The following is a 61714-nucleotide window of genomic DNA, read 5'->3' on the forward strand; positions in this document are numbered from 1 at the left end:
CAGGATCCCTCTGAAGACGCTCAATGAATGAAAGGCATTAGAGAAAAATGAATGAATGACTGAGTGAGTAAATAAATGAATGAATAAATGTCAAATGTTATTTTGCTTGTACAGTAAATGCCAACCAATCTGACATACTGTACGTAAGTGGGTGAACAAATAATTGCAAAAGGTGAATGAATGAATGAATGAATGAATGGTTCATAGAGAATACTGACTGAATGGTAAATGCCACAGTAGGCAGAGATAATTTGACATCTTCTCTCAAGCCATACTTTTAAAAAGCACCACTGTAGAAACCATTTTACCAACATGGTGAAACTGACATGGTGGGGATGGAGCCAGGGAGCGGCCGTCCTGTATGGAAAAAAGTGTATTTCCTCGTAAGGAATGTATTAACTCTTAAATCAACATGAACTCAAATATTAACTTGCACAAAACGTGTAATAAGTTAATATAAAAACTTGAGTCCTTTTCTGAAACCTGGTGTTGGAGAGCTGTGATACAAATCCTTTATAAAGTTTATAACATCACTCCAGTCTGCATATTAACAACAGTAGCACCCATCAGCTCTCATTATCCTTAGTTTTCAACAAAATACCAGGCTAAGTAAACCAATGCAATCAGGTAAATTCAACTAATTACTGTATGACAAGTAGCTGAAATCAGATTGAAACTTAATAGAGCACAAGCTTTAAAAACATATACAGACATTTTGTTAAATGGCGGGACCGTATTAGCACAAATTATGAAACAATAAAAGAGAGAACAAAATGAACCAAAAGGAGGGAACGTTAGGTAGTGTATCATGTGCAGTGGAATGAATCAAAACTAGGGCAAAAGGTCTGTGTGCTGCCCTTGATGTGCTAAACTGCAGCCTTGACATATCACTTCTACTCCACTCCTGGACTCCGCACTGCTGTGATCAGTAGTCTGGACTAGTTTGTACCCTGCTGGTTTCACTTCAGCTCTCTGCTGTCTCTTTAAACACTTCCTTCCCCGGTTACCATAAAGCTGCTAGAAGAGCCTCACTGCAAAAGTCACATGCTCCAGCTCCCTTTGTTTCCCACAGAAACCACTATCAGTACATGGGAGAGACTGAGAGAACAGAAAATGCCATTGAGAAAAGCCACATTTGAGGCATATGAAGTTGGCTGTGATTACTCTTTGTTTCAATTTGCCTGCTTATTTTCTGTCATAAGGATATGTACTGTAGATACGCTTTCTGCCATGTTGTGTTGTCATTTGTCGTCAAATGTAAAACAAAATAATAAAATAAAATAAAAATAACTTGAAAAAAGGTTTCCCAAGTGACCAGTTATAATATGCACTTATGCTATAAATAAAATATTTCAAAGACAATAGATTTGTGATATCAAGCAATCAAAAGGGCCTATGATTAAGTGCTTCGGATTGCATTGTTTTCATGGTGTGTTTATATTCATGGTGGATTCAGTTGTAGAAAGGCCAGCATGTAGCAAAATAAATTAAAAATGATTGTGTTTGTATGGGAAACACTTGAATTAGCCATAAAGTAAAGTTTTGAACTTTTCTAAACATAAAGTAAAACTGAAGTGAAATAAGTTTGTGGAAAAAATCACAACTCAGTGAAATAGCATACACAACTATACTCTAAATACATATGAAGCTGCACAGCAGAATCACATATACTATGTTTGATTCTTCACAACAAAAGTGAGTGGTGAAATGTGCTGACGTGACTACAGGTCCTGCCAGCGCAGAGGTGTAAGCCGCTCCAGGCATTACGGTAGTCCACCCAATAGCCCAGAGAGGAATTCCAGGAATGTGAAAAGCTCCAATTCATATTGAAACTAGATTAAAATGTGTACAACTTAACACTAAGTGCTCTAGTCTGGTTTTAACTTTTAACTTAACTGACCAAACTGACGGCAGAGCCCATATGAGACGCTTCATACCAAGCTGTGTAAATGTCAGTGGGATGGTTTATATGGCTCCTTATGGATCCATTGACTTTTCCTCTCCTCAGTCTTACTGAATGGTTTTCTTGCTGTTGCTGAATAAAGCAGCTTCTGATGCAGCATTATATAATGTCAACAGAAAATGTCCATATTGATTATTTGAAAGACTATACAGCACCGAAGGACTTTGATAGGGTTATCAATAACAGTCTGAACTTTTCCAGTGCAATGAACTTTCCCCACATGAAAAGTTATGCCGACATTCTGCCTAGTAACAGCAATTCCTCCCATTGGTGCAACTGCAGTCTCCTCCCGTTTGCTTGTGTGCTCGTGTGTGTGTGTGTGTCAGCTAGAGTCTTTAAACTTTACTAGCTAGACTACAGTACTTCATTTCAAACAGCTTTCCCTCCTATAGTATTTTGAGTGTAGTGAATAATTTATTTATGCTTAGTAAAACATTATCAAAGCAAACTACATTGCAATCGTTGATGTTTAATTCAATTCAATAGAATGAAATGCAGATTTCCAGTTGTGATGGTCAATATAACTATTTAACTCCTCTCATTTTAATGCAAGAGTCAATAGTTTTGATGAGATCTTCAAATTCCCTAGGCAATATGAAATGAAATCGTAATGTTATACAATAGGGCCACCATTTACAGGTATGATGCTGAATAAATGGCCCTCAGATAGACACAAATTGAACCACAGACTCCTACTTTCGGGACCCATACAGGAGGATTTAAGTTCATTTAAGATTCAGTATTGAATTGTATAACTGTCTACACTGTACATGGAGCGATAATACTGGTGAGAGTGAAACACAATTAAAATAGTAATTATTATACATTCTCTAATTGGGATCATTTCTAGTGAATTCTAGTTATGCTATAGGTATGAAACACTGTAATGAAATCCAGTGTTTTTTGGAATGGGAAATAAACCAGCATTGTGTGTTTCCAAAAAAAAAAAAAAAAAGTGCATGGGTGTATTGTCCCATGTGCTCACCTCATGGGTGAGAGAGCTGCTGGTTTCATTGAGTTTTGAAGAGAGAGAGAAAGAGAGAGAGAGAGAGAGAGAGAGACAGAGAGAGAGAGAGAGAGAGAGCGAGAGAGAGGGGAGGGGTAAGAAATGTTAAGGGTAAGCTGTTAAACAAGCTGCCTAAAGCATAGGCACTATGGATCACTGTTATGGAATGGTTATGAAATGGTTTCGCTTGGAATAGGAAGAAATGGGAATAAATAAAGTAGCATTGTGTGTTTAAAACTGCATGGCTCTATTGTCCCATGTGCTCACCTCATGTTCAGCACAGTTGGGTGAGAGAGCCGCTGCTTTCATTAAGTTTTGGAGAGAGAGAGAGAGAGAGAGAGAGAGAGAGAGAGAGAGAGAGAGAGAGAGAGAGAGATGGAGGAGGGGTGTAAGCTGTTACCGCCCCCTACCGACCCCAGACAGCAAGCCTCCCCAGGCCTCCAGCTCTCCTCTCCGGGGACAGACGGTCAGCACCCCCAACCCCCCTCCCCTCCTTCCCACACACACACACACACACACACACACACACACACAGACCCAGACCCGGACCTCCCACCTCCATCTCCACAGCAGCTACTATAGGAGGAGGCGGCGGTAGGGGGGGCGGAGTGGGGGGTTATCCTCCTCGCGCGCTCTCTCTCTCTATATATGTATATATATAATAGAATCTCCTTCCTCGCGCGCTCCCTCGCAGACTGCCTGTCTCTTTGATCTCCCTCCCTCCTCCTCCCCCTTCTTAACAACAGGTGACGTCATCGCGCGCGCCCACCCCTCCACCTCCTTCTCCTCCTCCTCAGCGCGCGCTCGCACACGATGTGTGTGTGTGTTTTGTGAGCGCGAGGCAGGGGTTTTTGTCTCGCGGGGGGAAGCGCTCTGCTCTTCAGAGGGCTCGCGCACACCGGAGGAGCAGCAGCACGCAAAGAGCAGCAGCAGCAGCATCAGCCCCCCGAGACACAAGAAGAAGAAGAAACTCATTATAAATACCTATCTGTAGACTCTGCTGTAACCTGTTCATTCTGTCATATAGGCTAGCGACGTTTTAACAGGATAATAATAATATATAACATCGACGGTGATAATAATATTAATACCAGTAGGCCTACTACTATGGAGGACCAGCTGCTGTGCTGCGAAGTGGACTCTATCAGGAGAGCCTATCAGGACGTCAACCTGCTCAACGACCGAGTCCTACAAACCATGCTGAAGGCAGAGGAAAACTACCTACCGTCCCCGAACTACTTCAAGTGTGTCCAGAAAGAAATTGTACCCAAAATGAGGAAAATAGTCGCCACCTGGATGTTAGAGGTCGGTTTTTACTTCACTTCAAGCTTGTTTTCTTCTGTTTCTGTCTGAGGTTCGCTGCTAACTTGTGTCTGGAGGTATCTGCTACCACCAAAATGTGTCAAATTAGTGATAAAGTGAAAGTTTTGAGCCGTTTAAAGGTTAATGTCTGTTTTTTGACAGTGTCATTGCATGCATGTTACATAAACGCTCTGAAAAGTATGTCCTCATGAGTGCTGGGTGGTCCTTATAAGAGGAGATATTAGCGACTGGCTATAGGCTATACTGAGTTTCCACCATGGGTAGTTTTGTTATTGGTTATCTGCTATATTTTCCAGAAAGCTATGAAATGTAATTACATGGGGGAAAATATTCCAAATTAACAGCAATGTACACGTATGCAGTCTGGCCCGTGCCAGTATTACGCGCCATCTTTGTTGTCGTATATGAGAAGGATTTTAATATCAGTAAAAATCTGTATTATCACCAACAATGACAATAAGCCAGTCAGGTCAGCCAGACTTGCATCTATATCATAGGACTGCTATATGTTGACTGCTACAGCTTGTTCTACTGGTATCGACTGGTAAAGTTTGTTTTGCTTCACAAGAGTCATTGCTGTCTGTGAAGGTCGCTGAGAAAACAGGAACTTTTTCTAAAATGCAACAGGATCAAAGCCATTTCAACAGTCGGATTTGATACTTTAGCGATTCGTCAACATTTACATGCACTTTGGGATTGAATCCTTTGTAGTTTTGTATTTTTTATTAATTTCTGAAGTTGTGCGTCGGAGAGCCGCAGGGAAATGTCGCCTGCAACACGTGAAAAAGCCCCGTCTAATAAATTAAATTGTTTTAAAATCATCTGTGGCGCAATTCGACATATTTTAATCCCATCCGATAAGGCATTCAATAAGGATCATTTACATGCCAATTTTGCAGCCCGTGATAATTTTTACATATTTATAATTATTTTTTGAAAAGATGACGAAGTTGAAAATGGAGAGTGAAACTTGCATCGACGCCACCTTTGTGTCTCAGTCAGAACTGACTGCAAACTAATTTCCCGACTGTTTTCATTACTGCAACAGCCTATTCTACAAAAATATCTCAACTTTTGGCTTTAGAGTTTTTCGGTTGCTTGACTTATGAAATTGCTTTTGCAACTAAACCATGTGCAACCCAAGACATTTAATCTTCGAAATCATTAAATGAATTAAACGCACATGAAATGTTTCTTTTCTCTTAATTTCGTTTCCGCTCATTGTGGATAATGCAGCTATTGAATGCAAACAGCTGTGCACAGAATAAGTAATGCATAGAGGAGTACTGGTGGTGCATAGGCTTAGTAATGCATATGAATGGGGAATTTTCTTCCAGTGAGCGACAGAAATCTCAAAGTGCTTTTCTCACCTCTCAGGTCTGCGAGGAACAGAAATGTGAGGAGGAGGTTTTTCCGCTGGCTATGAACTATTTGGATAGATTTTTATCGGTGGAGGCAACCAGGAAAACAAGACTACAGCTGCTGGGAGCAACTTGTATGTTTCTGGCATCCAAGATGAAGGAGACTGTGCCCTTAACGGCGGAGAAACTCTGTATCTACACAGACAACTCGGTCCGGCCTGGAGAGCTGCTGGTAATTGAGTCCTGCAGACATTGATGTTGCATAACACATACATGGCCATGCATTGGAGCCCATATGGCCAAAATACACAGTCTTTGCAGTTAATCTGGTTTGTCAGTGTCACCATGATCAGAAACCAGTGGTGGTAAATGATGTGGAGTATTTCTGAAGTTGTAAAACAGTAGAAATGTAGCTTTATATGGAGCAGCAGTGTCTGAATGGCTGCCTGTGACTTTCCCATGGTGACTGGAAGGCCTCTCTGATTTCATGAATGGTCTCAGTGACTGCCAAGAAAACTCTAGAGCACAGCGACACCTAATGGCTGCAAAACAAAATGCAGGCTGTGCGCGTGTGTGTGGTTGTGCGTGTGTGAGTGACCAAAAAAAAAATGATAGCACACCCAAAGAGGTGCAGACTGTTGGTAATGATAAAAAGAACACACACTCCTCCTTTATATTTGCTGTGACATTTATTTACGCACCGACTTTGCAGCTGTAGTGCTTTCATCAGGGTGGGGAAAAGCGGATGCCATGTGGGGCTACTAGAATCAGCATCAGCTTAAATAAGTAAGGAATTTGACTGGGTGGGTGGCTCACCTAGGTCATCTTAAATATAACAACACAAAATTATAATAGGAGTAGCCTATTTAAAAAGTAGAAATTTAGGGAATGAGTAGGCTATATAGTCTAAAGTAGTGTATAAGTAGCATATATAGCCTATAAAAATTAAAAATAAATAATGTGTCTCTTCTCTGTACAGTATGTACTTGATTCTCTGTTAGAGCCTGACTGATTGCACTGATAGGAAGTTATGGAAGTCGGTAATAAAAAAAAAAAAACCTGAAATATATGAATATCTAGAGTGTATTGCATTGGGTTCTGAGGGTTTTGAACACTGAAGAAAGCTGAACACATGAGTTGGAATAGTATCAACAGAGTATAAGTAGGTACAAACATATAGGCTGAATATACCAGAACAGAGCTGAAGTGACCTTAGTGATAGAAATCACACCCTGATGAAAGTGCTATAGCTGTAACATGGTGCATAAAGGTCACAGCAGATATAAGGATCTTTTTCTGTGAGTGAGTGAGCTGCCACCCACATCAGTTGGAGCGAATGCCTCTGAATGCCTCTGGTCTCGTCCGTCCACAGCAAATGGAGCTGCTGGTTCTCAACAAGCTGAAGTGGGATCTGGCTTCAGTCACACCTCACGACTTCATCGAGCACTTCCTGTCCAAGCTGAAGATCCACCCGTCCACCAAGCAGATCCTCAGGAAACACGCCCAGACCTTCGTGGCCCTCTGTGCTACAGGTAGGAGATCCACCTAGAAAAAATCCACTTAAGTGTTTTAATACGTGTACATGTCATCTGAATGTGTACACCGAATATACTTTATAAGGTGAATATTTACCTGCTAATGTGAATATGATGTGCATTCATTTCCATATTCCCACTTTTGTTCTCAGTTGTATTTTTGCATATATAGTACCTTGATATTTTTATGATTTTTTACTCATTTCATATTGCATATATTTCTTTTTTTAGGATATTTTCAAATCTTACATATTTTCTTTTATTCTTCTTTGTCTCAATATATTCTGCTGCTGTAACTATTCTACTGCTCTACCATTTCATTAATCAGCAGCAGATCCGTAGCATTCTGTGAGGATGATTAGTCGTGTTTTTGTCTTATATCTATGAGGGATGGCTTGCTTTTTCACCAAGCAGGGGGATTTATCAGTATAGATCTCTATAGTATCTTTGGTCTTGGCTGGCTTGTGCAGATAATTTATATTTCTTGAATATCTGCTGAGTATCCATCCCCTCTCTATAGGAAGCATATGATATTTGGAAACATGCAGGATATGACTGCTAAGGATAAACTTGGGTGGAGTGAAATTATCTGAGGCAGCTTTGGTTTCATCCATATCTATCAAGGAATATACATGTGTTGTAGCACTGTGTGTACTATCTGATAGTGTTACCTTGAGAAAAGACTGACTGTTCATTCTCCTCCCTCCATCTTCCTAAGCATTGTTCAAAAGTCTTATATAGTAAACACTGTATCTTACAGCATTTTATCAGGTCCTCCAATGCAGCGTTGTAGATGTTCACAGTAATGTGATTTTTCCGGGTTCTTGTCTTTTTTAGCATTTTTCCTCTTCCCTTCTATTCTTGACTGTTTTGCCGCCATGTCCTAACGTCTCCTTGTGGTTTTTCCTCAGATGTCAACTTCATCGCCAGTCCTCCGTCCATGGTGGCGGCGGGCAGCGTGGTGGCGGCTGTGCAAGGTCTCTACCTGAAGAGCCAAGATAGCTCCCTGTCCTCCCAGAACCTCACCAACTTCCTGTCGCAGGTCATCCGCAGTGATCCGGTATGCCCCAAGGCTTGCAAACACATTCAGACATTAACAAACATACATGCTCAACATGTATAAGTCATCATATTCCGCTGAAATGCAGACAGAACAGAGTGACAGTTGTTTTTAGATAAAACATCGTAAGCTATGTAGGCTGAAGCTTGATGTTGATTCTGTTGCCTGCAGGACTGCCTGCGATCATGCCAGGAGCAGATAGAGTCTCTGCTGGAGTCCAGTCTGCGTCAGGCTCAACAGCACAGCGGCACTACGGAAACCAAACGCCTGGACGAGGACGTCGACCTGTCCTGCACCCCCACAGACGTCAGAGACATCAACATCTGATTGGCTGACAGCCTTGTCGTATGATGACCTGATGATTGAGGGGAAGTTGTAGGCAGAGGGTGGTGATGGGCGGGGTTGGGGGTGGGGGGCGTCTCACCTGACGCAGAGTGCCTACCTGTACTGCCCGGCCCACCTGACCGGGATGTCCCACCCACCTAACCGGGATGCCCCGCCCACTTGAACTCAGCCTCCCCTCCTCCTTCCTGATGGGCTGTATCTGCCATCATGGCCGACCTGTCACCCACATGACCGCTCACCGTTGCTACAGCTACCAAGACAGGACAGGACCCCCCACGCCCCCCCAAGTCACATTTCCTGCCTCCTGTCTCCCGCCGCACCCGAGGGCAAGAAGACATGAACACTGCAGAAGTGTACTAGAGAGAAAAGAGAAAGACACAGAGAAACTATATTGATGAAATAAATGGGCTGGAGTGTAAGCCGCATGAAAATAGACATTTTAGTAGACAGTGTTTTCTTACTCCCCAATATATTAAACTAGGAATCTTAAAATTACCGCAGACTCAACTCACCTACTAAAACATCCCAAAGTGTTTTATGTAGGTCCTTGTAGTCTGTCCTTAGGTTTTTACCTGAAATCTGACATCTTTATTAAAGAGAAGAGGCTTTTTTTGTTTGAATTTTGTTTCTCTAATACCTAGTATGTTTTAGACTTCCTGTCCAAGCTCCCATTGTCTTGTTGCTGTGTAGACGTTCATATATCCCCGCTTGCTTGTGTTTAGTCACTTTATTATATATCATCGTAGACCTTTTATCAAATATCCCCACTTTAGTTTTATACCTCTTCTCTTTAAAGCTGTTTTTTTTTAAACCAACTATTTTGTGTAGTGTGAAATGCTCTGTTCTTATTATCCTGGTGACTGTGGATTGCTGATGTTAAGGTTTGGACAACTTGCTTGACTTACAAACCATTAATTCTTTGTTCATTCGTTGGTGTGCTTTATCCATTTCAGCTAGCTATAATTCGATAAGCTTAAATCGATGTACATGCAAGCAGAGCAATCCACAGCCCATTGTGTTTTCTTTTTTTCTCAATGTAGTTATACTTTACTTTCTAATACCATTCCAATTTTGTTTTCTTAAAAAAAAAAGCACTTTTGGTCAGCGCTGCTGGCTCGTCTAAAGAAAATCACAGTGATAAACAAAGTTTGTAAAACAACAGAAAAAATGGAATGGGGGTTTGAGTAGGAGTCTTTTAGCTAAGGTGATGGAGAGTCAGAGCAGCCCTGCAAAAATGCTGTTGCACCTGGTGGATCTTATTCATCTAATGAGACATGAAAGTTTGACCAGTATGGCAGAAAGCTTTTGTTGAGGTTTTTGAAAGAAGACTGAACTCTGCCGGACACTATCTGGGTCTCATAGAGCCAATGGCTTGCTGTAGCTGCCTTCCAAATCACAGATTGGAGTTTTAGTTCTATAAACATTTCTCAGAGGCAGAGCTGCTCTGGAGGCAGAAACAATCTCATTGGTTGAGTTAAACCTCAGTGGATGGAGCCAGTTATTCTGGCTAAGTAATGTTAGTCTAACGGCTAAGAGAGGAGAAATATGAAGCCTAGTGCTCTTGCTACAACCTCAAAAAATGCAATCTAACTATATTAAGTTATCTAGGTTAGCTAGTTAGCCTAGTTGAGCTTCAAAGTTCAAACTAGCCACACTAGTTTATAGCTATCTAGGTAAGATAGTTAGATAACCTGCTGACCTTCCAAGATCATGAATGCCATGATCATGAATAATATGAAAAGTTAGCTAACGTTTAACTCTGTTGTAATGTTTGTATGACTAAAACTACAATCTGCTTCCAAATCACCAGGTCAGCATCTCCTCCATGCTCCACCAGTTAAAATACTGCTCATGGATTTTGGGAAGGGGATGAGGCTGAAAGAGGAGGAGTATTGAGACTATTGAGATGATTTTGCACAAACCTAAAAGACGTGGGCTGCGTTTGTTGGGGACTTGCCTAAAAAAGTGGAGAGCTAAGATGGCAGGAGAACCAGAGAGGGTGAAAAAAGTGGCAAAAAGGGTGAAGGCTCGACAGCGAGGCGTGTCTTAATGCTGTAGAGTTAAATTCAGGGTTCCTACACAGGTAGTCTGGAAATGTATGGAAAATGAATTTGGTAATTCCCAGGTCTTGAAAAGTTTGGAAATTGCACAAACAAGTTTGGAAAAGTATGGAAGTATATATGGAGTATATTGTTCTGCTGTCGGGTATACGTACAACTACACATTCTCTGTGGTTTTAGACGCCCGTCATCTCACATATTTTGGTATTTGCTGCAATGAAGAATGTTATGGCAAGATGACTATCGGCATAAACCATACTGATCACCAACTGAAATCTTCAAATCAAGACATTAAGGTCTGGAAAAAGTATGGAATTTTGTAATTTTGTAAAACTGTGTAGGAACCCTGTAATAGGTTTCTGATTGTACATTAAAGACAGAGAGTAGGAGAGAAACACTCCTTGTATTCCGCTGCTATGGAAAAGAAATCCCAGCTACGTGTTAAAAAAAAAAAAAAATGACGACAACAAAAAACTTAATGGAAAAAAAACAAGAAAAAAAACAATGCTTTTCTCCTATTGTTTTGCTGCTACATTTTTTGGTTTGTTTTTTATACATATAAATGTCAATATACTGCCATGCTAGGTTTGAATTTTCTCATAGAAAATTGTGTTATTGACATCCTTGTTTGTTGTTTTATGTAGATTCTATGTGATCAGTTTTTTTTTGTTTATAATTACGTAATATGATTTTCCGTACTATTCCAAAAAAAAGAGGAAAATTGAGACAATGTACAGAAATGCTTTGATCCACAATACCTCATATGACAGTCAAGATCTATCTCTAATTTTAGTCTGTTTTTATTTGTTAGTTCTTATTCTATTGTACTTGTTGGCTCAGTGCCTACTAGCTCTGTTGAAACTGCTTGAGGAGAAGCATCCATGATGGAAACCAACGAGTCCAGGGCGTGCTTTGATACTGGTGCCATAACAGAAAATGGGATATGTATAACTCTGTTGAGTGTTAAGCTGTCTCGGTGATAGAGACTTTATCCCCCTTTTAGGCCCATAGAGGCCTTCCTTCCTTTTCCCTTTTTATATTTATAAAAAAAAGCTTTTTGCTCCAGTTTTCAAACTGTCAATGAGTTGATTTGAGTTTGTAAATAGATTCAGTGTCATGCTTGGTAAGCCATAGACTTTTTTACAAATCATTCCACACAGTTGAGTCTACTTCATACCAGTTGTCTTGTCTGCAACCGGGAGGCATAGTGTATTCATATTTGTGTCGACTGCACAATAAAAACATGACTAGAAGGAGTCTGGAAAACTGTCTGTCCTTGTCCAGAAATGATACTGGCTGAAATAATACTGTATGTTGTGGGCCAGCAATGACAAACTCACACTAGAGCAGTCAAGAGTAGTTAGCAGGTATTCAATGTGATCAGCCAAGAAACACCCAGCGATACAATACCATTTTCATAAAGTAGCCTTCACACACACCATTGACATTTTCTCTAATGAGTATTGACGAACTCATCATCAAGACATTATGCATAGTGTACAGGTACTTGGGTTAGACCGATATAACAGTTTGCTGATAAATCAGGCCGATACTGTCAGTGTCGTCCACCTCTGATATGATGGATATGATACGGCTTGTTTGAATTTGCTTGAATTGCCACAACGCCACATTTTGATCGGATTAAACGCAAAAATAAAAATGTAAAGATATTGAATATCGGCACAAATACTGAAAATTGCTTATCGGCAGCTTCAATCCAAAACATATTGGTACCATCCATAACCCATAACAGTTGAATCCTAATAGATGCACTGTGCAAATGTGGCTTTACTATACTCATCCAATAGTTCTTGACCCTATTGAGTACTACAGTGTAGTTAATTCAATTCAATTCTCCTCAGTCACCCATACTATACAATCTCTTTTGAAAGAGGCATCTGACAATGCATGTGTTACAGATTATATTAAACAATAGTACTGATCATTTGAATCAATAACTAATACTGCGCTAAATTCAGCTGTCTATATCAAGATCAAACTGGAGAGGCAGATGGATTTATTCATTACTGACAAAGGGTTCGTAGGGAAGTTAAGTTTTTTAGTTTTACCTATAAATTTGACAGATAATGTTCACATTCATTCAACATTCACAGTCCAAATGATTTGGATTTCAGTATAACTGCAAATACATCAGCTGTTTAGAAAGAAACCAACACTAACTTTTTTCTGAATGCTACAATGAACTGGGTGCATTTCATGATTTGTGGGAACATATCCTCCCTGTGCAGAGGCAAAGGTTCAAAAGTGCTTCAGTTAGCACTAAAATGAGATAAGCAAAATAAAGATGAACTAAACCCAGTGGGTTTAGTTAGTGGAAAAAAAAACATAGATCTCATTTGACTATCAAATTGACTAGCAAAACAATGAGAATGAGAGATTTCTCATTCAGGATATTGAATAAAATGGAAGTGTAGTTTTCATAAGAAACCTCTTATCCTCAGTCTATGATAGTATGTGATTTTCCTACCATTTTACACCGCTGTTTTAGTGAATTATGCACTATTAAGGGGCAAAAGAAGACTAAAATACACACATGCAAACACAAACACACATACACACATGCTTGAAGATCATTTCATGTTTATTGGAACACACGTTGCTGCAAATACAACTAAATATCTGTTTCATCCTGTAAACTATACTCACTTCTTTCTGCTCACATTTGAGGAAAGAAAAAGATCTGTCTGAATCATGAATGTGATTGTGTGGCTAATGATTAACAGGAGTGTGTGTGTGTGTGTGTATGTGTGTGTGTGTGTGTGTGTGTGATAGTACTCATTGATTTGTTATGCAAGGAATGTCTTTGATGGGGCTTCAGTGTGGAGGAAAAGGCGTGAAAGTCTAATCCTTTCCCACAGGCCTGCCAGCGCCAGCTCAACCAGCAGCAGACAAAGACCCTCGGCGTGCACACACACATACACACACACACACACACACAAAACACACACAAAACACACTACCACTCACTGACATACACTAGACCAGCCTGCTGGTTGTGTTACACACACACTATGCTTTCATTTTTTTCCATCCATGTGCCTATCGTCTATTGATACATCTAAAACAAAGATTTTCACTTAATACACCAACAACACACACACACACTTTCCATATGTAGACCACCTAAAACACAGTTTACATAGAAAGTGGGTCTAGGAAAAGTCATGTAGGGATATTTTGAAAGCTGAGATAAATCAATTCTAAAATTCAAAACAAGCTGTAATTTCTAGTGTTAACTGGGAGTCACACTTGTTTTGAAACTGAATTGAAATGTAAAGTGTGTTCTGATGCAGGCCGTGACTCTGCCAGTGGCTCTGTCCTTCACTGAAGCAACTCACACTTATTTGGCATGGAGACGTCTGCGATAATAAACTATTCTCGTCCTTTAGCAGGCAAGTGCTTGTGGTCTGAAACCAAGGAGAGACATTACTGACCGGGCCACATCAAACACACTAGGAGAGCATTTCCAGGATCCATTCTGTTTGTGTGGCTTCCCAGTAGCAGTGCTTCACCATGCTGCTGTATGCTGCTGGTGGATTGTGTTTGGTCTGTAACCAGGGTCCCATCTGGGATTCCACCAGTATGGGGTTTTGAGGGACAATACTGATATTTTTTGGATTGAAGATGCCAATATTTTGTCGATTTTTTGCTTTATTTTCACCATTTTTTTTGCCAGAATTTTCCAAAAGGAAGAATATTCATTGTTTGCCCAAGGATTTTATTCTTGGCAGGGTGGAAAAGCCAAACAGCATTTAGACCATGGGACGCTAAAACTCTCCACTGATACCCATGATAATAATAAAACAAGTAAAAAAGTAAAAAATATAAAAATAATTGAAGAAATACATTGATAAATAATGTAATGTAATGTAAGTATAAACAAACAAACAAATAAATACATTTCATGCATAATAGTGTTGAATTATAGAACAGCATCCAATCCTATACAAATATAGTATGATGTGTGTGTGTGTGTGTGTGTGTGTGTGTGTGTGTGTGTGCTTTGGTCCAACAACTATTCCTATTAAAACAGCACTAAGTCCACCAAGTCTTCCTTTTGAAATATGGGTGTTCAGTAAAAGGAAACCATGCATCTCTGCTATCTCAGTGTTATCCATGGTGGTGTTACCCCCCCCCCCCCCCCCCGGTAGAGCTGTTGCTGTGCTTGTGGTGAAATCCGATGCCACCATTTCATTCAGAGGGCTTTTCTCCTGCCGGCCGGCCGGACGGCTGCATTTGTCACCACTGCTTTTCATGTCACCACTCACCACCTGCTCCCCGCATTCCTCTACATTCTCTAACAGACTTCAGTCCCTCCTCCTCTTACTCCTCTCCTCCTCCTCCTCCTCCTCCTCCTCTCCCTCCTCTTCCTCTCCTTGTCTCCCCACCTCCTCCTCTTCCTTGCCCTCTCCTCCCCTCTTTCTCTCCCCCCCCTCTCTTCCTCCTCCTCCCCCAGTTCCTCCACCTTCTCCTCCTCGCTCCCTCCTCCTCCTCTTCCTCCCTCCTCTTCCTGCTCCTCTCCTCTCCTTCTCCTCCTCCCTTTACATCCTTCTTCTTCTCCACTTCCTCCTCTTCTTCCTCCCCCCTCCTCCTCCTCCTCTCCTTCTCCTCCTCTCCACTTTACTACTGCTACAAGCAATTCATTCCTCCTCTCTTTCCTTGTATTCTTCATTTGCTAATTGCTCACTCTGTCTCTGCCTTTGATTTTTTTGACTTAAGAGGGTACAAGTCGTACTAAACACTCAATCTGAATGCAGCCTCTCTCATTTGGACCCTGCGTACCCAACGCCCCCCCCCCCCAACCCCCCCTCCAGTCTTTTTCTCTGTTTGCCTTCAGAAGCTGCCGACTAGAAGACAGCGTTCACCTGCTGCCTGACACTGCATAAACCAGCTGCTACTGTACCCCTCCACACACACACACACACACACACACACACACACACAGGCACACACAGGCACACACAGTCCCGTCGCGTTATTGTCTATGTGGATTTGTACATAGAATAGAAAGCGAGGTGGCCGACAAAGGCTGCAAGCGTCCCATTCCCTTTGGTCCTCTCTGGTGCCCCTGATGCCATTGTTAAGTCCATGGGCCAGCCAGCAGGATATATAGACGCTCTGTACATACACTATACATACACAGCTCAGACCAGAGGTTGGTGACCTCGCTGTATCCAGAGAGAGGGATGAGTTTAACATTAGCCAATTGCTGCCCATTAGTAGAAAGAAGCAAATAAAAAGCCACAGCGCTAATATGCAAGTTAGTCAAAGTCCCAATCTGTGGCTGTGACTAAGGTTAGACCAATATGGACTGCTACTACTACTGCTACTTCTACTATATTGACCTTATTATAGTAACTTTAATTATTTATTATTTTACCACGTTTCTAAAAACAGTTTACAAAGTGCTTTACAGAGAGCGAGAGAAACAAGACAAAAAACACATACAGTAATAGAAAACAAAGGACAACAAAACAAGATTAAACCCAAGAGAAACAAAGCAAGGCTATAAAAGTGTGTCGTGAGAAATTATTTAGAAGAAGGTTCGAAGAAGTTTAGAAGAAGTTTGCTAGGCTAAGAATGGTTTAATTTTGGTGTATTTCTCAGCTAAAAGAAAGGACTGCTTCAAATTTGAAAATAGGCCACCTAATTTATTTTGGATTAAGAAGGTGGAGCACTGAAAATAACAACTTCTGATTTACTGCCATTGAAAGTGGTAAAATATTTTGAGACATCCAGTTGTTACTATCTGAGTATCATCGGTATAACAGTGAAAAGAGACATATGGATAATGTGACCAGGTGGGAGCATGTACAAGGAAAATTAGAAGGGACCTAAAATTGAACCATGTGGAACCCCGCAGGTAAAATATGCAGAAGATGATGATGAATTACCTATGGAGACAGTTCTATTAGTGAGGTAGGAGCTGAACACCAATGCATTGAACAGTATCCCGGGGTTATGATGATTATTGGAGATGAGATCAGAGAAGAATGAAACTCTAGCTTCCTTAACCACTTCCTGGTAATGTAACATTTGTTCTTTCATAATGTCATATAAGACTTGAGAGTTTGTTGCCCTTCCATTACTTTTCTGTACTCTGTCCTTACGGCTGAAGTGTGATCATTGAGCCATGGCAGGGGTTTTGGTTTGGGTTTTTTTATTTTTCAGATGAGCAACAGAGCCGAGAATGGTTAAACAGGTGGGATTGAAAAGAGTGACTAGTGCCTATAGCCTTTTGCTGCCGTTTTGCTCTTTGCAGTACAGTCATTTTTCAAACATGGATCATTAGCAAATGATGTAACCTGGCAAGAAGCAACAGACTGGAAGAAATATTGGATCCTTTCTATATAGCTATATTGTTTGTGATTCATCTTTACTGAATCGTGCTTACGCGGCTACATGGCAGTAGGAACATCATCACAGGTGTCCCTCTCTAGGATCTTTCTCATGCTTATCAAGTGAGTCACTCAAAAGGCACAGGTTATCTCACTGGATAACCTCCATCACCCGCTTTGATGTTGTTTGTATTTATTTATTGTGCGTTTACTGTTGTATGTGTTTTTATTGGACTACTGGCTGCGAAGCAAATTACCCCACAGTCAGACTCTACTGCCTATTGATCATCAAATGTTACAAGCTGTAAAACTAACCTGATTCCTCCATAGAGAAACAATACTGGATGCAACTGGTAAACTGTTGCATGCTACTTTTCAGCAGTCCCACTTTAGTGACATAGATTATTGACACAAAGGTGTAAAATCAACAGTCCGAGCTGAGTAAAGAGTAGAAATGTGCTATTTGCTTGATGGGAATTGCCAGGATAACACATGTGGTACAGATGTATGTGTTACAGATTAAACCTGGTCGTAAGAAACATTTCCATAGCTCAAGAAAACAACTTTATTCACAGTTAGCATCAAAATCAAGTGCACTGAAAAGATTAAACTTCTATTACTACTACTACTAATACTACTACTGCTTCTACTAATACTATTACTACTACTTACCACTGCTACGACCGCAGATAAAACAAATACAATTCAGTTTCCATTTAGTTCAATAGGTTTTATTGCTTTCATGTGTACCTTTCTTTAACCACATAGTGGCACTGTTACATCTTTAGCCACACTGGTTTACATACAGGCTGCAAATCAACCCAAACTGACTGAAATATTCTGTAGTTGTACTTGTTTTGTGCACTGGTACTTAGTGGAAATTAGGAAGTTCTCTGTTTCAGTCGTACTCCTCCCACAAATTTTATTTCAAAGTACATGAAAATCGCAATACTGCATTGGCAGACATTGACAAACAATTCAACTATAAGGTTTTTAATTTCATCAAAGATTGAGCTTGCAGCGACTGAACAGATTTGTATAGAATTGCTACTGTAGACACTCACTGTACATTCTTGCTTAATAAGTGTCCAAACGTGTACCAACTTTTAGCAAGTTATCTAAAAAATAAAAAGTTTTGTCAATTTTTTTTTTTATCTTGTAAACAATTGCAGTCAATGGGAAATAGGGGATATGTGACCATCAGTATCTTACTTATAGCGTAACCAAACTTTGAGCAAATAATTTTGAAAAACATTCACATTTTGTTTAGATGAACAATATTATCAGAATTTTATCTTAAGAATTAAGATTTAAACAATCAATTTAGAAATCTGCCTTTATTGTTTGTGACAGTGCTAAACAACCTCAAAGGTAGCCTACTTTTCAAATGGCTTATTCAGTTCATGGCCTGCTTATGGTCCTATAGCCAGCAACTGTAAACTCATATCCAATACTACATTTGCATGGACTACTGTTGGCTCTGTGAATGAGAACACTGTACAATGCCATCATCCTAAAGTTACACCCTGGTTCATTACCTGTTAAGCCTGTGAATTAAAAGTTCACAAAACACAAAATTTCAGAGACCTTATCAAATGATTCAAAACACCTTGTTGCTGAACAGCTAAGCGGTTCCCAGCCACCACATTGCTGCTAGCAGCTATAATTTAAATTCATTTTTTTATTTGCTGTATCCTACTATTTTGCTGTAACAACTCAGTTTCCCAACACAGATCAAGTTTAATTTTATATCTGTAGTCTGTCTGTTAAGATCAACATATTCAGCCTGATGTGGCACCAAGCAGCACACAACTTGTATTTAAGTAATGGAAGTGACACCAAAACAAATAAAAAGAAAACAAGTTAATGATTTTTGATTCAATCAAAAGGTTTTATTTCATATAACCAGGGTTATATTTTCTATATATCTGACAGCACTCCATTATTCCACAAGTTAATATATTCATCTTTCTATAATTAGACAGATCAACGCCTCAGTAGCCATGTTTCCACTGACTTCTTATTAAAGATCCCTGATGTTACTTGCAAGTGCAAGTGATGCTTCCATGACATGACATTTAACCGTCCATTTAAGTCTGACCTTTTTGGGCCAAAACTGAGAAACTCAAAACACATGGTTGTAATTCAACTGTTCCCATTATAGAATAGCGAGTATTCAGCTACAAATTGATGACAGCCTACACACCTTGACTGGCAGAAGATGGAGACAGGCCAACAGCCTCATGTGCTGAAATATTACAATTCTACTCAGACAGCTACAGTCAACACCATAGTTCAGAGCAAGGAATGCATCATTTTATATAACCTACAAATTGATTTATTGATTCTGATGTGTCAACACAACAATCAACTTTCCACTTGGTGCCACTCTGCCCTGCACCAAGCCCTGGTAACAACATTAGACAGTTTTGGTCACTTGACTTGGTATGTGGTGATCCCTGGACATTTTGTGGCTTAATTGCTTTAAAATGTATAAACCAATATTTGAACGATTGTGTACCATCACAGGACCTTTTTTGGGACTGATGTTCACAATTTCCCTTGCAGCTGTTCCCCCCAGTATGGAGTGAAATCAGACAAGGTCTGACATTTAATATAATAGCAGCTATCTACTGTATAGATTTTTGTAAAACAATTTAAAATTTTTAAACTTAATTAGTGTGTGTAAAAACAGTCAAATTTTAAAATACTGGATATTAGCATAAAATATCAGCAGCTTCAATACAAAAATATCAGCCTTCAAAAACCCATATTGGTTGAACCCTAGAAGGAACCATGTTCAAGAGGGTAAAAAGTCTGTAAACTGTACATTTCAGCTACAGTGATATCTCCTCAAGCTGAAAGCTCTCTGAGAATGGTAATCCCAGCACGGGTGAACCTGTTACACACTCGCTGCATTCACATGCTATTAGATATATCGGGAAAACACATTTTCTAACTTGGAACTTCACATTCAAAGTCAGATGAAGTCAGAAAGTCGGAGAAAGTTACTACCCGAGTTTCTGAGTCATGACGCAATGATAACCTTTAACCTTGTCAGGGTTTTCATGGTGGAAAAATCAAGCTTTGTGTCAGTGGACAGCAAGAAAACATTACATACACATGCACCTTTATTCACATGCATCTTTATTACACATCTGTAGTTAGCCAGACTAACCAGTCATGACTAACATTTGTTTAAATGAAGTTTGTTAAATTAGTTTGTCAAGTTGCAGGATGTCCGTGTTTGTTTATCGTTTGTCTTCTGGGTTTGATTTTCCTAACAAAATAGCATGTGAACGCAACGCTGTCTAGCAGCCGACTTGGCAGTCCCGGATGTCAGACCTTCCCACCAGCATGTGACCGCAATATCAGCAGAACACAGCAACAGTATCACTCTCTGATTGACACAGTCACTGCACAACCCAAACTATCAACTCACTCCACCACAAACCAATCACTAGCCCTCGCACGTCTGACTGACAGCAGGGCCGCCCTACAGCGGCTCCACTTCCTCTGGCTCTTGGGGGCGTAGAGGCCGTCTCAGCTTCTCCTCCTCATCAGGGAGGATTCAGAAGGTAACCCCACTAGAGTTTTTGACGTAGTCCTTGAAGTCTGCCGGGACATTCAGCAACGAACAGACCTGGGCAAAACCAGCAGAGGTTAGCTAGCTAGCAATACATGATGATCTCACACTGCCCACAATCAGTCAGGACAGAGCGACCCATCAACCACATTGCTCATAGTGTGAACACATGGTGCAAGTCTGATTTTCAGTCATCAAAACTGTTGTGTCTGGCTCTGGACTTATGCAACTATTATTAATTTCAAATGAACAGTGTACCTGTCTGAACTTGGCACGAAGCTTGTCCATGTCCTCCTGTAGCTTTGGAGACTGGGGATTTTCATGAGGAGACTTCTGGACCAAGTGCAGGAGAGCCTCCACTGCCTTCACACGCTTCCTGAAAACACACACACACACACAAGGTTCAGAGCTATTCTCTATTTACATGCTACCTCTTGGCAAAATGATCTTGGCGTAATTATTACATCAAATTTCACTGCTATGCCGATGATACTCAAATCTACATACCGATTAAGCCTAACAGCAACTCACAACTCGCGAAACAAGAAGCGGGCTTATCTACATTCGAGAAATGGATGTCATTAAATTTCCTGCTTCTAAATGGCAGCAAAAACAGAGATGTTAGTTGTTGGCCCAAAGACACAAAGGCCTTGTGTCGCAGGTGTCACTTTAACTTTTGGGGACACTCTAGTCCCACAGTTAAAAATCTGGGCGTGACATTTGATCCGACTCACACATCAAAGACAATCACTAAGACAGCACTTTTCCACTTTCGCAATATTGAAAAAATGTGTCGTTTCTTAAATATGGCCGATGCTGAAACCCTTGTACATTCTAGCTCGGGACCGAGACAGCCTCTTCTTTTCATTATTTTGTAGGACAAGAAACTCTAGGTAAAAACAAACAAAACAAAAAACATGTGTATGGGTAGGATGTGTTAATACTGTGATGTTTTGTAGAATACAGAGAAAAATCACTCCAGCAACGTTCACATGAAGACTGTGATATGATGATATGTTTGAGAAGGCCATACCTTGATTTGGCATCTGTGTTATCTTGGAGGATACATTTCCAGGCGATGGCAAACCCATAATAGAAAGAAATCTGTCAGAGGTCAGAAGTCAATAGGTGAGTGACAGAAACTGAACAAGACTGAAGTGATTTCAAGTCACACAGGTAAAATCATTCCCCGGTGGATGAAATGTGTTGGAAATTTAGTAAAATAGAAGGCTGCTTGGTGGATTATATGCTATGTAGGCTATGCCGAATTTAGAGTGGTTCCTGAAGGTGTGGAGTCATGTTCTATGAGGGTTGTAATTTTGCCAGCAAGCAAGGAAACATTACATTCCCAGATTTTATACAGTTTGGCGTTGCGTTCTCCATAGAAGAGAAACAAAACAAAATACAAAAAAAACATTTTACTGGCAAAGTGGAACAGGAAAGTAAACTTCCACCTAAAAGTCTATCACTTTGTTTGAACTGATATGGATTGATAATCCCAGTCACGGGGCTAAATCTCTACATCTACTGACCTCAGTGGACATCGTGGCCCCATGAGACGCTCCATGTCTGCGGCCGTCCCGCAGCCCTCGTTGGGTCCCCTTCTCAAATCCTTCTCGGTAGCCCTCCTGAAATAACCTGAAGCCACAAGGTCAACACAATCAAATCCTCACTTCATTGTTCGCCTACTATTATTCAGTGGTAAAGCTACTGTAATCTATTTAGCCGAGAAGAAACATCTAAGTATGTAAAATGGATCAAATTACGTTAAATTCAGCATGACTATGTTGGTCAGCTCACCTGTCATTAGCCCAGATAGGCCTATGCCGTTCTCTCATATGGAGAGAAACACACACCAAACGCCATTCAAAAATCTGGAACTTTAATACTGCTTTATCTGCAAACTTGCATACCGGGTAGAACATGACTTAAGACAAGTTATTGGTCATTTAAGTCTTATAATAAATTCGGCATACATATATAGGCTAGTATAATCCACCAAGCATGACGTTGTTTCAATAACATCAAGTTTTTTAATTGGCACTCTGGCTGCTGCAACTCTCCAGTGCGTGGTTAGGCGTAAGATTTATGGGAATGTAACAAGCGAACCAATTCTAAGCGTTAAAATTTCATTGAAATAGCCTAAGTGTTGCTTGGTGTGTCGAATATTGGTTTAAGCCGAACTGAAGAGTGACTCTAATGATTCAGAAAAGGTCTTAACTAGTTTCTACCAGGTACACACGTTTGCCGAAAAGCAAGACAACATTAAATGTAGTTAGCAGCGTGCGCTCCATCCATACAGAGAACGGTCCGCCCTGGAGCTTACCTGTTCTCTGTCATAAAAACGCTCTCGAATAAATCGTCATTTCCAGACCCGCCAGCCATCTTCGTTTAGTTGCTTAATCAATTTTCAAAAGTCTTGTGCTCTATTTTTTTTCCCCCACAACACCAATAGTCTCGGTATACAGCCTGCTAACCCTTCGGTGTTGCTAACTTTGCCTGCTGTTAACCAGCTCTTCCTACATCATCTACTACGTCATGCTTCGACAGTTTCCGGCAGCTGGTTGTGCCCGCTCCACCACAGCGCTGCTGCCGTGTAGCGGTCAGGAGGAGCTGTAGCCTACCTGCTCACTGTGTTTGAGCTGCTGCCAACGGGATAAAGGTGGAGTGTCAGAAAATACAGGTAGAACAGGGTGATAACAAGCGGCCATGAACGGGACCGGAGTGATTTCTTCTTATACTGTAAGAAGAAAAGAGGAAGGAGAGCTAAAAGACCGTGAAGAAATGTAGTTACAAGCAGCCATTCTAGTGGTCCAGGCTTATTATGGAAATATTTATATATATGTTTTTAACTGAGATTGACCACTCCATAAGCAAGAAGCTGCAGCTGGAGCATCTTTAAATATCATGATGTTTAAAGATGCTCCATTTTCCATTGACTATAGTTGTTTACATGAGAGCAACATTCAACTGATAAAAAATATTTTTGGGGGGATTAAATTCTGAAATTAGACATAGGCTACTTCATCTGCAATGACTGGAAACTGTGATTTATTTTCATGAAGTTTATTATTCGAGAACAGTGGCTGTGTGGCCTACAGTAGTCAAACATTTTCATGTGCTGTGAGTTCAATGTTGTATATACTTTAGGGAAGTTAGACTTAATAATGTCACAGTGCATGAAAAAAAAAAGGAAAAAAAAAGAGAATTTCATAATATCCACAAGGTAGCAGTGTACCAGAGATTCCCCTCACATGGGTCTACATCCTCAGAAAACTGCACACCTGATGGCTGATTTTAATTAAATGTTTTATATGTTAAACTTTGGAGTTGCTGTAGTGCCACCATCAGGAAGACTGGCTCCATATTACATATGTGTCGTTTTGGACACATCAAAAAATCAGCAATATCGCTTTGATCCTCGTTTGAAAAAATTGGGATTAGAAAACTTGTATAGCTAATTCTGATATTAGATTGCAACTTGTTTGGAAGCTGGTGTCTTTCAGATGAAGTTCACCATTACAGCACCAGAGGGCGCTGCTAGACAACTAAAGAGTTCATAGGAGGTTTCTCCTAGTTTGGTAGTAATATTCCCTTTGAGAACTATTATATAAGGGAAATGTGGTATTCAGTGAGCTGGTAACATTCTGGCATATTTCTAGATTTCCTGTTCCAGGTTTACATCAATGGGTCAATAATTCTATAAGAATACATCAGACAATATTGGAACACCATTAAACAATATTATGTATGATATTCACATCATAGTTATTTATTTTGAACATTTTTTTTTTAACCTGAGAACAAAAACATTCATACAATTGACAAAAATAATGCACAATACAGTTCAGTCACACATTAAAGCAGTCAGTCAGCAACCTACACAATAAACCATAAAACATACAAAATTACAAACATCATACAAAATGTGAGATACCATTACTTTAAAATCATGAGGGTTGAGTTTTATTTAGATACAAATATATGAATTTCCCTTCTCATTATCAAACAAATTATTTTCATTTGCAGCATAACATTACTGATAATGTATTCTTAGAGTTCATAATAACATTCCAAGTGCATTCTCTCTATTCTCTGATTTTACATTTTGCAGTTATAGTTGCATTTTCTTAATATTCATTAAAGTGTAGTATCTCCTTGTTGAAAAAAATGTCTTCTCTCTGGTTTAAGTAAATTAATAATCCATGACATTTTCATATAAATAAATGTCTGTTTTGCTACTCTCAAACACTGATTGATATAACACAGTAGTGGTTCAGTTCATAAAAGCTTTTACATTTGCTGTTCTAAACACCCGGTGTCTGGTAGCTCTTTCCTGGGAAAAATCCTCTGGTGCACAGGAAGTGATGCGTTTTGCATTTGCGGTTTGTTTGGAATAAATAGAAGAAGAAGAACTGGGTAGTTAGCATGAGCAGTGATAGCCACCATGGCTGAACAGACAAAGAAAAGAGAAACTCAAACTGCATCAACAGAAAATCCAAGGAGAAAGACGTCACAGTACTGGACACACCGTTTGATTGACAGGTGAAGAAACACCACAGCAATGAGCAAAGATGGAGACAAAATAAAACAAAACAGAGGAGCTAAAGGATTATCACTTTGAGTCAATGTCAACTGGTCAATATATAGGTCATGAAGAGCAGACTGGTGATGGCTATAGGTACAACACATGTACAGTATAGACTGAGTCTGGACCAGGATTCAAACCTCTGTCACTGTACAGTATCACAATGAAAGAGTCAATAATCCCTCAAAAGAACTGGAAACTGGAAACCTATGAAAAAATGTTTAACGTTGATAGTATACAATGTAATAAAATGTCCTGACAGATGACGACAGTGTTTTGTATTGATGTTACCAGGAAAGACAGGAGGTGTTATGTCATTGAACCCACTGACAGTTCTAACAGCTGGCTCCTTTACTGTTAACACAGCTGGATGACTGGAGTTTTAGTTCTATAAACAGAGGCAGAGCTGCTCTGGAGGCAGAAACAATCTCATTGGTTGAGGTAAACCTCAGTGGGCGGAGCCAAAGAACCACCGTTTTTCTGGCTATGTAATGTTATGGTAGGCTGAAGCCCAGTGAAAAAGACAAGTGGTAAGAGAGGAGGAAGCCAATATTATGAAGCCTAGCGCTCTTGTTGCTACCTGAAAAAATACAATCTATCCATACTAAGTTATCTAGGTTAGCTAGTTAGCCTAGCTGACCTTCCAGGTTCAAACTAGCCATAGTAGCTTATAGCTATCTAGGTAAGCTAGTTACCTAGCTGCTGACCTTCCAACATCATGTATGCCATGGTCATTGCCATTCAGAAGTGTTATTTATATTTTAACCTAATTTTCCCAAAATGTAATATGTATTGTATTAAATAATTTCAACAATTATGGGATCCCAAATGAACTGAAAAATCCCAAATGATTAGTTTTCCTGTAAGTGTGCAGGGATGTAGTGGAGGGTAAACTCAGTTTACTCACCTTTTAAGGCTGGCAAAAATCTTTATGAGATAAATTCATAGTATATATAGTGGTATCAAACTTGAAGTATGAGTAATTTGCAGTTAGTTATTTTCAGCCTCTGATGAGCTCCATGGGTTAACTTCGCACAGCGTTTAAATAGCTTCAATTACACAGTTTGAGTTTTGGGAAATTTTCACTCATTGGATGAGCTGTGAAAGAAATACAACCCATTTTGTTTACAATCACTTCATTACAGGTTTTAAAGTTACTATTTATAAAGAAACTATTTTTTGGTATATACTCTAAACCAGTGGTTCTCAACGTGGGGTCCAGGGACCACCAGGGGGCCTTGAGGGGGGGTCCAGGGGGTCCCCTGCAAATTATTCATTATTTCATTTACAAGAAGTTAACACAATTAGAGAATGTAGAAGAATTATTTTGATCATAGTTTCACTGTTATTGAAACTATGATTTCACTCTCTACCTACAATACAGATAGTCATGGAATTCTAGACAAAATCATATCTAACAATAAAAATATTCTCCGAATTGGGTCAGAGAGACAAAATCTCATCAAATGGGGTCCATGGCCCTAATGTGGACTAAATTAGGGTCCTTTATATGAAAAAGGTTGAGAATCACTGCTCTAAACTTACTGTGGAAACATCAGGAGCTTTTTCACTCTGTAATAGTCCTTTTACTGTAAAGTCCGAACCAGATTTTGCTAGGTGGTTACGTTGTATTGGTCTGGCTTGTGGACCAAACACAGAAACAACACACAAGTGACAAACATAAAATGATGACATTTAAAACATGGAATAAAAATAAAACCTACAGTCTGAAACAAAAACAGCTTTGAGTGACAATGCCTTTTACAGTAGGAGCGTTGGGGTAAAAGGGTCTGAGTTTATCAAATCAGAGTAACTATCAGTTAAAAGTGAAACATGAATAATTTTATTGGTTGATTCTCCTTTATAAATTCCCCCATAGAGTTCAATAAAACTATCAGGGAAGAATTATTTTCAAATTAAAACTAACAGTCTGCACTTTAACCTCACTTTACACATCACTCTGTGTATGTGCATGTGTGTATGTGCGTGTGCGTGTGTGCACGTGTGTGTGTGTACGCAGGTGTGCATGTTGTGTTCTGTTGCTGTTTTGCACGTGAGGATTTAAAAAACTGGCCAGACTCCAGAGCAACACAGCTGTGCAAATGGCAGCTGCACTGCACTATTTGTGTGCATGTGTGTGTGTGTGTGTGTATGCGTGTGCGTGTGTGTGTGTGTGTGTGTGTGTAAAAAAAAAGCCTTCTTTTGAGCTATGAATGGCAGAACTAAAACTATTATTTTTCAAGTGTATAAGAGTATTAAGTGCATTGTGATGCATTGCAGGTAGATTATAATCCCATTAGAAGCAGAGTCCATTCACTTCCTATAAGGACACTGATAGTGACCTTACTGATGTTAGACTGGTATCTGATGATGTGCAGCATTTATAATTCCTATGAAAAGGTCTGCCATATTTCAGCAGAGAGACACAAAATCTCCCAGTAAAGGTACACCATGTTGATTTCAAAGAGTTTGATTTGTAGCAAACCAGAGAGCAGAGTGAATGTAAGTGGCATCCTGGCAGGACTCCAGCAGATAACAGACTACAGATCCTGCTGTTGGTGATGATCCAACCCCCCCCCCCCCCCAGGCCGAGTCAGTTCTGGAGATTTGACAAGCAGCACAGGTGATGTGGTGATGGCCAGGCCACACAAGCCCCAGCAAGCAACGTGCAGGAGCTGGCCGCGTTCAATGTCAACCCAAAGCAGAACATTTTCATAATATATCATATTATAACAGCTTTGGAAAGTGTTTTGAACTGATGTCAGAAAGATATTTAGGTCCTGATTCCACAAAATGATGCAGGTAGCAGCTATTCTGACTGTGGATGTCAGCTTTCATTTTGGTGTCACATTTACACAGGTTTTAAACATCGGTGCAGGCTGTCGTATCAACATCTATTCAATGGCAGAATGTTTGCTGGGACTGGCCAAAACCTCTAAGAAGCAAAGGGGTTTATGGGAAATGTGGTCGTAGCTTTGAGGAACACTAGCTCTAACAATACCACTGCTGTGAGATAGAGGCGACCAATCATATCCACCATGGTCTCATTTGTTTATGGTAATTATACCAAGGTATCACTATTAATTTGACATGGATATATTGATGATTAAAATGACGCAAACAGCGCCTTCAGTGAATCATAAAGTGAATCTAATACTGATGTTGTTGAGGATGTTGAGGGAACATAAAACTGGCCATGAAGAGGAATTGCTAAGCATGTGAGCTTGTAGATATGATGACCTGTCTGGCCTATGAGACTGATATTAGATTCTGCTCTCCCAAAACAAAGAAAAACTGAGAAAGAGAAACTGTACCTTAATTAACAAGTGAATTAATAACATCTTAACTGGGCTACAACCATGTCTATCACTTTTAAAAGGATACCTTGACATTTTGAAGTTTGCTTTGCTAGGTGGTGGTGTGTCCATCAGGGGGCGTCCATTTGGGCCCATGTGAGACTTGAAATGAAATGTCCTGCAGAAACCCTAGTGACCTGCTCTGTCTTGTTATTCCTGTTGGAACTTTATTTTTATTAAGAAAGAAAAAAAATAATAATTTGATGAGGAGGAAGCTATGAGTCGTTAAATAAATGTTATCAAAGTGCATGTAGAGTGTTTCCCTACTGGACTACTACTACTTTTCTTTGGTCTGCATGTTCTTCAGCCTCATCTTTGGAAGAGTCTGGCATCAACAGGTGTATTCAAAATATAGGTTGCCGACTGGAGGACAGGTGTTACATGTAAAATACCTATCAACTTGCTGAAATGCCAACAAGCAAGTGTTAGCATGGAGCCTACTATCACTCAACATAGCGTATGCTAAAGTGTTAGCATGGAGCTATCTGTCAACATAGCGTATGCTAAAGTGTTAGCATGGAGCCTACTATCGCTCAACATAGTGTATGCTAAAGTGTTAGCATGGAGCCTACTATCGCTCAACATAGTGTATGCTAAAGTGTTAGCATTGAACCTACTATCACTCAACATAGCGTATGCAAAGTGTTGGCATGGAGCCTAGTATCTGTCAACATAGTGTATGCTACAGTGTTAGCATGGAGCACCAGAGCCAATAGTGTACTGGGGATACATTTTGACATTGATTTTGATGTCTATTTTTTTGTATTTTGCGTTCACATGCTGGTTGGAAGGTCAGACATGCAGGAAATCCAAGGCTACTGCTGAACAATGTTGCATTCATGTGTTATGCTGTTGGAAAATCAAGAAGACAAACATGAACATCCTGAAGCTTAACAAGCTAATTTAACAAACTTCATTTAAACAAATGTTATGATGGCTAGTTTGGCTAACTACAAATCTGTAATAAAGGTGCCTATGTAGGCTATATAAGTGATTTCTTACTGCTGACTGACGCAAAACTTGATTTTCCCGCCATGTTGATAAAGTTATCATTGCATCATAACTCAGAAACACAGATGGCAATTTTTTCTCAGACTTTCCAGTTTCATCATCTGACTTTGAATGCTGTTCATATCAAATTTCCAAGTAGGAAATTAGTTGTGAATGCACATTCTGTTCTCATCACTTAATGGCTAATTGACCAACAGGACAATTTCCCAAAAACCTGATGTATTCTTTTAATAATGAAATTGCCCTGAGTATCGAGTACTTTATTTTTGTCACAGTACAATGAATGCACAAGGAACTTGACCTGGTAGAGAGGCCTTTGTGCCTTTACATTGTCCATGCTATGAACTGCAATGTAGGTCATACATGCAACTCTTCCATATATCCTTACATTCCCTCGTTGAAGTTGAACCATAGTAACCTCTGCCTATGTCACAGAGGTCAGAGGTTATCAGGGAGGTGATAGACAAAGCAAACGAACAACTTCAAAAGAATCAGCTCTTACCATGTCATCAGCTAGGCAGGGGGTGTGTGCTTCACGTTGTTTTTCATACATATGCTAAACAATAATACATACAATGACATATCATACACTTCAAGACTCCTCCTGCCCAACATAAGGTGAACGGCATGGCTGTGATAGGCAGAGCAAACACAAACAGGATTATTCTATTTGCCCGGTCTGTTCAGATGAAAAGGGGGATAAACGTCTTCACAGGTTACTGACTTCTGCTGATACTTACTCCTCCTAGTGATAGTTTGGTTAGTAAGTCATTCCCTCCTCCACATACACATACAGGGGCAAATAAGCATGGATGGATACACACGCACGTGTACACTTCTCATGCACACACAAGGGTAAGCACAAGCACAAGCACGCTGTGCCAGACAGCAGCTTCGGCACGTGGGCATATCTCAGCAGCTGTGTTTGTAAATCATTGCAAAATGCAATGAACTATCAAACCTGAGAATTAACCCGAGTGTATTTATTTGATGATGAGAGTGTTTACTTGTGAATATGAACTGTACTTCTACCTTTCGCACACTCTGAGACACCAGCTGCCTTGCCTGCAAACAAGAAATCATTTACCTCATCTCACATCTCTGTTTTGCCATTTTATGTTATGATAAAATGCCGTCTGATAGGGCAGTATCCGTTAAAATTCAGTATGGCAGACAATATTAAAATATGAAATAAACATGAAAATAAATGAAAAATTAATTAATTAATCTGATTCTGACCACAATTTTTAAGGGTCTACAGATTGTTCATCTTCAATAAAATGATTTTTTTGAACAGTTCCAGGACCATTTTTAAAGGTGCTCAATAGAAATAATATGAGGTAGATTTCAGTATGTCACTCAACCAAGTTAGCATATTGTTATTGTAGATTGTTATTAGATTGTCTGTATCACATCACACACTGAAACCTTAAACTATGAAAAGAAATCAGTCAATCACAGATAAGTTGCTTTAGTCACAGAACAAGAGTTATCCTCCAGCGTCCAACAATTTCAGTATATCTCAATCTCGCTCACTAGATGGCAGTGCACTCTCATTTGCAGCTCGTCCAGCTTCCAGAAACCGACCACTTGTCAACACCATCAGTCAAGTGTTTGAAGTTATGAAATAAGAGTTCAGTAGCCGTGTCATTCTTCAGAAGTAGAATCCACACCTCTCATGTCCTCTGCTGTGAAATCTCAAATTTTAGGTTAACACTTTATTCAATGTAAGAGCAAATAGTGTTTAGGGAAGCCGATCTAAAAAGCTGATGTTACATTAGAGATTAAATTAGTGTTTGTGATCAGAATAAATCAATGAAATCAGCCTTTGAGCAAGGCAGTTTTTGATCAGTGGGGATTCAAACACATGATAGAACAGCCACCTCCACCTCCTTCTCCACCTCTTCTTAAACTTCCACCACCTCTTCCCTCACCATAGAAGAAGAGTGAGGAATGAGAGGATTTTAGTCCTCTATCACAGAGTTTCTTTATATAAAATGTGAATTCTATAAAAGAAAAATAACGTGATTTTTTAATATAAATATCTATGTTTAGAATTGTAAATTCCCTTATTACTATATTACAATTTCCCTTATTACACTTCAATATTATACTGCACTGGTGACCTTTTTTTTTAATATGCACTTTTCTGTCCTGGCCTTGCAAATAGAATTTCTTCTAGAACAATCAAGGCATCGTGCTTTATTGCATCACATTCCATCATATCCTATTGTCAGTAACTGTTGTTTAAAAGCCATTATCCTGTACTGGTATTGCCGCGATTATGGCTATAACAGCGATAGCCATTTGAGCATGTGCGCTCCATAACTCCCAAACATTTCAGTGCGCATTTGGACCGAAATGTTGTGAACATTTCATTCCCCCAAACTACCTTAATTCCCGTGGTTGTGAATAAACTGGGCTGCAGGGTCTCACCAGTGAGGGCTACTGGGAGGTCTCTTCAGATTCCTGTCTGACAGCGAGGGTCCTCCACTCTCTCTGGAGAGCTCCTTCACCTACAACTACCACCGACCGAGGCCTGAGACCCTGCTACAGACACACACACACACACACACACACACACACACAGATACACACTCAATTATTCCAGACAAATTATGGACACCGGGGGGATGCTTCGGCCTCCATGTGGTCTGGAGGGGAACCTTTAACTCATTGTTGCCCCCTAATCCTCACCTCCACCCTTCCTGTGACCCCCGCTGCCAAATCCTCTCCCCCGCCACCCCAGCAGAAATATGAGGCCGTATTTGACTCGCTCAAATTTTACCTTGACTCAAGATTGGTCAGGGGAAAGGGCAGTACAAAGGTTCCTAGATACTTTTAAACAATCCTTACACTACGTTCAGACGGGAAGGCGAAATGTTGCCTTGCTTTATTCGCTTGACTTGAAAAATAAGCAGCGAAATTGACGTGATGACATGAAGCAAGTTTGATGAAACCAATTACCCCAACAGAAAGCAGCAGGATGACAGACCAGTCATTATGACCAGCGGTTTTCTTTCTATAGTCCAGACATTATGTGGTTTTGGTTGACATCTTTCTATAGTCCAGACATTATGTGGTTTTGGTTGACATCTTTCTATAGTCCAGACATTATGTGGTTTTGGTTGACATCTTTCTATAGTCCAGACATTATGTGGTTTTGGTTGACATCTTTCTATAGTCCAGACATTATGTGGTTTTGGTTGACATCTTTCTATAGTCCAGACATTATGTGGTTTTGGTTGATATCTTTCATGATGGGATATATTTTTTATTCTATCATGCTGCATTTTAATCGTTTTGCTCCGGGCTTGGCAGCAGCACCACCAATGTCTTCTTTGAGGAATCTAGTGTTTTTGAACGCACATGTCCTTCATCAGTGTTATTGGTCACAAATAAGCAATTTTTCCTGCTGTAAACACATAGGCATGGGGAGCAATTTACCGGCATTTGGATAGAGGCCTGCTTGAAACTGATTGGCTTTCACTTACTGTAACTGCATCAAGCCAATTTATCACTCATGATTTTCCACTCCATTCGCCTCCTTCCATTAACTTTACATGCACTCACAACAATTCAAACTATTATTTTGTGTTCTGTCTGACCGTAGCGCTAGAAGAAGAGGAGAGGGGAAAGAGGCTAAAGCCTTGAGGGGGACGCTGGGTGATGAGGGTAGGCAGGGGGGGTGGGGGTGGGGTTAGGGGTCAGATTGGGGTGAGCTGACCCTCATTAGATACAACTCCAGATGAGGTGAAAATGATGAGAGCTGATGAGGACAGTCAGGTGTAACGAGCAGCACAACAACACTGGTCAACACACTGAAACAACAGGCAGGGAGGGAAGAAAGCACGTCAGTCAGTTCTCGTGTTCAGACTTGTCAGATGGTCCATCAAAATGGATAATGAGAATTATTTGCTGTGCCTGCATGTACGTGTGTGTATATGTGTGTATGTGTCCCTAACTTTGCTGGTGTAGAGTACCAATTAGGCCAAAATCATCGAGAAGTACAACAGCTTGTTAGACATAAAAAAGTAGCATGTATGTCCACTAGAGAGAACTATGTTTGATGTTATAACATGGAGTACTTACAGAAACACCAACCTCACAAATTAAGACAAACTCTGCCGTATGCCAGGCAGTTTAAACCAGTATGTTCTTCCCTTTCCAACCTTTGCAATCCTGCAGAATTAGTAATGTGACATTGGCTAAAGCTACATTATGCATCTTTTCGCCTTGAGGCAGGAAGTGTGTCCTTAGTCCCGCCCTCCTTCCCCTCAGTTGGTCAAGTTCCCGCCACAACACTTGTCACTCATCTTGATGAGCTGTCATAGCCTGAGGCAGAGCTAACCAGCGTCCGTAAAGCCTCCACAGGTGCTGAAGAAGCATTTTATTACTGTTATATTAATGGACAAAAATTGCATTTTGCAGCTTTAAAAGAGGATTAAAACAGTCTATCATATCAATAAATATGAAAGTGTTTGAATTTTCATAAAAGCAGCAAGTGATCATATGTGGCCAGAGGCAGAACTGCTATTTGCCTCAATGGCATCCGAATACACCGGTGCATACTGTAAAACTAGTCACTGAATAATTATTTTGTTCCTGAATAGACTATTTTAATCACTGCTGAGCTGATATTAATTAGTAACGCTGGCTTCATGGCCACCGTCCAGCTAGCCAGCCAAACCTCAAGGTGTAACAAATGAGTCAGCTGACAATATTGATAGTAAAACTCAGTCAACTCACTGAGAGACTGAGGGATCAAAGGATTTTGGCCCTTAGCGGCCCTCGTCCGGGCCCTAAAACCTTGGCAGCATTTACTCCTATGCAAGCCAATAAAAGCTGATCCCAGGTCTGGTAATCCCACTCCCAACCCATGCAAATCACCTTCTTTGTAACTGCAATGTCTGCAGCTTAAATTTTATAGTGATATAATTAGGGATGCACCGTTACCGTTTTTTTACTGCCGATCCGATAACGATACCAGAATTTTGAGTATCAACCGATACAGAGTACCGATCCGATATTGACCGCTTTTTTTCTTCTGTAATTACACAGCTGCATACAACATGTAAATAACATGGGAACAATAATTTTATTGTTAAAAAAAAGAAAAGCAGCAGGGCAAAAGAACTGACCAAAATAGGAATGACAGTTCCTAGGATATATAAAAGATTGCTGCAATATAGGGATACAGTGCAAAAAAACTCACAAAAGTGCAAAAGAGCAATAAACTGACCAGTGCATACTGCTACAAAACAATATTGAAACAACCATACAGCCTTTGCTTATATTTTTTTTCCTCTTCTTTAGTGTGAATAACTGACAGAAAAAATACTGCTACACACAGGCTTTTTCTGGGCATAACATCCAGTGTGTGCCAAGTCTAGTCTAGTTTTAATCACTTAAGGACAAGAGGCAGGTTTTTCTTCAGAAACAGAAGCATCTCACCTCTCTCTGCTGTCAGCCTGTTCCTCCGTTCACTGACAGTGTTGACAGTCACTGACGCTGACGCACGCACAGGTCGCGTCAGCGTCATCAGCGCGGTAGCATTAGCTTTAGCCCCTATCTCCAAAAAGCTTCGTTTTGTGAAAACGGAAGATTTAATTGAAACCTTTATGGTGGCGTGTGCATGATACTAAGCCCAAGGACACTCGATGTAAGTTTGAGCTAAGGAGCAGGCGTTTGGAAGGCGTCGCCAGATGAAGTTCTTGGTAAAGTGAGTTGGATAAAGATCTTTGGGACGCTAGTAATACCATAGCCATCTAGCATCCCTTTGTGGCTAAAATAATTCCCAACCGCTGACATGTTTACATCAGCATATTGCCTGCACATTCGCTTTCTTTTTCCAACTTCTTCACTCACTCCTGTCGCGTCACGTGCAAACTCAGGCATGTTTTACGGCAGGCAACTACGCCCGTTTATTACTCCGGGGGCTCGAACTGATTGCTCTGGATCGGATCGGATTATAACGTTAGCTGCCACTGATGTCCGATCCAGCATTTTAGGCCAATATCGGCCCGATACCGATACCAAGTATCGGATCGGTGCATCCCTAGATATAATATCTGAATAGCTGAAACCGTCTGATGTACAGTAGTTTACATTAACTATATCGGGGTCAATGGTAATCACAGACCATTAACAACTAAACTGACTGAAAACAGCAGGAGTTTATATAAGGGCAGAGGAGAAGATGAGATGAGCAAAAATCTTTACGACATCGGTGTTGTCCTTTGAAGCAGGTTTCTATCTAGGAGATGTTTGCATGACTAGAGCTGACAACTGGCATGCCAGGACCCCCCTAGATACTCTAGATGCTTCCCAAGAGCCAGAGAGATTGATTATCTCTCCTCTGCACAAACAGCAGTCTTGGGATTTCCTAGAAGACAGAAAAGGAGAGAAGAGAGAGAGACGAGGTATGCCAGGTAGGAGGGAAAGAATTTGGAGAACTGAATGGCAAAATTCAATACAATACAGTGTGTTTGTTGATAAAGAAATGATGTGATGAACAGTGATGGAAATGCATTTGTTGAATAAATAATGACATGATTGGCCTGACAAATGTTGTAACTCCAAGTCCAAGTGACTTTGGACCTTCTGCAGTGTAACATATCTATGCAATGAAATATGACCAACATTATCTGACACTAAAGTACATAACAACTTGCCCAATACTAATCAATACTAATACATTCTTGAAAGACGTTTTCCATTTTTCTGGTGGATGTGATTTCTCACATTCAGGAAGAAGAGAAGAAAGAGCAGGAGAGAGGTAAATAAAAAAGAAAGAGTGCAACAGAAAGAGACAGCTAGGGAGAAGGGAGTGTGTAAATGTGTTTTTCCTGCTTATTGAAGATTGGAGAGCTGACAGATCAGATGGTGAGAGAAGGGGTGGGGTACAGCGGAGAGATATTTAGCCGAGGGGAGGGGGGGGGGGGGTTAAATTTAGAAGCTGCTGTGAGAAAGTGAAAACAGCAGCTCTGTTGGAGAGCTGTCAGACTGTATATCACCTAGCGAGTCACCGGGTGGCCGACCGCCGGTCAGATCCTCAGATCTCAGTGACAAACGGACGTCACACCGCAGAGTCAGACCCTATGAACTGACCTGCCGTTTAGTCTCAAGTCTAGTTATTGGAACTACAGTTCAATTACCCGACATAAACAATGATACTGTTTTTTAACCTTTTCAGGGAAGGTTTTACTGAGCATGGTGAGCAACACCCTGCTTTGCATTTACACAGTTACATAAATTCACACCTGGGAGCGGTCCAGTAGAACCAGGGTTTTATGGTAAGCTTTTTCCCAAGGAGCACCAGAGCTCCTAAGTTGGAAAATGGAGCGCTCAGCAAAATCTAGGAGCAAAAACTACAATGTTTTCTTAAAAGTCTTCATTTATTTTCATTATAGGATTTGTTTCTCAGTTTTAAAGGTGTTCCATTTTTCTCTAGTGCTAAAGATTCTATAGAAAGAGTCCACTATGTATCAATTCATGTTGCAGCTGCAACATTCTGTCCAGTTTCATCTTTGTCCCAACTACTTTTCTATTGAGGTCTGTATGCAAGTTTGCTGGACAACCAATGTTGCTCTGCTTTTTTGGGATCAGACTTTTCCTAACTGGAGACCTCAAGACTGATTCTCGTCAGGTCTTCTGTGGTGGACACATGGCTGCAGAGATGGGAGGATCAGCATAATCTCCACCAGGGACAGGATGTTCTTAAAGAATAATGTCAGAGATAGTTATTAGGTGAGTTTTGTGACTTTTTAAATTAAAATGAATGAAGTAACAGTTGGTATACCAATCTTGTAACCATAACAATGAGGCTCCTTAGTGAACATCATCTGTTGCAAGGCACTGTGACTCTTGAATTTCAGCTTCTGCCACTCCTCAAGCTCAGGTTGTGTTGCAACCAGATCTATGTACAAAAAAAGTTCAAATTTGTACTCAGCGGATGGGCAGAAGTGTCAAGGTGCTGTGGATGGACAGACATAGACAGACAGACAGACAGACAGACAGACAGACATGTAAATGTACCTCTGCAGTAGGCCCTTCAAGAGATCCACAAGAACAGCCACAGAATCGTCCAGCAGCTGTTTGGTCCTGAGGTCACGAATCGTGATTGAATATCACGAAGAAAAGAACACAAACTTGTGATTTGTATGCATGCATATACTTTTAGAGCATGATCAGCCTTGTTAAACTTTGTTTGACCACACAAATTAAAAAGAGGCCTGCCCAAGCTACCAAATCGGCCCTACCCAAAGATTCATCAACCGGCTTGCAGTGCCAAGTTTCAGTTTCACACCAGTGCTCCCAAATTATATTTCCTCTCGCATTTTGAAAAGAAATAGAAGCAATTGCGAGCAAAATTCTCATTCTGTAGAACCCCAAGTACAATCAGACTTCTACTGTCAGCCGCAGTACAACACACAGTACAGCCACTCTTGTACTGTTGGCCTTAGGGAACTGCCCAGTACAACCAGTCTTGTACTGCCGGCCACTGGGAGCTGTGTGTTCAACATCTGGAAAATCCCTGAGCTCAGCCTGCTCAGTTGAACCTTTGATTAAATAAATTCAGCAGCAAAACACTTCCTAGGTTGACAAGTGATGCAGTTGGAGGGTCAAGCAGTCGGACAAGTAAATAGGCAGCAATAAAGACCAGGAAACCCAGACAGATAGAAGAGAACAATGTTACAAACTTGGACATGCCCTCACAAACTGGTTTACAGCATGTCCTCTTCTCACCCTCCTTCCTGCCTCCTCCTCTCGCCGACAGCTTACTTACCTGTGAGTGACAGGGCTGCATGCTTGGCTGATACAGTCTTAAGCTGCGCTTGATGGATGGGCCGGCATCCAATGGATCTGTTTGTCTTGTTGCTTTCAAAGGCCTAGCGTGACCCGCCGACACGGATCAAGATGTGAACCTCGCTCCGGCCACACCGGAACACCAACAGGTTGTGACCTCCAACAACAAGATCCAACGTCGCGTGGAGACTCCACATCAAAAAACACTTTGAAACTGCACCATCGGCCACAACGGCCATCCATGCCCCCTGACAAAGCCTCTCCCTGAGACAAAGACGACACAATTGGAAAACAGGAATGCAGGAGCTAAGAAAGGGAAGGGCTGGCAGGGAGTGAGGGGTGATGTTGGGGTGGGAGGGGGTGGGGGGCATGGGGAACAAATCATTTGATGCAGAAGCTGGGCAGCGGCCACTTGACTGCTTGGAGGAGTATATGGACTGTGACTTCCAGGGCCTGTTTGCTCTAACGTGATGCAGGTTTTGAAAAGGCCCTCTGAAGTGACAGCTTTTTCTCTCTTTCTGTCTCTCTGTGTGGTGCAGGGACCCGGCCGGGGCCCCGAGACACTTACATCACTGGGCCGTGACGGCTACACACACATACACATGCACACACACACACACACACACACACAGTTGTGGCTCCAAGCCTTTTGTTGCCAGTTCCTGGTCCACTGATCTTCCTCGTTGCTGAAGAACAATAAGGGGGCAGCCAGTCAAACAGCCAGCCAGTCAGTCAGTCAGCTACTGTCTGCTTCCCAATAACATAGCAGGCACTCGCACGGGCAGAACTAATCTGGGAAGAGGTTTTTCCTGTGTGATAACCCTCCCCATCTCCAAACTCTCGACTATCTTCCAGAAACCTAGTCTTTGATTGGGAATAAAACAGAAGCAAGAGACGGATTGACAAAAGCCCTGTTCACATGGGAGTAGCATCATGTTGGGACATCATGTAATTAATGAATTAAACTCTTTGTTTCATGAAACACATACGCATGGGGTAATGAAACCCACTGAAATCACCCGTGTTCTGGGTACAATTGTGTCAGGTAAACATTTTATAATTTGTGAATTTAGCAAAGCAAATCGTTCTGAAAATGCATTCAAAACCTTCTTCTGTAGATTCTACTGCTGTACTGCCTCCATTTTTCATGACAGAATGAAGGTAGAAATCTTAAATTACTTTTTGATTTGATTAGTTTGTTTTGCACATGATTAGTATAGTATTAGTATAGTTTAGTATTAGTAGAATTACAGATATGGCAATTTCGCAACAGTATTAAAATCACTGACGATCTCCACAGTTATTACAAATCACTGGACGTCCCCAGGTATTATTAGTCCCGTGTGAATAGGGTTACAGAGAGAGAGGCAAGCACAATCAGAGTAGGACCAGCGAGCAGCATCTAAGAATAACTTGATGTTCTTTTTTCCCTCCCTCCCTCTCCCATCCTCTCTCTCTCCATCAATCTGAGGGCTCCTATTTGGGATGTCCCTCTTCATTTGATGTGGCAGCAATTAGCAGTGGGACTTTTGTCCCTTTGGGCAGACGGGCGGCCCACTCCACTGATCCCCGTCTATATGGGCTGAATGGAGAAAACAGAAGATAGCACGGCATGGGGATCAAACAAACCTGCCTGCCACCGTTATGGCCCCACTACTCTCTCTTCTTTATTGGAGGAGGAGGAAGAGGGGGGAAGAAGGGGAAGAGGGAGGAAAAACAGAAATGAGAGGTGTTAGTTTTCCCATGAGAATGCTCGCTGGGGGGGCATGGCTGCTTACATCATGGAAAGAGGGACACTCCCCCCACCCTGCAGACAGAGGAGGAAGAAAATCAAAATAGTAAATTCACTTCATAAGAAATAAATCCGAGCTTTCTCCATAATGTGTGACACCTTATATGACACATTATATGGAGATCCATTGATGAAGGCTTTCTGCCATTGGTTTTTCTGTACCAACAAAGACATTTTTTTGAACATCCAGTGGCCTCCAATGTGGTTGAATTTGGGCCACTGACAACTTATGCTGAGTTCACATTATGACAGAAAAAAAAGTTTGAACAGCCAAACCAAAATTTGCCGATACATCTTCTTCTCCTGGACAAAAGAAGAAACTTCTTGCTTATTGACCACTCTGGCTCTGTTGGAAGAGGAGACAAAAAGAGCAGGTGGACAAACATATGTGGCTTCATCCCTTTTGGTTAGACTTTTCAGCATCCGTTTGTCTTCATCACTGTTATTGAAGGTAAAAGTTGGGAAAATTCAACTTTTGTCACCAAGTTGTGTCTGCAGGCGGTAGGCAGCACTTTCAATCAGCACTGGTGGAGATAAACAATAAAGATCCAGTTTACCACATACCTCCACAATGTGCATGCAGCATTTCGATTCACAGCACATAGTGACATATGGAGTTTGCTCATGGATGTGTTCTCATAAACATAAGAATTTGAACTTTTTGGGATGGTCTGGTGGTTTAGACTGAGCACATGTCAAAAGAGACTAGAAGCATTGGAGCCTGGATGTTATAAAGGTGACATCTTACCTTCATACTGTGTTACTTATGATTACCCTTTTTGTACCCTTTTCTTTTCTTTCCCCCAGTTTTTTTGTTTGGGGATATTTTTTATGGCTACCACTGTATATCACCTGAACCCCCTGCTGTCTGTAATTAACATAACATAATGAGATCTGAAAACCTTAGATCATTGAAAACTTAAAATGGAAGTCTGAAAGATTTGTTAGGCTTTAGGATGACCAGAAGCCATTAACTACAGTTTATAAACCCACTACCCATTTTAACATCAAATGATCTGTTTTTGCAGCTGGTATAATAAAACAATTAGCAGCTTTATTTTCATTCACCTTGGTTGATTCTATAATTAGCCTGTAATGTCCTAAACGAAAAATCGGAATGCCAATGCACAAACGCAATACTATATAAAACTTTTCATGGACATTAGGTGCACCACGTATGGCTGCATACACTGATGTGATGTGATGTGATTGATGTGTGTTATCTCAACAAAAGCACGCAAAACACATTGATTAATGCCTTTCCAACCTCCTCCAGATCCCCGCCCTTTCTTCTTCTGTGGTTAAATAGAGGGTTTCTGGTCCTAGAGAAATGTCAATCAGCCATCCTGTGAAAACGGAGAAGAACAATTCTTCAAACGGCTGGAGGGAAATGGCAAGTCAGTGAAAACCTCTGCTGTCTCATCAATAAAGAGTTTGGAGCATTGTTGTTTTACAGTTGGCAGGGGGTAGAGGACAGGCCTGAGGGGAATGGTGTGTGTGTGTGTGTGTGTGTGTGTGTGTGTGTGTGTGTCAGGATGTCAGCAGGGGACCTCTCCATCAAGCTTGAAGACAGTAATTTGCCACCTCATTACTAAAACTCTGCCCACAGGGTCTGTGAGAGAGACTATAGGTGGCCAAGAGAGAGACTGAGACCAGTATGCAGAAGAAGTTAAAAAGTTCATTCCTTCAAAAAATAACAAAAAATAGATTTAGGTGATATGTACCGTGGGCTTTCAAGTGACATCATGCTCCGCTGTGGCTGAACGGCTGTTTTTCTAAACTCACATCTCGACCGTCCCAAATTGGCCTACACAAGATTATTTTTTGCTCTGTTTTGACTGAGAACTGTTCATTTCATCACCGACACTATCTGATTGACTTACTACATCAGCGTGTTAGCCAGCAGATAACCATTACTGTCTTGTTGTAAACACATCGGATTTGCACACTAGCTAACATATCAGAAGCTAGCGTTAGTAGCGGCAAGTAGTTGCATGTTAACATTAACATTGGTTGCTTTGCTAAATTAGCCTGCTGGCTAGTTGACTAGCTAACAAAGCCAAAAACCAACAGTTTGTTCAAGCTAACTGAGCTGACTGTTCTCAAGCTTCAACTCAGTGTTTTGGAGTAGAGACTAGAGCTAAAGACAAGACAGTTTACTGTGTCACACTAACCTACATTTGGAAACAAATCTAGCCTACTTTATCAGATTTTATTCACTTTTACTAACATTTCTGACTGGAGCCACACTACAACAATCTTTCTCACCAATTCAATGGACCTCCATGGTGGAGCTGCAGACGTGGTTGATAGGAGATTTGGAACAGAACTGCAAAGCCTCTACATTCAAAAGTGGCTAATTTATTGTGTATTGTGTTTATTGTGCATATTGTGTATGCATGTGTTATGCATGTGTATGTATATATGTATATAATACATGCATATGTTTTATATGTATCTGGTACATTCATTCTTGTACAGTGCTGTACATAATATTGCATATTCATATATAGTGTCCATGTTGGATATATTGTATATTGATATAGATCTCATGGATATTGGATAGCCTTGTATGAGCCTAAATCTACCCTGCTTCAGCAAAACAATAAAAGGTTGATCACAAAAAAAAGTCCTGACCCTGAAAGCCTAATCTGGCTCAATATGGACCAGAAGACTGGATTTGAACCATGGTTGATGGTCAGTGGGAAAGATCAGGTTCACCGCAGTCTGAGATCAAATCTTCAGGCTAGTAATTGTAATCATAAAATGTTTCAATTTGTTCTGCTGTTATGTTGCACACCCTCACAATGCTGTAGCTCATATGTTTTCATATCTTTCATTAATTTCTATATAATCTTGACAGGTTGGAATTGTCGGTTCCGTTATGTGTTGCTCTATTTTAATTTATATTCTATTTTTCTTTAGTGTTTCTTATTATCATCTTTGCTGCTGCTGCCGTGACCCAGTTTCCCCATGGTAGTCATTTAACTTTCATCTTGTTTTATCTTATCAATGAATTAATTTCTGTGCATTCTTCCGCTTTATTCTTGTGTAGTGTATTGTATCAGGGAGATGTGAGCTCATTCACTCACTGACTCCCTCCTTCATTTATTCATGTTATCCCACAGCCATAGTGTGTGTGTGTGTGTGTGTGTGTGTGTGTGTGTGTGTGTGTGTGTGCGTGTGTGTGTGTGTGTGTGTGTGTGTGTGTGTGTGTGTAAGGACAAAAGAGAGAAAACCTGGCATCCAGTTACAGGTGGTGGCATCTCAATAGGCCCAGAGAGGAAAGAGCTGCCTTTGAATCCCACATGAAAGGACAGGGAGGGATGGGATATCTGGGGATACCTTCATTTCTCCAACAGCAGCCGTGCATGAAAATGGGAAGCTATGTGAGGAATCTCCTCTTCTTCTGCTCTTCTTCTCTCTCTCTCTCTCTCTCTCTCTCTCTCTCTAATGTCTTTGTGTAGTCTCTCTCTCTCTCAGTGAAGCGAGGAGGGCTGTTCTTCTGTGGTTTGATGCGCTCACTCTCCCATGCCACTGGGGTGTTAGGAGTCTTGTAGGACAAGAGTGATGACACCAAGAGGGGCGCCACTGTGTGTATGTGTGTGTGTGTGTGTGTGTGTGTGTGTGTGTGTGTGTTTGGAGGGTGAGGGGTGTACCATGTCCAACCTATTCATCATTTGTCAATGCCATCTGCTGATCAATTAGGGGGGAACAAGAGAGCCACTGACTCAATGGTCCAGGATCACTAGGCCACACACACACACACACACACACAAACACACAGATCCCACATGAGGTAAACACTATAGGTGACACGATAATGATTTTTCAGAACCGATTCAAGTAACGCTCTGAGTACTTTATTAGGTTACACCTAATAAAATAGACAACAAACAAGTGCTGTTCGGGATGTTGTCATAATGTATAATTTTTGGGATATTTTCATTTCACATGTTCTTTCTTTGCTTCAATCCTACTACAATCCTACAAAGTCCTACTGCTGTTATTTTGAATACTTTGTATAGTTTTTCTTGTACTTCCCATTCATACATTCTACATTTTCTAGTGTAGTAATTGTCAGTTGTATATGTTTCTATACCCCAATTTGCTACATTCTTGTTCATATCCTACATTTTCCCACAACACAAGATTTGGAAATTAGGAGCCAAATTCAGGTGATCAGACACTTAACCCCTATGTACCAGGGCACTATCAAATTTATTTGCGGTACATTAAAATATATATTGTTTTGTTTTATTTGGTTTATTGAGTAGTGTCTAATTAAGATAAAAGTACATAACAGTTCAATTATTTATTTAACATAGTTATGGATTTTCACACAACCTTACTGGATGTTTTGTTAAACTCCCACAATCCTTCTTTAACAAGATGATCATCTGATTGGCTATCACCCCCATTTATGTGCAGCTTTGCCTTCTCCCAGATTTCAGTTGGCAGTGCCGATGCTGATGAGATCTTTGACTATACACTAAAGTTAAGTAGAAACAACGCACACCCAGTGAGGTAATACTTGTAATACTTCCACTTCTAAAGAAAATTCACACACTCTTCTCTTTTATTTTAGTTTTGTGCTTTATTTATCCCACCAAACATTGACTTAAGTATAGGAACAGAAAATATACAAATACTATAGAATAGCCTGCTGGTGAGTAACCTGAAGTCTCAAAACCTATGCACTGGTGCCAATATCATTATTTTTTAGTTTGAAGACTGAGCTGCTAATATTAGCAAGGTGGCTAGCTAGGTTATGGCCACAAAGCCATGGCAAGTTCACTGCTGTGATAACATAAGAATGCAAGGTTAGAGTTCAGAAATTTTTCTGCAGTGGCAGCTAGTTAGCTAATGTTAGCACATTTGCTAGCTTACCTTCTCTGGCACATCAAGCTAACGTTAATGATACGTTAGCTTGATAACCTAGCCCTCCCTACAAAACATGTTCCTAAGTTCTTTGCAGCTAAGTTAGCTACAAAGTCAACATGAAAATGTGTTCTTGACAAGCAAGTGAAACAATATCTCTGCTGAGTAGGCTACCTAATTTGCTTAAAAGAAGAACACCCACCAAGTAGGCTAAACGTGCATATCTGCCTGTTTGCCTCATGTGGGGGCTAATGGTAGTACTACACAGCACTACTGTCCACACACACTAGTGTATGTAACAGCGTGATCGTGCCAGAGACTTGTGTAGGAGTAGAGAAGTTAGAATGTGGTTGAAATTCCTATGGTTGCCAATGGGGGTCAATGAAGGTCATAGATTACTTAATGCCCCTTGAAAAATTATATCCGGTCCAGTCAGTGTCGTCCACCTCTGATATGATGGATATGATGCAGTGTGTTTGATTACATATTTACTATAGAATTAATTGTTTTTATTACTATTATTATTAAATAATTTTATTATTGGGTTATTAAAGGACAGTTTAATATAAATGCTTTCAAGAAGAAATTTGTAATAAAGAACTGGAGAGTTTTAGTGTCCAGTGGTCTAAATAAAAGGACACAAAATATCTGCTATCAGAAGCTTCAATACAAAAATATTAGTATTGGTATCAGCCTTCAAAAACCCATTTCAGTTGAACCCTGATACACAACATTCAAACTTCAGCAGAATCAGTAAAACAGCCATTCAATAAGCTTCAGAGTTTATTTTCATTCAGATCTAAACCTCTGCTGCCTGAGCTGGCTGAACGCAGCCTGCAATGTCTTCTGCTCTCCAGTAGCGAGCTGCGTTCCCAGGCCTTCCCAGTGTTTGCTCATCACTACAACAGGGACAAGAGCCAGGGAAATGCAATGCCATACAACACTGTGCTGCCTGAAGGAACCTCCTGCACAGCAGATAGAGACACACATGGCGGGAGAGAGAGGGAGCGAGAACTATGACTTCCTTTCCACCTGGCATCAACATGCATCTTGCATCCAGATTGTGTCTAGATCTCATGTAACTGGACCACATTTACACCTTGCGTTAAAATGCGTCTCTGGTGTACACATTGAAATCCGCTTCCTCTTCCTCTGGCCAACAGGCAGATTGCTGCGTCACCTCTTCTGGTAATATTTACATCCTTTAAAACTGACAGTAAACACCTCATCTGGCTTGTTCCCAATCCACCAGTATCCTGACAATCCATTTATGACAAGTATGTTGCTGTCTGAGCTTCCTGCCGACTGTTTGTTTGGCGCGGCTTCCTGGTTGGATCCGAAAGTTTATTTCTGTTTACGTCGCTCCAAAATGTCTGGGAGATGCATTGCATTTACACACTGTTGACCACCTTGGATGATCAGATCTTCAGTTAATTTACAATCTGATCACCCAGGATGCATGTTCATGTCAGGTAGGAAGAGGGTCTATAAGATGTGTGTTTAAGCAGTGTGTGTGAGTGAGAGAGAGAGAGAGAGAGAGAAAGAGAGAGAGAGAGAGAGAAAGAGAGAGAGAAGTGAACATGTTTTATAAATCAGTAGTGGGAATCTCCAGGCCAGCTCTTTGCTCTTGCACATGTCAACAGTTTTGCAGCTTGCGTGCAACACTCTCCACAACATTACAGAAGATGAGACCATGGATGCCACCGCAGGCGCTGCTCTGCAAACCTCCCACCACCCTCACCCCCAAAGAACTTCTCACAATTACCCTGCACATACAATCGGATTCAGAGGACAACTGACATTCATATACCCTGCACACATAAGCCATGGGCTATTTATCCCTCCAAAACCCAAATTTCCCATTCCTCCCCCTGTCAACTTCCCCATGATTTGAGACGTTTAGATTGAACTGCATGCACCAGTTGCCAAGAAGTGAATTTTTAGGGGATTGTGGCGAACAGCCTCAAGCAGTCTGGAAGATTGTTCAGCATGTGTGTTGCTGGTGGACTGTTTCTTGTCTGTCTGTGTCTCTTTCCTTATGTCTGGCAGCCATGGAGATATGAGATGGGAGTTGGAAGGTGGAAAAGTCCTGGCCGGGATACGCTGTTATCAAGGCCAGCCTCAATTTATGTTCAATTCTGTCAGTTCTGTCAGTGGATCATCTGTACAATAAAAACATTTGCCATGAAAAGTTTTACTATGTCTCCAATTGTAGCTGACAATTGAGAGTGCATGTTCCCACTTCAATTATGAAACTGAAATTTCGGGGTCCTGCAATGCCACATTATGTCTGATACTTTTTATGATACATTTCACACATTTCACACTTACTTCACTGAAAGTGGTGTAATTCCACATAAATTAGTAAATTCTACATAAAAGCAAAAAGCTTTACATAATGGTGGATCATTAGGTGAGAAATGTTCTCACCCTGTAATTGGATTCTTGAGAGGGAGCTCCATGTCAACAGCCTGATAGCAACAGATACATGCTGGGAACGGCGTGTGTGTGTGTGTGTGTGTGTGTGTGTGTGTGTGTGTGCGCAGGTGTTGTGCACCTCACACTAGTACAAATCAGGACCTAGATATCTTTCTGACATCAGTTCAAAACAGCCTCCAAAGCTGTTTTAATATGAATTTTTACTGTGCCATAATATCATATTGTGAATATTTCACACTGCCCAATTACGAGTGAATTAGGACTTGTAAACAAAAGTCACATGGACTCACATGTAGTTTGTGTATTGGACAGAGTTTTGGAACCTGTCATCCTGCAAGTTGGAGATATTGGAGCATGATGGACTTGTCTGTACTCTTTGGTTATAAACGTGAATTATGAGTTTATTATTCATTTTTCCTGTCGTGTCACATTTCTCTGTTGCTTTTCTATTTCCTGAAGTTCGTATTTTATAGCAAAATTATAAAACTCAGGAGTCAATGAGCACTTCCAGACAACCCATTACACCCGTCAACCAATATAGGTTGGACACCAGAGACACTTTCCTGGACTAGTCTGCAGAGATCTACCAATACCAGTCAAACAGATTTACTGAAAAGTCTGGCTCTTCATCACCAGAATTCTGGGTCAAGCCTTAAGCAGTTTAAGTGTATACATTTTGAATACATTTGTTTTGTTTTGTAATATACATTTTTATATATTCATGCTTTTTACACTTTGTAAACATTACTATTTCTGTTCTTGGGTCCCTTTATTATGATGGTTATCTTATTTCTGTCATTGGCTTTCTTTTTCATGGCCCTGAACTGCAGATATTCAATATCTTTAAATGTAACCATTTTTGTGCTAATGAAAAATGACATAATAAACCATAATTTTATTCTTGTGAAAACATATTAAAACATTGCTGGTCTGAAAACTTTTTTCTTTACTTGAAGGATTTAGTAAGTCATGACCTCATGCCAACAAGTGATTAGTCGCCAAGTGACAATTACATTCTTATAGGTCCATGGTCCACTGCTGATGAAGTCCATTGGTCATGGACTTCATGGACATGTTTTTCTATATATATATATATATATATATATATATATATATATATACATAATTTGAAACATTGTGTTTTTCTCCTGGTGATTTGTCTATTGGTCATGAGGATTTAAACTTTTTTTTATGTTTAAATATAATTTGAAACATGACTGGTTTGACCACCTCACATCTGGAAAGCATAGCATTTGACTGGGAAATTATCATATAGCACATGTAAAAAAAAAAATCATGCAATTCATTTGGAAACCACACAGTTTGCAGCATCCTTTACCAAAACAGAGTCCTGGAGATGTTCTACTGCCTGAGCGGCTTCTCAAAACAACAACACGGCAGCCTGAACATCGGTTTTCAAGAGGAGGCGGTAGAGGATGGGATTTTGTTGACTTTTGGGATGTAAAGTATCTCTGGATTCACACCCCAGGATGACCCAGATTACATCACTATCATAGAAAACAGCTGAGGACCTCGCTGAATGTGTGTGTGTGTGTGTGTGTGGATCACTCGTGTGTGTTCACAATACAGGAGCTTCACCACCAAAGCTCCTTCAGACCCAAACAGATCCATCTGCTGCAGAGCTCCACGCCCGCCTGTGGTTTGGCACTGGGCCCGGTCTTCCCATTTCCTTACAGAGCGGATCAACGGCAGGTGGAAGAGCTTTGAACTTTGCTGCAGGTGTAACGCCTTTGAACCTTCGCATTGTGTCACCTGCTGAATGAGTGTATCTACGTTATGTTCTCACACATGTCGGAAAACTGACATTTCCAAAGAACACGAAAGGAGACGAGGCCCCTTTTTACCTCAAGATTAGTTTCATTTGAAAGATTTAATTCCCATATAGGTCTCACACACACACACACACACACACACACACACACACTGACTAAATTCATTCTCTAACCCCTAACCTTAATCCTAACCCTAAAACTAAATCTTAACTTAACTTAACTCTTACCCTAACCTAAATCTTAAAACTAATTCTAATCTTAACCCTCAACTAATAAGGTTCTAATCCTAAAATAACCACTTGTAGAAGTGAAGACCGGTCAAAATGCTAGCAATTTGGAGGAATTTCCCCATCTTTCTATCCTTGTGAGGACATCAGGGAAGAAAGAAAGAAAGAAAGAAAGAAAGAAAGAAAGAAAGAAAGAAAAGAAAGAACATTTTGGAGTGTTTAGTACCACATCAGTTCCACCCATTCCCAGCCCGTTTCTTTTTCACCTTCTCAAATTTTGTCCACCTCCATTATTTTACTGGCCTCCCTCTGTATTTCTGCCGTCGCTCTGGAGGAATCCCAGCCAGGGGGAAAGACAAAAAAACACGGAGACGCAGTCGGTTTCCTTTCAAAAGCACACAGCGGGCAGAAATAGCAGCACTAGCTCTGGTTCTCGCCGTATTCTGTCTCTGCAGTGTTTGAGCAGGGGAAGACGTCGGAGACACGTTGATTGAACTATTGAGTAAAGTCTGTCTGCCCAGAAAAACAACAGCATTTTCCCAACTGAAGCTAGGTGGCACAGTAGCTTTGCTCACTGGATTCTCCAGTTACAGCCCAGTTCTCCCATTCAGTTTTCATGGAGGCAGTGATGCAGCGGTGAATAAGGAGGGTAAACTATGACCTCCAGTTAGTGATCATCATAAGGAAAACAGACACCAATATTAACAAAAATCAATTCTATTTTCAGAAAGGTATTTCTGCTTTTTCCCTTTAAGGTGAGGAACACAGGTGAATAGGAAAAAGAATTCCTTTCATCCTATCAGAAAGACATTTTATATGTCAAGTATGGACACAACACTTGACATTTATTTATTCATTAATGAATTAGTGAATTTTTCTCAGTGGATAAAGTCAGGGAGTGTTTTCCTGTTTCATTGAATAACTAAATGGTTGGTAATGTAAAAATGTAAAAATGTAGTGGTTTTTTGAAGAAATGTTTACAAAATGTAATATTTGTGCAATTTTTTCAAAATGTATCAAAAAAGCCAGCTTTTTTTTAAGCACAACTCCAACATTATTGGCAATAGTGGCGTTATTGAGCGCATGTGAATGTAGCCAAATATGACAAACTGAATGCAACCTTTTTAATCAAAGTAAAGCAAACTACAGGCAACCGACAAAATTATGGAAACATATTTTATTGTGCTACAAAGTTAGTTGTAACTGCACATGAGGTTACTGTGTGAATCATTGTCTTCCATCATTCCATTATGCATGGAAAACATGGTGACAAGGATTTCAATATCTCCAGACACGTGAATTCAACTTAAAAGGGGATATCATCTGCCCTTGGTGACATATTTGGGGTGCAGTATATTCACCACCTGGACAAGAACATTGCTTTCCTTTTGGGAGAAACCGGTCTGGACTTTCCTCTCCATTACAAAACTGTCAGTTCACCATGGCGGGGAGCGCAATGCTTTTAAAAGCCATGATTGATGCCAGCCCCTACCACACCTACTGATCATTTATTCCTTACAACTGAGCTTGCACTGGGAGCTTGCAACAGCGCTTGCGCCTTGATTCAAGAAAATAGGGCTGGTAGCTCTTTCCCAGGCAGAAATACTGCACAAGAAGTGATGGGTTTGTTTGGAATAAACAGAAGAAGAACTGGGTAGTTAGCATGAGCAGTGATAGCCACCATGGCTGAACAGACAAAGAACAGAGCGCCACCTACAGAAACTCAAACTTCATCAACAGAAAATCCAAGGAGAAAGACGTCACAGTGCTGGACACACTGTTTGATTGACAGGTGAAGAAACACTACAGCAATGAGCGCTGAGCAACAAAGATGGAGACAAAAGCAAGAAAAACAAGAATTTCCAGGATTATCTATTGAATTATTGAGCCCCCATTAGGTCAGTTGGTAAAACTGACCTAATGGGGGCAGGTGGACACATGGAAAACTGGATAGTAAAATTTGTGTATATATGTAGAAACAAACAGACAAGAAGGTAGACAATAGGTTGTGTTTGTGTGTGTGTGTGTGTGTGTGTGTGTGTGTGTGTGTGTGTGTAGGATTGAACAGTGCACACTTCTAAAGACACCTGTATAACCTTGTGGTCCCCCAATGTTTTTGATCATGCGTTGTATGATCACACATTAGAAGACTACAAAAAGACGAACAATAGTGTAGCATCTCACATTTAATGACCGTCTCTAGTAGGCTTAGACCGATATATCAGTTGCCGAGATCTGGGGCCGATATTGGCCTCTTATATTAAAAACCACATCTGGTCCAGTCAGTGTCATCCACCGGTGATGGATATGGTGCAGTTTGATTGATTATATTTTGTAGAACTGCACTGGTTGTATATGGGAAGCCCTTAACCTAAATTGATTTTAATATTGGCTGTCGGCAGCTTCAACCCAAATAGTATTGCTTTTGGCCTTCACATACCCATATCAGTTGAACTCTGTCTCACAGTAACATCAGACCAGTTTGATATTTTGGGAAGCTCAATTGCCTTACTGACCCTTCCACTCCACACAACAGTTGGTGAGAAGTACTCACTCTTAACAAGCACTGAGCCATCAGAAGTCATCGTAGTCAGAAGTAGAGTTGGTGTAAGTGTTCTCTGTAGCTGCACAGTACGGGGGGTCCAGCAGCCACCTACTAGCAGCAGACTGACCTTCTAAGCACAACACAAACACACAACATGAGAGAGAGCATAAAGAGCACAAGACAGGAGAGAGAGGAGAGAAGAAGAGAGAGAACAAAACAGCATGGAGTAGGGTTTGACCTGCATCGGCTTTTGAAGGCTGATACTGATAGTTTTGGATTGAGGCTGCCAATAGCCGATATTTTATACCAATCAATAATCAATATCTTTCAACATCACCATTTTCATGCGCCCCGCCCCTCAAAATCCAAAGTAATCCAAGTATTCAGTGTTTCCCCGAGAATTATATTTTTATTAGGGTGGAAAAGCCTCTGAAACAGCATTTAGACCATCATGGGACACTAAAACTCTCCATTGAAAGCCAGACTAATGAAATTGTCTTAGGTAGGTTAGCAGCTCCTTAAGGAAACCTGGGGCAGGTTTCATGTCAGGTTTTACAGACTGACACCCTGAAGCTGTAAAGTCATCCCACTCCACACTGGAATGATTTCTCTGGTCAGACATCGGATATAAAAATAATATGAATAATAAAAACATATTGACTAGCTGTGGTCAGGGAGGAACCTCCATCATATCAGAGGTGGACAACACTGATTGGTTGACATCTGATTTTTCATAAAAGGCCAAACTAAGGCAAACCGATATACCGGTCCAGCCCTAGTCATAACTAAGTAAAGAAACGAGAGTGGCAATGAAGAGAGAGAGCAGAGGGAAATAAAGGCAGAGAGACAGGGGTTGTCTGTCTCTCCCATAGATGAAAGACAGTTGGCGACGAGGAGGAGGAGAAGTCTTTTCTTTTGCTGATGAAAACAAGAATCAGCAGGGCTAAAGGTAAAGAGGGCGTTCGTATGGCGGCGGGTTGCGTTCAAAAGACACACCTGTTGTTTGGCCTGTCGCAGTCTATCTGTCCGTCTCACCACACACAGACGCAACAAGCAAGAACTTCAAACAAGCCACCACACCCACTAAAACACACACACATACAGCATCTAAGCATAGAAATCAACTGGTGTGGCGTGCTTCGTGAACTGAGGGTTCAGCAGAGGAATTTTGGAAGAGCAAACACCAAGCAGCACCTGAAGTATCTAACATGGGTTTCACTCTGGAATATTATGGTCGGAGGATAGGGGTTCATTCTTTTTCTCTTAGCTAATATTCAAGGCCAGTCTATGTCTATTATGGCAACTGGCCGTATACAAATCAGTTTCTCCTGACAGAAGACAATGAAAGACAAACTATAGATGTAGGGGAGGCTGGCCATTGATTCTAGACCACTACTCTTTAGAGGAATGATAAATGACTGATATGGGTATTTGAAGGCCCATACCAATACAGATTTTGGATTGAAGCTGCCAATAGCCGATATTTTAGCATTTTCATGCCAAAAAATATTAAAAATGACAAGTATTCAATGTTTTCCCTAGAACTGTATTCTTGTCAGGGTGGAAAAGCCTCTGAAACAGCATTTAGACCATCATGGGACACCAAAACTGAAACCAAGACTAAAAAATGAATTTAGTTAGCAGCTGTTAAAGGCATTGTGACCCACGGCACCTGTTCAATGTTAGGAGATGACAGTTAAATTAATAAATAAAAGGTGCAAAGAAAATACAGTTCCATTGCATATATTCCAGAGTGTTTTTATGTAGCTGTGGTAAGGGAGGAACCTGCATCATATCAGAGGTGGACGAAACTGACTACTCGAGATCTGATATTTAAAGGAATAGTTCACCCAAAAATGAAACTTTTGTCATTATCTACTCACCCTCATGTCAGTTGAAACACAGGTGAAGTTTGTATGTCAATATAGCACACAGCTTGCTAGTGCTGGTCTGTAGCAGCCTTCTCCAAAACAACTGGAATGAATGGAGACAATTTCCAGTTCAAAAAGGGCAAAAAATGACCATAAATTACTCCAAAAAGCTTAATCCAAGTGTTCTGAAGCCAAACCCTAACCCTAACTGTAACTGTGTATGCAAACAAAGCACAACCATTTTTCTTTGTGTTGCTTTGCTCTATCAAAAAACATCCCTTGTGGGTGTTTCACTGAGTGTATCTGGAGTCAAGCATGTAGACATTTTTCACTGTATCATTTTCTTCATTTAATTTTGTCCAAATACAATCCATAATCATATGTCTGGAAAAAGTAATCTTTAAAGTATGCTTTACTCTAGCCAGCTAGCTAGCTAAGTGGTTACAGGTATTTGGATGTGATAGGATATCAGGCTAGCTATCTAAATGTATCTAAACAAAAAAATAACGTCAAATGGATATCTTCCTACCCAAATTATTATTTTTGGATAGACAATAGAGGGTAGAAAAAACAAAATCCATATCAATGTATCAAGAAGTCAAACAAATGTGAACTATTTAGTTAGCAAGCTAGCATTAGCCTACCAGAGCTAAGGTTTGCAGCTACTTCAGGAAACATCTTACACCAGCAGACCAACAATCTCTGCCGCTTTCCTCCATGCATTATTTTGTTTTTTTAGATCTTTATAAGCTGACAGAGATGAGTTATTTCCCATGTAAATCCAACACAACCGTGATAATTCTCTCCTCCATCTTTAAGTCAAAGATGAAGTGGAACTAGAGCTGAGACCCCTTACTTCCAACCACAGCCCTTTTTGATATCCCTGAAATCAAAGCTGATTTTGTCATTGTATTGAGAACAGAGCCCGCTTGGCTTGGTTGGTGCTGTTGTGCGCAAGTCTGTAGTGGCATGATGCAATTTTTTCTGCAGTCTGACCTAGACCTTTAGCCGTCTCAGACATCCAGACATTTTCAAATATGTTTGATTTTGTCTCTGCCACGGTGTTTAGTGTGCCACCACTACATCAACGAGACAGAAAGGTTGTTTAATGTGAGCGGCATAGATCTTACTTGTTTGACAGTCTTGTAGTATCATGTAGGTTATAGGCCCCCGGCAGCTTCAGTGTAATACGAACCTCAAAACCACAGCCAGGACCATGCGACTGTCCATCTGGTGACAAGAGCAGACCTCCAGGATGAAGACCTCCAGGAGAGAGCCTCCCATTTCTCCCTCCATTTCCTCTATTTCATGCATCTTCTCCTGCAGTCCATAGTTCTATTCCCTCAGCTGTCTCTGACCATCAGAGGCCAGAACAGTCTCAGCATTGTGATAACGCCAGACACTTCTGCAAATTATCACTGAGGTGGGGCAAATCTTCTAGATCTCCCCATATCAGCCCCTGTCCTTTACATCCAGCTGGGATGTGTCCAATAGGGGCCACATACCAATGGTTGGACCAATATTGCAGGCCAATACTGATACCAGTATTTTTGGATAGAAACAGCTCATAACCAATATTTTGTTGATATTTAGTCATGCCAAAAGTATTCAGAGTTTCCCCGAGAATTTTATTCTTGTCAGAGTGAAAAAGCCTCTGAAACAGCATTTAGACCATGGGATACTAAAACTCTCCATTGAGGATAATAATAAACATATTAATGCATACTTGTGGAATCCAATTAAAATGTTGCTGATATATTGGTTTGCCAATGCATCAGGCCAATATTGGCCTTTCATTAAAAAATGGATACCAGCTATTCAGTGTGAACTGAAGATTCCACACAAGTATGCCTGAATGTGATTTATTGTTGTAATTATTATAGCAATTATTTTTAAAATAATTGTATTAATGTTTTTCAATGGAGAGTTTTAGTGTCCCATGGTCTAAATGCTGAGGATTTTTTTAGCATGAAAAACATTAAATTTAAAAATCTTCGAAAATATCAGCACAAAATATCAGTTATCTGCAGCTTCAATCCAAAATTATCATTATTGGTATCGGCCTTCAAAAACCCATATTGGTTGAACCCTAATAACATGAGAATATTCCTTTTAAATCTGTTTCAAAGAGGAAGTTTTCCAACTCTAAAGGAAAAAAGACTCAGATGTGGTCTAAACTGGAACAGGAAATTGTCAGGAGGACATACGCATTAACACAAACCAATGTCACACACACACACATAAACAGATACACAGATACCCAAATAGACACATGCATGCATGCAAACACACACACACACACGCACACACACACCACCCAGACAGAAGAGAGGAGGAAGGTCATGTTGCAGACATCAGAAACACGTTCTAATAGAGCAGGAGCAACCACATCACAGACAGGCAGACAGACCACTCCAAACACACACACACACACACACACACACACACACACACGCACGCACAGCAACAAAGCCAGGGTAACACAGAGAGATTAGCAGTGAACAAGCTGACTGAATACCTGAATGCAGGTCCCTCATCAACTTAGATCAACTGTAGATCATCTGGAGATCTATAGATCCAGTTTATGTTCCCCATTTGACATTTATGGGATATTTACACCCTCAACTAAATCATTCTCAAACACAAAATGAAAGGTTATGTAGTTCATGAGCAGTTATATAAACATTTCTCAGAGGCAGAAATAATCTCATTGGTTGAGTTAAACCTCAGTGGGCGGAGCCAAAGAACCACAGTTTTTCAGGCTAAATAACGTTTAGACTGAAGCCCAGTGAAAAAGACAAGAGGTCAGAGAGGAGGAAGCTAATATGAAGCCTAGCCTAACTAACTGAAAAAATACAATCTAGCCATACCAACTAAACTAAGTTAGCTAGTTAGCCAAGCTGGCCTTCCAAGTTCAAACAAGTAAACATGTCATTCCCCAAGAATGATGCAGAGTTGTAGTGGGGGAATTAGTAAAAAAATATGTTGCCTCGTTTGTTGATTGTATGCAGCAAGGAAAAGGGAAGAGGAGGTGCCATTCATTGGCATCCAAGAAAAACGCAGCAATGAGGTGCATCATTCTCCTGTGTTTCATGGAAATCCATTCAGCAGTGCCTGAGATATTGCGCGTGAGGTACAGAAAGGTAAAAAACGGGGTGCACCGCCTGAGAGCAATCAGTGCAATTTTAAAAATGCCAGAATGGAGCAATGACATGCATCACTCCCCAAAGTTTCAAAGATTCAAAATCCGATCAGTGGCATCTGAAATATTGTGCGTGACGGACGGATGGACCAGGGGCGATCCTCCCCCAATTTCATCGTGGGGGACAACTAGCCATCCTATCCTACAGCTATCTAGGTAAACTATTTAGCTAGCTGAGCTTCCACATTCAAACTGGCCATACTAGCCTCTAACTAGGTAAGCTAGTTAGCTAGCATGCTGACCTTCCAAGATCATTCATGTCATGAATGCATGAAAAAAATAAGTCATTGCCATTACATTCTTTTTATATTTAATATATTTTTAAAATTGTGCTTCTTTGGCTCCGCCCACAGAGGTTTAACTCCAATGAGATTATTTCTGCCTCCAGAGCAGCTCTGCCTCTGAGAAATGTTTGTTGAGCTAAAACTTCAATCTACAGTTCATGAATAAATGAGTGAATGAATTTTTGAAAACTGAATGTGCCTGACAATCAAAATTACTAGGTGGAAATCATGTGTGGGTGTGTGTGCATGTATGCGTGTGTGTGTTGGCTTGGTAATTGTTTCTGTGTGGCCCAGTGGGAGAGCAGAGGAAGAGATTCATGGAGGGCAAAGGAAGAAAGAGGGAGTTTAGTTTGAGGGGGAGGCCGAGATGATGGGGCACACACACACACACACACACACACACAGACAAACTCACACACACACTGCACTTTGAAACTAATGTCAGCCTGGCTTGGCACTGTGAATAGCCTCAGGTCTTAAATAGTCTCCCCCCTAATCACACACACCCGTGCGCGCACGCACACACACACACACACACACACACACACACACACACACACACACAAATACACACATGGCAGTTTAGACTGTGTCTGGTCAGCCTAATCACTCAGAGAGGAAGTAGTCAGGAAGATCTGGTCCACATAGCTGCTCTCTGAGACCAATGACTGGCCTGGACACACACACACACACACACACACACACACACACACACACACACACACACACTAGTAGCATAGCTATGCCTTTGACCTGGTTCCCTGTATTTAGAGCCTTTGATTTCCTGGCTCCACTTATTGTTCTGGTCCCAACCATGTCAACCATTCATGTCCCACCCTAAGCCTGCTTTACTCTTTCCTTTCCCTTTTGCAACCGGGGATACCTGCGCAGGGCGAGCGAGCTGGGGTCAGACAGAGAGAGAGAGAGAGAGAGAGAGAGAGAGACAGTATGAATGACATGCAGAACGGGGGCGGGGGTGTTGGATTGTGCTGCATTGACACATAAAACCAGCGTTTCTCAGTTTTCAGATGTTTCATTGAAGGCTCTGTCCGCTTTGATATTTTAAGTAGGTATCACAACAAAAGGGCCAACAAATGGCAGGAGCGGCGCTGGAGGAGTATTGCTGCAGCTAATGGAGGAGGTAGTGTGTGGTGCATGGGCAGGGGAGGAGGAGAGCTCCCTCCCCAGGGACAGGTAGGGTTACCGGAGGGACGGCCACATGCTCCCCTTCCTCCTGGTCCTGCCAGGCTAGGAGAGAAACTACTGCAAACTGTTAGGTGCACAAATCAGCATCTGTTTACTCGGTTTAGGCCGCTATTGGCCTTTTATTCATATTATTAATATCAGGTATCAGCCAGTCAGTGTGTCAACCTCTCATATGACAGAGGTTCCTCCCTGACCACAGCTACATAAAAACAGTGCAATGAAATGACATTTTCTTTGCATATATTATGTATTCAATTCATTGTTCAATTATGTGTTTTGTTCTTCATTTAAAGGCAGTAATGTAGCCCAGAGTTTCTCCTGCAATTGAATAGGTGTGGTGGGCCTCCCTGCCTTAAAGAGCTGCTAACACTAAAAATCTCAATAGTCTGGGTTTCAATGGAGAGTTTTAGTGTCCCATGATGGCTTTCAGTTACTTTTGGATTACTTTGTTCAATTAACAATTTATTAAGTTCAATTAGTGTAAAAGTGTAGAGTGTAAAATTATGATTTTCCACTGAAGCGTGTTTTCATTATTCATTGCATTTTAATTAATCTCAATCAAAATATATGTATAAACACTGTAACTGTATTGGCTGACACTAATTATTCTTTAAAACCAAACAGGGATTACTTTAATCCATTACATGCCATCAGCTACTCCAAAGCTGCCTGTTGGGATGAAGCCTGGAAACAGGAAGTGCCTTAGTGTTTATTGGGGAATAATAAGCATTAAAGTGTCACACTTCCTCACTGAGGCATGCGGCTCCCTGAACACACACACACACACTGGTCTGCTTTTCATTAGCCAGCCCACCATGCTGCACATACATGCTAGACCTCGTTAACATGAGTGTGGCTTCTGTCTACTGATGAATCACTCTAATCGTCTCGTACCACATTCACCCAAAACACACACAACACCAGTCCCTTCACCTCATGGCATGGGAAAACCCTGACACACACACACACACACAAAGACATTTCCCTACAGCAGTGGTTTTCGACCATGCGCCATCGAGAGCCATGTGTCTACAGGTTTTCATTTGAACCAAACACTACAGCAGGTGATTTCACTGATCAACACGTCTTCAACCAGAGAAGAGGAACTGACCAGTGAAATCAGCTGCTGTAGTGTTTGGTTGGAATGAAAATCTGCAGACTCCTGGCTCTTGATGGCACATGGTTGGAGAGCGTTGCCCCACAGCTACATCTCATGGGTGCAATCACACCTACTGTTTGTTTTCTTTGGTCCGAACCATAGTCGAATTTTACTTTTCGTTTGTTTGCGTTGACACAATTATAATTGAACCAGGACTTCTAGACAAAGGTCACTTGGACTCACATATAGTTTGTTTATTGGTAACCTGTCATCCCACCAGGAAGTTTGGTGGGGTCAAAACAAATCTGATTCCAGTATCTTCAGCTAAGCATAATGGACTTGCCTGCGCTCTTCTTCTTTGGTGTTCATAGCAGTTAAGAACATATGAAGAAATAACTGAATATGAGCATCAGTCCAGATTTCATTTTGTTATGTTAGGATTTCCAAGCATGAGGAACTGATGGCTATAAGATGTCAACATCCGTCTCCGTCTACCCATAAACCCTTGAGTTGTGGGATCGTTTCCTGTAGTTGGTTCGGATTACGTTCCCGCTGCTAATGAACCGCACCACAGTTCTCTTGTTAGAGGACTGAGACTCACATTTTCAGGCGTCTCGGTGCCGTTATTCGGTGCCACCCGAGTTCAAATGGCATTGTTCTCACCTGGCCAAACGAACCGCACCAGAGGAGGAAACGAGTTTGAATAAACAGTTCCAAACATGCTTGGTGTGAACGCGCCCTATGAGATATTTGCAGAAGAACCAACAATACTTCACCTCTCCACTTCTGTTCGGCTTTATTTTCCAGCTGCTAACCTGCTCTTGCAATAGAAAGGGTGGCTTTGCGAAACGGTCAAAGCCATCTTTGTTTCAGGCCGGCCGGTAGCCTGCTGTTTACCCCCTGACTACTTCGCCATGTCACCTCATGTCAAGTGTCATTACAGAGAACAATGGCCTTAGCCTAGAAAGCACAATTCCAGGGAATGCCAAACAAGTCTCCAACCAATGGCTTTTCTATGTGTGTGTGTGTGTGTGTGTTTGTGTGTGTGTGTGTGTGTGAGACTGAGGGTGGGGGGGTGGCGGGGATGGGGGGCTGGGAAAGGGACTACTCGTGGAATGGCAATTATCCAGTGGCGAGTGGAAAATGTTGCTCCTGGCGCTACGGCCTGTTCCATGTCTGTGCAGTTTGTAGGTGTTTGGTTGATCTCGGCCATGTGAGATGCACCAACTCAAACAATTGCATCTCTTTTTTAATTAAAACACAACATAGGAACAATTCATAATTTTACAGAAAATTGATATAAAAATATATTAAGTGCAGGTTTGCCCTTTTTGCACCAAATCCAATCTAGGGTTTTCACTTGAATCTTTTTGGATTTTCCCCTCTATTTTAATTTTGAATATGATTACAAATGTGTTCTTTTGGTCATCATATATAACTCAACTAGAGCCAATGATATACATACTGTATATACTGTATATATACTCTTTTTTTGGCCAAAATGTCACTGTCACCCCTTTCACACTAAACCCTCAAATTATAAATCCACTAAATTATAAAAATAAACCTAAGATAAGTGGAGGAAACATTGAATACTTGTCAGGTTTTGACATGAAAATGGTCAAATTCAAAGATATTGAATATTGGCCCAAAATATCGTCTACCAGCAGCTTCATTCAAAAACATATCCGTATCGGCCTTCAAAAGCCCATATCGGTCAAATCCTCTGTCAGATGTGTTGTTGCTGTACTCAGACCCCAGAGGCTTTCTTTCCTTTGAATCCCCCTCCAACCTCACCATCCCCAGCCTCAAACTCCCTTATGTACCTCCTACTCCTCCTCCTCTAGCCTTCCTCCTCAACCTGTACTCCCCTTCCCTCCCCACCCGGCCCCGTAACCAGAGAGTGAGGCCAGTGGCCCCCAGCTTTACAGTTTGCAGCAGCCAGCACCTGTTCACAGGTGGCTGTGGTTTGGGTTAGACTGATACATGGGGCCGATATTGTCCTTTTATTGAA

The 61714-nt window shown here is 40.9% G+C and overlaps 2 protein-coding genes across 2 annotated transcripts; one reads left to right on the forward strand and one right to left on the reverse strand.

Annotated features, from left to right (window-relative positions):
• Positions 1 to 3760: 3760 nt before the first annotated feature.
• Positions 3761 to 11730, forward strand: ccnd1 (cyclin D1). Its single transcript, XM_071912220.2, has 5 exons — positions 3761 to 4274; positions 5670 to 5885; positions 7026 to 7185; positions 8100 to 8248; positions 8420 to 11730. Exons 1-5 carry the CDS (start codon positions 4077 to 4079, stop codon positions 8573 to 8575), a joined length of 879 nt encoding a protein of 292 aa, XP_071768321.1. The 5' UTR covers positions 3761 to 4076; the 3' UTR covers positions 8576 to 11730.
• Positions 11731 to 18906: 7176 nt separating this feature from the next.
• lto1 (LTO1 maturation factor of ABCE1) lies at positions 18907 to 23076 on the reverse strand. Its single transcript, XM_071912228.2, has 5 exons — positions 22925 to 23076; positions 22131 to 22236; positions 21632 to 21702; positions 20857 to 20974; positions 18907 to 20655 (listed from the first exon to the last, which is right to left on the reverse strand). The coding sequence occupies exons 1-5, from the start codon at positions 22981 to 22983 to the stop codon at positions 20584 to 20586; spliced, it is 426 nt and encodes a 141-aa protein (XP_071768329.1). The 5' UTR covers positions 22984 to 23076; the 3' UTR covers positions 18907 to 20583.
• Between the last annotated feature and the right edge of the window lie 38638 nt (positions 23077 to 61714).

This window comes from Centroberyx gerrardi, chromosome 1, assembly GCF_048128805.1.
Source record: "Centroberyx gerrardi isolate f3 chromosome 1, fCenGer3.hap1.cur.20231027, whole genome shotgun sequence".
Taxonomy (NCBI): domain Eukaryota; kingdom Metazoa; phylum Chordata; class Actinopteri; order Beryciformes; family Berycidae; genus Centroberyx; species Centroberyx gerrardi.

What these genes read in the sequence shown, in the direction of transcription:
- lto1 (XM_071912228.2), bottom strand. Translation starts at nt 22,983, where the DNA reads ATGGCTGGCGGGTCTGGAAATGACGATTTATTCGAGAGCGTTTTTATG. An exon ending in AACACAGATGCCAAATCAAG is followed by an intron (nt 20,975 to 21,631) that starts GTATGGCCTTCT and finishes GTGTGTTTTCAG; the next exon opens with GAAGCGTGTGAAGGCAGTGG. An exon ending in TTCGTGCCAAGTTCAGACAG is followed by an intron (nt 20,656 to 20,856) that starts GTACACTGTTCA and finishes GGTTTTGCCCAG; the next exon opens with GTCTGTTCGTTGCTGAATGT.
- ccnd1 (XM_071912220.2), top strand. Translation starts at nt 4,077, where the DNA reads ATGGAGGACCAGCTGCTGTGCTGCGAAGTGGACTCTATCAGGAGAGCC. An exon ending in TCCGGCCTGGAGAGCTGCTG is followed by an intron (nt 5,886 to 7,025) that starts GTAATTGAGTCC and finishes GTCCGTCCACAG; the next exon opens with CAAATGGAGCTGCTGGTTCT. An exon ending in AGGTCATCCGCAGTGATCCG is followed by an intron (nt 8,249 to 8,419) that starts GTATGCCCCAAG and finishes TGTTGCCTGCAG; the next exon opens with GACTGCCTGCGATCATGCCA.